The 60,947-nt window shown below is 51.4% G+C and overlaps 1 protein-coding gene across 1 annotated transcript; it reads left to right on the top strand.

The window, feature by feature from the left end:
- Positions 1-8,647: 8,647 nt before the first annotated feature.
- On the top strand, positions 8,648-44,706 carry LOC128795319 (gamma-aminobutyric acid receptor subunit gamma-4). Its single transcript, XM_053955997.1, has 9 exons — positions 8,648-8,751; positions 14,037-14,185; positions 14,392-14,459; positions 32,099-32,319; positions 32,728-32,810; positions 34,375-34,512; positions 35,978-36,130; positions 38,816-39,018; positions 40,107-44,706. The coding sequence occupies exons 1-9, from the start codon at positions 8,696-8,698 to the stop codon at positions 40,398-40,400; spliced, it is 1,365 nt and encodes a 454-aa protein (XP_053811972.1). The 5' UTR covers positions 8,648-8,695; the 3' UTR covers positions 40,401-44,706.
- The last annotated feature ends 16,241 nt before the right edge of the window (positions 44,707-60,947 follow it).

Below are 60,947 nucleotides of genomic sequence, written 5' to 3'. Positions count from 1 at the left end.
GACAGCCCTGGGGACAGCGGTGGCCTCAGCTGTGTCACCGAGCCAAGGGGCGCCCAAGGCCACTGCTCTGGGGTGCAGCGGAGCAGCTGGAGGCCAGAGGGGAGGCTGCTGCTCTGGGCTGCTCCTCACAGCACCACGTCCTCCCCCAGCTGGGTTTTTAACCTGGGCACTCGTGGGGTTAGGTAAAAGCCAGCAATGATAGCAATAAAACCACCCAAAACGCCAAAGAATTCCTCGAACCTCCCTGTTCAGCCCTATTCTGGGAAAACAATTGCCTGCCCTATCAGCCTGAGAGCACCTGCCTGCTCTGCCCAGCAGCCCTGGCACTCAGGCCAGTTTGCCCTGTAATCAATCCTAATAATAAAGATTCCGAGCACACCCAGGGCTCTTCCCGCACGCTCCTGGGCTGCCACACAAACAAATGCACACGAGGAGAGCGCGGGGTGCTGTCACAGGGCTCTGGGATGCTCAGGGCCTGTCACCTCCATTAGCCACAGAGGCTGAAATCCCCTCCTTCAGCACGGGCAGGTCTGACAGGGGCGAGGGGATGGCAGAGGAGCAGACCCTGAGGCTGCTCCTCCAGCAAACCCTTCAGAATGCATTACGTTGTGCTTGCCCAGCTGACTGGGGTTATTTGAGTGCTCATAATTACAGATTTTGCTGGGTAGTGGCAAGGACTTGGCACCTGAGAGAAGAGGGGCTTGGCTGGTGATGGGCAGGTCAGCAGTGCCCTGTGTCACCCATCCCAGCCTCCCTGGGGCTAGGGATGGAGCAGACCCTCCTGTTGGTCACCCTAACACATTCTCCAGCCCAAACCACCACCAAGTCATCCCCCACTTGGATTTTTTTGAGCCATATTCTTTGCTCATTCCCAGTCTATTACGTTGTTCAACTCTCAGTGGAATTTTTTTTTTTTTTTTTTAAACTCAAGGCCTCCTTCAAGCTGATCACAAGGGAATGCTGAGTGCTTGTTTTTTAATATTCTGACAGGTGCTATTTTGCTATTTGCTTGTGATGATTCAGGACATTTGCATGTCTTTGTCCTTAATTAAAAAGCACTTCACCCTTGCTGCAGGGGCATGGAAGATTTTTCTTGATCTATTCGTTTTGGGGGACTTTTAATCAACATATCCACTCTGTAGATGCCTCTCTGAGAGGGGGGTGAAGCAGTGTGGAGAGCTGCATGGGTGTAATTATGGCTTACGCTTTTTTTTTTTTTTTTTTTTTTTTTTTTTTTGTGGGGCGAGAGAGAAGGGTGAATTTTACTGCAGTTGAAAGGCATTTTCTGACATCCTCCTGGAAGACAGGAGTCCCCTGTCCACCAAGCACATGGGCAATGACAAAGGCAAAATTTGCTGCAAAGGCTGGAGCTGGCAGAGCTGCCTGGGGAGTCAGCGCTCTGCCTCCCTGACACAGGCTCTGGCCAGGAGCCTGCAGACAGACTGTCCCCCAGCCTGCAGCACCTTCTTTAGACCCCACCCTGCTTGCACAGCCCCTGCTTGCTCAGCTCATCTCCATCCCTGCAGTGCAAAGCCCCGGGGCTGGGCATGTCCCTCTGCAGTGGGTGGGACAGAGTGTGTGCCCCGTTTTCTGCCCGGGGGTGCACTTGGAGCGTGCCATGGATGATCCTCGCTCTCCTCCAAACACAAGCATTTTTTTTGCAAGGTGAAAAGGCAGCACCTTTCACAGCAAGGCCTTTTTAAATGGCAGCACGTGTTGCCTTGGGCTGTCAGGGAGGCTAAAAGTGAGTTTGGAGGAGGGGATTCAGCAGCAGCAGCTCAGCCCGCGGTGACAAGTGCAGAGTCTGAAAGCAGCTCCCACTGTAGGAACCTCCCAGGCCTTAGGGGAGGATATGAGGGGAGGGGAGACCCTTCCATGGATGTCCCTTGTTTGGGGATGAGAGGGTGCTGGCATGGGGCTTCAGGGATGCTGCAAGGCAGCGGGATGCAGAGGGGTGAGGCAGCAGGAACAAGGGGCTGCTCTGCCCTGGCTCCTTGCCCTGATGATGGCACCTAGGCAGAGGCCATCAGCCCGAGGTAACCCCTTTCATCCCCCCAGGACAGGTAGTTTCTCTGCAGGTGTTCCCACTTGACTGGATCACTCTTGCAGGTGGGGCAGTGGAAAGGGGCTGCAGACCCACCTGGAGCCCCTCCTGTGCTCTGTCTGACCCTCACCCCCATGGGGAAATGGGAACCAGGCTCAGCCTTGGGGACCTGAGCCTGCCAGACCAAAGAGACCCCAGGGAAGGAGTCAAACCCTGTGTGCTGAGATATTCCTTAACATTCTTAACACTTCTTAACACTTCTGTCTCCTCCTAGAAAATACCAGACTGAAAAACAGCTCCAGCAAGGCTCAGTGTTTATCTGTTCTGCTTTTCCAGGCTGGGGAGCACAGGCTCGTGGGAACCTTTGAAGATTATTTCTCTTCAGTTTTCTGAAGAGCCTTCAGCCTCCTCTTGAATCTTTTCATTTTGCCTCTTTTCAACGCATCGGCCCGATTTCTCTGAGACTTAACAGCAATGAACAAGATTAAGATTGGAGCTTAGAGAGTATTAGGAGACGATCTCTCCTTCCCTGACGTGCTGGCAATTGCCAGATCCTGGTGCCAGCATCCCTGTCCTGGAGAGGCTCCGCGTGCAGGCGTTTCTGCTCCGGCGGCTCCGGCAGCGCAGGAGCTGCAGGGCAGCGCCCGGTGTCGGCTTCTCTGCACTTCAGCTGCCGCTGATTGCTGCCGGCAGAGGGGCTGGGATGGAGCTGGGAGCCAGAGGGGAGAGGGACGGTGGGTGCTGGACACAGCAGCACTGGCTGTTGGTGGATGGGGTCTGGGTTTGCACATTTTGGAAAGGAAAATCCTGGAGCAGGTACCTGCGTGAGGCTGCCATGCAGCGCAGCCCCGTGCAGCACAGGGTTGATCTGGGTCAGTGTTTCACGGGGGATCCTAGAGCTGAGGAACAGAGCAGTGCTGGCATTTCCCCATGAACTCCTGTGAGCATGGGCTGAGGAGCACCAGGGATGCAGTGTCGGGGGAAAGGGTGCAGATGGCAGTGCCAGCAATGGGCAGAGAGCTCTGCTCTGCCAGGCACACAGGGTGGGACCACACCCTGATGGCAGGACCATGGGGGGCTCTCAGGGCTGCTGTGGGTTCAGCTGTGCTGCTGTGTCCCACCGGGGCCAAGAGGGCACGGAAGGAGAGGCAGTCCCGTTGATTCCCCCGTCTGGGAGCGGATAACAGCAGCGCAGCACGTGCTCCCTTCTCCCTGCACGAATGATGCTTTGGGGCAGGGCTGCAAGAGGATCTGCCAGGCTGCTCCAGGGAAGGAGCAGCCGCTGCCCCTGCCCTGGGCCAGGTGTGCTGCGAGGCCACACGCTGGATGGGCAAAGTGCCTCTGGTCTGCCAAGCCTGTCCTCAGCTGGTCGCCGCCCTGCTGAGCTCTTGCTCATGAAGCCCTGTTGGGGTGGCACTCAGGGCCACAGTGCCATGCTCCCAAGCACTGCCTCCCTAAAAACAACAAAAAACAGCCACTCCAAAATGTGTCCCTCGAGTTCTGGCATTTGAGAGAGAAGGGCATCTCCCTCTCTTGCACAGGAGACACTGGAGCTTCATGCAGGAGAAATTAAAGAGGCCTAGAAAATGCCTACGAACTCCCAAGAAGGAAAGAGGCGTGAAAAAATGGGCTTACTGCAGGCAACCATCACAGAGCTTCAGAGTCAGTCCCGTCACAGACAGCTCAGAACAGCTCCTGGGACCCCAGATCAGGCAGCACCTGCCACAGGAGGGACTGTGCTCTGCCTCAGCTCGGGGAGGAAAGCTGCTTTCCCTGGTTTCTCCGCTTGTCAACAGTCCTGCATTATCCTCGGGCTGACAAAATGTCAAACTGCCAGCAAACCACAGAGCCGGGCGAGAGGAGAGCGCAGCGCCGGGCTCGGATCAGCTGCGGGAGAGGGCTGTAATTGAACATCCACACTCGGACACAGATGAGCAGTTCCCATTATTTACTGGTGTATAAACATTCCTGAGCCACTGGAGAGAGAAGGCATTGAAATCCCCGTGCCCCTGGGCAGAAATGCCTACAGGTATTAACAGCAAAAGGCAACTGTGCCTCCCTCTCTCCTTTTCTTAAATCCTTTGGGTCAGCAGGTGCTGCTGTGGCCTCAGCTGTGCCCTCAGGGCTGCAGCAGGGGAAGGGCTGGGCAGTCATTGCTGGCCACGGGGTTTTGATGGTGGTCAGCACCACCTTCCACGTGTTGGCTCTGTTCTGAATCCCAGCCTGTCCTCGAGAGAGCCCCAAGTTTTTCCCAGCTGTTGAGCAACCCTGGAATCACTGTGCCAAGAAGAGTTTGCATCCCAACGACGGATTTTGTTGGATCCGTGACCTTCCTGGCTGCTTTCCCCCTTCCCTGAACCGTTGTGGCATGGGGTCACAAGGAGTAGTGGATCTCCATCCAGAAGCAGCCACGTTTCTGCAGAGAAGAGAAGCAGCTGTTCCTGCTCCTGCAGCTGCGTGGCCCCAAAGTTTGTGTCAGCAGTTGCACGGTGTTTAAAATAAGGATGGGAGTTATTCTGGGGTCTAAACTACCAGCTCATGGTCCTGTGCTGGACGTATCACATCAGATGTACACGTGCAAATTCCACTTGAAAAAAGTATTGAAATACCTGGTGCTCAGGTTTGCTGAGGTTTTTCCCTTTTTTCTGTCAAATGCTGCCAGTTCTCTTCCCCTTCCCAACCTTTCCCACGTACATTTTCTCTTTTTGCATTTCCATCCCTAGGAGAACTGTAACATGCTAAGCCCTGGGCTGGGGAGAGTTTCAGAAAAGCAGATCCATAAAAGCACAGGAAATGGCACCTTTCCCATCCCCAAGGTGACAGCAAGAGCTCTTCTGACACACAGGATCAGATCACCTAGCATTTGGTGATCTCTTTCCACTAAGAAACTAATTTTGAAGAGGGACTGCCTGAAATGGAAGGAAAGTAGAGACTCCTTTGGGCCTGGCACGGTAGCAGAGGATGAAGGTAAAGTTCTCGCTCCCGTCAACGCTCTCATCACCCCCGGGACAGCTTGCACCAGCTCCTGCTACGGCCTGGGCTGTCCTCCCACACCCTTCACTCTCCTTGGAAAATATTCACGTCACATTTGTTCAGGCTCCAAAAACATTTTTTTAATCTGTCAGCACTGCAAGTTCACTCCAGCACCTAAAAACCGAACTGTGCCCTGTCTGCTTCATCTATCATTGCTGTCCGTAAAGGTGGGGAGGCAGAGCCCAACTGAAGCTGTTATTGATGTCATGTGAGCCCAGATACAGCATCTGCTGCTGTGCCTGGCGAGCCTGAAAAAGACAAAACCAGGGTTATGTTGAACAAATGCCCTGGAAGAGTAAACAAATGTTTCTCCTGTGCAGGACATGCCCCAAGTCAGAGAGCAGGGTCGAGCCTTATGCAGGGTTTTCATCCTCCAAGTTTTGCAGAGGGATCCTCAGCTGTCCTTCCCCACCTCATGCAGGTCTGTCAGCGTGCTCATCCTCACGGGTGCTGCTGCAGGAGCGTGACCAGCCCTGCCCTGCCCCGGAGCACACGGGGAGAGGGCTTGGCCTGACCCTGCGCTGCCCCCGGGGGATGCTCTGGCTCCGTGACAGCTCAAGGACCAGTTCACTGCCAGGAGGACAGAGGACATCGAGGACAGTGGCTCTAGCTGTGCTCTGTCCTCAGCCAGATGACGTAGAGAGTGAGGGAGGAGGGGAAGGCGAGCTCACCTCCATGCAGCCCTCCAGAGCAGTCTGCTGCATGGCCCTGGCACTGCTGCCTGCCAGCGCCCTGGCAGCTCCTTGTCCCGGAGTGCCCAGCTCTGCCAGCAGTGCTCTCAGACCTGACCTGTTCCTGCAGAGCCCCGTGGGACCTGTCCCTGCCTGGGGTCCTCCAGTCCTGCTGCAGGTGCTTCTGCACCCTTGAGAGAGACAGAGCTGTCCGAGGGAGATCGTGCAAGTGCCAAGAGCCTGAGCTTTCTCAGAAACGAGCTCCTGAGCACCTTGGGATAATAATTTTCCCCACTTGTATCAGTTTTCCCTCTGATGCAGCCCGGAAGAAGAGCAGTCTCCTCAGGCAAGCTGTGACCAGCACTCTGCAGGGGCAAGAGGTGGCAGAGCTTTGCCTCCTGCCTTCCCCTGCTGCTCCAGCCTGAGCCCCAAACACACCCCCAGTGCAGGAGCAGGCAGCACACACCCCAGAAAGGGGCTCTGAGAGAGCACCGAGGGGTTGGGAAAGGGCTGCAGATGTGCCCAGGCTCATCCCTCCGAGAGCACTGCCATCCTTGCAAGGTTTGGGATCCTTGGGCCAGGGCTGGAATGGTCTCCTTGTCTCCCAGAGCTAAATCCTGCAGTGAGGGCTGCACAACCAAACCCTCATTTGCTGTGGCAGCTTGGATCCCCAGGCTCTGGGCTCATGAGGACTCTGTAAATAATAGGTTTTATTAGTTTGCCAGTTAAACTGAAATACCAGAAGGGATAAAAAACATCTTGAATAAAACATGGCATCTCCTGTTTAAGTTTTGAATCCCCTGACAGTAGACCTCAAAACAAATGTCTCTTCAAAGTGGAAAATAGGGCCCGCTCCCTCCCAAAACATAAGAGCAGGACATTTTGTCCTTCTCAGCATCTGGACTGAGGGTGGTTGTCCTGGTCAGAACCAATCATGGTGAATTTGAAATGGATTTCTCCCCAGCTGAGCCTGTGCTGCTGATAAATAAGGTGTTTGCTTGAAAAGCAGTGCCCTTGCTCTCCAACACCATCAACAGGCTTCACTCTTGTCCTTGGTTCCAGGGAAAGACTCAGCACCAGTTACAAAATGAAACCCCTGGAAATGAAGAAGACCAGAGAGGAGAATTGCTTGGCAGCTCCTGGTGCACAAAATCTGCCTGGAAGAACAGCACCATGAGGGGATGCTGTGATTGCCTAACATTTCCCAGCCCATCTCCACTGCTCCGAGCACAGCCCTCGCCAGATCTCTCAGTCCCCAAGCAGCAGAATGGGGTAGCCAAAAGAAATCAGTCCTGTGAATTTCCCCACATACCACTTCACATCCTGCGTCTTGAGGGGGAGCTGAGAGCACATATATGAACCCCTGGATTTTCTGTGGTCTGCTCATGACCAGAATCCTTGACAGCTACATCTTCCCTGCACCTATTCTTGCACCTTTCCCAACTTCAGCTTCATCTGCATCCCTGAAGAACTTCTGGAACAATCCATGGCTTTGAAGCTTAAAGAGCTCTTTCCACCTTCACTACTGCTTTGATATTCGCTATTTACTCTCTTGACGTGTTTCCTCTAAACTCTGCCATCCAGAGCTGGCTTCTTTGCATGAAGTAAAGGCAACATCATCTGTAGCTGCTTCATTCCAGGGAAATGCCATCTCAGGGCCCTGATGGCTGCAGCTGCCTCTGGTGGCTTTGGGGCCGCTCAGATCTCACGCTCGAGGGCTTAAGGTGATCATTGCAGCAATCAGCAAGGGAGAGAGCCTCGGAAAACCACCCAGGTGTGCTCCTGGTACTGCTGCTTGTGCTCCTGTGGCATCCCCATGGCCACCCAGACTGGTCCTGGCTGCGAGCACTGGGTGTGCCTGGGCAACGGGAATCTCCCACCCTGAGCAAACGGGGCAGCAGCACCAGAACGCTGCAGATGGGGAGCAGAGGAGTGATTTTCCCCCTGCTCGGGTGACAGGCCCAGGAGTGAGAGCAGAGAGTCAGCTCTCAGTAAAAGGGATGGTCCCGCTCTGGCCCAGAGGAGCTGGATTTGCCATCAGAATTACCAGAGCGCCGGGAGATGCAGGGCCAGGCCTCTCTGGGGACCTGCTCCTGCGCCTCTGCCTGTAACTAAATAAACAACAAGGCACAATTCTTGGTACCTCGTGTAGGTCTGACAAACTTTGTTCTGAGCGGCCCTCACCCAAAGCTGCCCAGGAAGGAATCTGCTACTCCCGTTTGCCACTCGGATGTCAGTAAATAAATGCCCGAGTGCAGCTTGGCAAAGCCTGAAGGCAAAGAGCGACAGGCTGGGAACCCACGGCCCACCCGCTGTCCCACGGCCCCTTCCCACACACCCTCCTGGCTGGTTTTGTGGGCAGCAGCCCCAACAGGTGGGAAAAGACCCTCTCCGGGCTGCATCTCGCTGGCAGCTCAGCCCAGCGGGGCCTGACGCCTTGCGTAATTTAGCAATAATTACCCACTCTTTCTTTTTTTAGACGAACACCCCAACTGTTGTGCATGGGAAGGGAAGGAAAGAAGAAAAAAAAAAAAAAAAAAAGGCGAGTATTAAGAGAAATCAAACGCCTTGTTACGCAGAGGGGGAGCGAGAGCTCCTCGCACCAGCTGACGATGCTCGCTCCCCGGCAGCGCGGCTCCGGCAGATGCGCGGGTGCCTCTCGGCGCGCCCCCCCGCCGGCGCTCAGCCCGGGGCTGCGGGGGAGGCCGGCCCCTGCGCGGGGCGGTAGGAGCCGCTGCCAGCCCCTCCCCGCCGCGGCCCGGAGAAGAGATGCCCAACTTTGCGGTGCGCGGAGCGCGGGGCCGTGCGGGCGGCGGCGGGGCCGGAGCGCGGCGCAGCGGGCAGCGGGGGGGCCCCGTCGCCGCCCCCGGCCCGGCCCCGCGCTGAGCCCCGCCGGGCGGGCGCACGGCCGCCGCCGCCCCCCGGGGCCGCTGCTCGCCTCGCAGAGATGCCCGGGACGGTGCTGCTGCTCTGCCTGGCCCTCGGGCCGGTCCTGCGCGCCAGGTGAGTCCCCCCCTCCACCCCCCACCCCCGCCGACCGGGACGCCCCCTCCCCGCCTCAGTTTACCCGTCGGGGCAATGGAATGGGAGGGGAGGGGGTTGGAGTCGCAGCGCCTCTCCCCCCCGCTCGCCAGCCCGGCTCCAGCGGGGATTTGGCACCTCCGTGCCCCCAGCTGCTCCTTCCAGCGGGTCCCGTCGCGGCAGCACCGAGTGCCTGCGCGTCCTCTGCACCCCGGGCTCCCTCTCCGCCAGCCGGAATGGAGAGGACATCCCGTTTTCCACCCTGCCGTCACCCCGCTGGCTAATCCTGCCCGGGACCGAGCCCCTTCCGGGGGTGCCCGGAGCAGGACCAGAGGGAGCTCGGCACCTCCGGGGAGCTCCATCCATCACCGGGGCATGTCCACGTGGAGTCGGGCTGGGTGGGAAGGAGCTTGCGTCCCCTTCCTTGCACTCCATGCCGGGGCCCCCGAAGCCCCCGCAGGGTGTGCAGCCTGGCGGCGGGAGGGCAAAGCGGGCTCCTGCCTTGCCCTGCTCTACAGGTTGGCCGCAGGTCGCGGCTCTGGGTGCCGGTGCCAGCCCGGTGCCAGCCCGGTGCCAGCCCGGTGCCCCCAGCGCGCTGGGCGAGGAGGCGAGCGGAGGCAGGGGCGGGCAGGTGGCGGTGCTCTCCCAGGGACAGCCGTTCGTAGCGCTTTTCTGTAAACAGCGTTGAAAGAGCCCACGCACAAGGGGGTTTCAAGTTTCTTTTTCCTTTTTTTCTTTTTTTCCTTATTTTCTTTTTTTCTTTTTTTTTTTTTTTTTTTTTTTTTTTTTTTTTTTACAATTCCTAGCCCTGCTGATGAGTTTAATGGCTAGATGGGGAAAGAACATGTTGTCAGCAGATTGTTACCCCCAGGGCTTGGGGGAAGAGGGATTTTACTGGCTGAAGCTAATTGGCAGAATAAGCCGCCTTAAAGCCGATCAAATCCCATTACAGATGCAGTCAGGGACAGGGAGCATGAATCCTGCTACTAATGGTCTGCCCTGCCAGTGCTTCCCGACCCCGGGGGTGGGCACAAAGTCCATCCCTGCCATGGTCCTGCGTGGCTTGGCCTTCCCAGGGTCGAGGAGCAAGAGCTGCCCCACTGCTCGTGCCCTGACACCATCCTCTGCCGTGCCCTGACACAAAACCTCCCGGGGGGAGATCCGTGCAGGTGCCAGGGGGCACTGGAGGGCTGAGAGGGGGATGGATCCGTGGTGGTCCCGGTTCCTGTGCCCCACTGTCCCTGCAGTGCATTGCCACGAGCCTTGCATTTCGAGAGGGTGACTTGTAAGCTGCAAGATCACATGGAGGAGTAATTAAATCATGCATTCACATACCCTTGAGCAGGAATGTTCACCCCATAGCTGGCCCGGCCTCTCTTCTGCCCAGTGCCTCAAGTCTGCCTCTACCCTGAGCCCTGCTTTGCCAGGAGCAGTGGTTGGGGGGTGGGCATGATGGAGTGGGAGAGGAATCCTGTGAGAGGAGAAAAAAGAGCAAGTTATATCAGGGTCTTGCTCTGCATTTGCTGCATTCTTCCTGGATGCAGTTGTGGAGGGTGAATCTGCTCTTCCCTATTCCTCACGGTGGGTGCTGGGGTGAGGAGCTCTGTGAACAGAGCTCTGTGTGTGAGCTCTTCTCCCGGTGCAAGCAGCAAGACCCTTCCCCTGGCACTGGAGCGGGCTGGATGCTTGTTGCCAGGTGATTCAGCACTCCCCATAGGGTCCCCCCCAGCACAGAGACTCATTCAGCAGCCTTTCGCAGGGCACTGCCTCGGCTGGGACCAGGGCAGCCAACTCTGAGCCCTGCAGGCAGGATCCCTGCACAGCATCACACCAGATGCTGGGCTTGGCGGGTGATTGAAACTGGACCACTGGGGCTACACGGAGTGTGTTGTCAGAGGTAGGAAGACATGTGGAATGGGTAGGGGGCAGTTAGAGCCCCCCATCCTTAAATCCTCTGCCTACATGTAATTCAGAGTCGTCTGCCTCGACGCCCCAGTGCCTACAACCCAGGAGGCACTGGATGGGTGACTAGAAGGACACATTAGCATGTGGTGATCAGGGCTGACCACAGTGCTTTTCAACCAAGGGAAATGTTATTCCTGCAGTTTGCTGCTCTCTTTTCCTTGGGACCAGGGAAGGCTTTCAGCTGTGTTTGCAGCAGGGCTGGATACAGCCCGGGGATCTGCATCTGCGCTGGGAGGGTCCTGCCTCGGGGCCACCACCAGCAGTGAGTAACAGGGTGTGCATCCCAGCCAAGCGCCGCCAGCTGCCCCAGCAGGCAAGGAGCAGGAGCGTCTTCAAGGGTTTGTGGCTCTTGTTGCTCTTCTCCTCCTCCTGCCAAGGGAACACCTTGGCAGACAGCTTGGCCACTGGGGGAGGGAGCCGGGCACCAGCTCTTCAGGTGACTTTCCCCAGCAGCGTGTGTTTGGTGCCTCAGCCAAAGAAGGAATTAGGGAGCCGAGGCACGGCTCTGTCCTGCTGTAATGCCACGGGCTGCCCAGGGAGAATTGTCCAACCTCATCCATACATGTGAGCACATCCGAAAGGACACCTCCCTGCCGTGCCAGCCTCCTGCTCGGGGCACCAGCAGGAGCTGCCATGGCCCTGTCAAGACCAGGGATTTCCTTGCAACGCCCCCAGTTCTGCCCTGCTGTCACTCCCCTGCCCACCTCCTGCCCACACGGTGGCCCAGCCCCATGGCCCTGCTCTGAGGAGGGTGTTCTGGCATCTCAACATGCAGAGGTGAGGAAACACGGCTCTGCCTTTCCCCCTGGCTGCACAGAGACATATGAGAACTGGCTGTTCCCTGTCACCAAGCCAGCTGCCCTGTGCCTGGAGACGGAGCTGCCAGGCCAGCAAGTGTTCACAGCACGTTGGGGATCTCTGCAGGTCTGCAGTGTGACATTTCCATTAGCAGCTGGAGGGGGCATGCACATGTCACCTTAACACCTCTTCTCTGCAATGGATCTTGGGCTCTTCCCTTCTCAGTTTAAAGTGGGGCCACCAAGAAGACAGACCAGGGAGGAGGTACTGGCTTGCATGGGGTGGCATGAGAGTTACACTCTTGACCAGCAAGGGCTGATGTGTGTCTGTGTGTGCACAGGCACTCAGAAAAAGCATATTTTCTCCAGCAAAAGCTGACTTGCTTATGCTAAGATGGCTTAGTATGGTTTAGTCGACTGGGATTAGCTGCATTAGCAAAAAGCATATTTTTGGTGGTGTCCCCGCATCTGTAACAGGGATGTGACTCCAGGGAAATGCTATCCCAAGCCTTGGTGTGTTAATCAGTGACGCTAAATGGGGGGAAACCAGAAGTCTGAGCAGGGTTAGCTCAGACTGGGTTTGCTCAGCCCCCAAAGGGATGTTTCGGCTTCTGCCGTAGCCTTACAGTTTCTCAGAGGACCGGGATTTTTGGCAGGGCAGGGGGATGTGCAGGGTTCAGTGCTGGCAGGTGACTTCAAGTAAGCTCAGGGGAACACGGAGAAAACGTTTCAGTGTAGCTGCTCCCACTTTGCCAGAGGCAGCCTCCATCACCCCAAGCTCCGGCAGCAAGGGAAAGCAGTTGGGATTGCGTGTCGGATTGCTTTCCCTCGCCCTGAGCCGCGCTGTGGGCACGCGTCCCTCTCTGTTCCTGGCAGGAGCGGGGCCAGCCCCCGATTTGAGCCCTGTGCCACCCTGGGGTGTGCTCCCGGCGGTGCCCTGCGCCTCCTGCAGCTGCCGGGTGCTGCAGAGCTCCCTGCTCGGAGGCAGCGCCGCAGCCGGAGCCTGGCGAGAGCGCTGCCTGGCGCTGCTCGGGTGGGGAAGCGCATCCTGACAGCGCTGCTCAGCGCTCCCCGAGCACACTTAGAAAGTGCAGCGCAATCAGACGGGCAGCCGTGAGCTGATGTACCAACACCTAATGCGCGGCGGCAGGCAGCCCCCGGCCCTTGGCGGGGGACACGTCCCGGCCCGGGGAGCTGCGGAGATGCAGAGAGTTTTAAAGCGATTGTGAGAGCGAGTTTTTGTCTGGGGCTTTGGAAGAGGAGCGTCTGACAAATGGGCCGCAACGTGTCACTTGAATGCTTTTTCGCCCCCTCCGAGTGCCTCGGCCGGGCTGTGCCTCCCCAGGCGCTGGAGGGAGATGGGGATCCGCGGTGCCTGATTGCACCTGGGAGCTGCGAGGCTCCAGCTGGGAAGTGTCAACACGGTGACAGCTCCCGCTGAGAGACCCTCCCTGTCGCTGGAGCAGGTGACACGCTGGCATGGCAGACGTCGAGGGGGCTGTGCCGGCAGTGGGAGCATCTCTCCCACATATGGCCGTGGCATTCCGGGGACAGCCTTGTGAATGAGCTGCCCAGAGCGGCAGCAGGTGGTTAGAGTTTCCCGGGTGACCGTGTGGACCTAATCTAATTAGACAGTTTAGGAAAACTCCCCTAGGAAAAGGGAGGAGTGCGAAAGGTTTAGAGAGGGCAGGTTTGAAAGGCAGCGAGAGAAGCTGTTGCTAAGTGGGTCGTGTCCAAAAGAGGATGGATACGAGCTTCCCTTGCCTGGCTTGGAACTGGGAGATTGGGAAGATGGGACATCCTTAAATGGGAGCTCACGGCACAGGCTGGGGAGGAAGGGTTGGTGAGTGTAGGGAATGGGTTCTGGCAGGTCTTGGCCTGGAGGCAGAGGAGTTTGCATAAGGCTTTAATTTCCAGGGATCTGTGCAGGGCAGATGGCTGGCTTCCTGGCATGCCAGACGTGCAGGATGCCTGCATGGTAGATTAGGACCTCTTTTCTCTGAAATGCATTTATTGCAAATGTGTTGCTCCCCAAAACCACTGTTTTGTCACTGTCTCTTTCCTCAGAGGAAGCCTGCTTCAGGTGTCAGCAGCAGGCAGAGCAGTGGAGGTATTTGAGGTTAACAGGCAGCTCTGGCAGCAGGAGCTGCTGGGTGGGATGAGCAGGGAGGCAGGGAAAGCAGGGACTGCCTCCCACACCTCGGGGATGAGCAGTGTGCCTCCAAAGGGAGCTAAGGAGGAGGTGAAGCACTCCATGCTAGTCTTTCCCACTGGTGGCAAGGCCCCTGCATGTCTGGTGACCCTGAAGTGAGCAAAGGTGCCAGGTGAGTTGTGTCTTCTTAGCAGTGTGGCTGAGAGGAGACCCCTGAGCTGCTCATGCTCTGCCTTTTAGCTGCACTGCATCCTCCTCCTTTGGTATCTCTGAAACACAGCTGCACCCCCGCTCCCAGGGAGTGCCAGAGAGCTGCCACAGCCACGTCCCTGCCCTTTGTCTCTCCTCTCCAGGTGTGAGAGCACAGAGGAATATGATTACGATTACCTCAGCATCAATAAAACCTGGGTCCTCACACCCAAGGCACAGGAGACCGATGCCACGCAGATCCTCAACTCGCTGCTCAAGAACTATGACAACAAGCTGAGGCCTGACATTGGCAGTAAGTGTCCCCTGAAGCTCCCTGTGGTCACAGGTGGTGACCTGACCTGGCCTGGCCGTGTCTTGTGTTTTGCATGCTTTGGTGCCTGCCGGAGGTGGGATTTTTGTTGCGGTAGAGCCACGCTCATCCCAGACGTTCCCCTTGTCCTCATCCCTCTGCCAGTGCCCTGGCCCCAGCTGATGGCGCCTGTTTTCTTGTCTTTCCAGTCAAGCCCACATTCATCGATGTGGATATCTACGTGAACAGCATCGGGCCGGTGTCTGTCATCCAGATGGTGAGTGCTCGCGCGGCCGCAGGGCGCGGTGTCCCCTCCCCTGGCCCAGCGCTGTGGCACGCTGTGTCACGCTGTGAGGGTGCTGTTGGCATGACTGGAGGTTTCCTCTCCCTTGGTGAGAGGTGCTCCGGCCTGCTGGGAGCTGGAAAGACCTGAGCACCATCCCTGGTGAGGAGCAGGGTTCTCGAGGGCCCTCGGTGAGCTCACAGCCCTTCCGCTGTGGGACGATGCTGCTCTTCGGTCTCTGCTGCCAAGAGGTGCAGACGCTTCTGCCTGGTGGCTTTGCCCTCTCCTCCCTGGCAAGTGTGGGGGGCACCAGGATACTTAGGGCAAGGTGGAACCAGGGCAGCGTGTTCCAGGAGGACTGAGAGAGGTACCTGGAGGTGGTTTCCATGGCAGTGTGAAACTTGGGTGCCCAGGCCTGGACTGTAGTGCTGAGCAAGGGGAAAGCAGGGGGGCTTCAGCTCCAACGTTTCTTCTTCATAGTGTAGCACCTTAGAGAGATGCCTCCAGGACTGTGACAATTTCTTCTCATGGCTCAGGACCCATCTGTAGCAAGAGCTGTGAAAACACTTAACAGAGACACTCTTGGATCAGGGGAGCAACTGTTGACTATTTAATTTTCACAGGAAACTTCCTTTATTATTATTATTTCCCCTGCAAAGTCATCTTTTTTTTCCCTTTTATGGCAAGGAACTGCTGCCAGGTTTTGAAAGACTTCTCCAGTCCACTGGGCAGTGAGATCGAGGGGACAAAAGCAAGATACAGCCAGGACAATTTGGCTTTTTTATTTCTCCCAATGCAAAACAGAGCAGGAACAAAACCAGCCCCCTTAAACTGGGAAAAAAAAAAAAACAAAAAAAAAAAAAACCAACCAACAAAACCCAAGTTCCCAGGATGGGCAAGTTATTGTTACTTTCCCAAGTACAAAATTTCCAAGGAACAAACCCCTCTGGGGATGGAGGGATGGTACAGTAGCTGAGGTACCAGTTCCACTCCAAGGAGCATTTTGAAGCAGCCCTTCTGGCCGGCCAGCACCGAGGGAGGATGTGCCCCCTCACGAGCCACCAGATGGGCACCGGCCACGCGCTCGCTCCACGGTGAGGGCACCATCAGGAGGCCCAGCAGGAACGGCCTCGAGCCTCAAAATTTCCTTGCATTGCTCCAGCATGCCTGGTCTCGAGGAGAAGAGCCACAGCCCGAGCTGTGTGGATGTCACCCCCTGCCACACGCGCCTGCAGCCCGTGGGGTGTGAGGCCAAAGTGACACAAGAGCAGCAGTGCAGGGGCTGGGTGTGCTCACCCTCCAGGTGAGCCTGCAGGTAGAGCACAAGGGTCATGGTACAGCTGGCTGCTCTACCTGCTTTGCGCTGCCCAAGGATGTGCCAAGAAACCCACACAAAACCCAGAGCGCGTCCTCATCCTTCTCTTTCCCTCTCATCCGTTCCCACCACCCTTTTCCAGCCCTGCTGGAAGCTCTGCTCCCCTCGCTGTCACGGGAGCACTGCAGAGCTGTGCAGCAGAGAGTGGTTTCTAAAATCCAGTCTACATCCAGAGTTCATCTTTCCTCCTAAGCAGGGATACTGCTGCTAGGCTGGTTTCCTAAGAAACACAGCTTATGCCATGGTGATGGGGATGTGGGAACGTACGCGCGTCCATCCCAGGCTTTCAGGATTTTGGATCTGCTGGGCTAGCACCAGCCATAAATGGCTGCAGGTACAGGAGCTTCAAGCACATTCAGTATCTCTGGTATTTTGGGGAAAACAAGATTCCAGGCAGTGACAACAGCCACCCCCACCAAGGGGAAAAGCTGTTGTGTGAACTCAGCCCTTACTAGAGCCCAGGAAATCATGTAGGAGAGCTCAAGCCATGTGTTCAGCTCTTTCTAAGAGTCAGCAGAAGCTTTTTCTCTTTGTGAAATGGGGCCCCACAAGTGCACAGGACCCCTGGGGCTGCTGGCACTTGGAACTGCCAGCACCTGCAGAGCTGTGCTGGGGAAGCTGCTGCCATGGGGCTGATCCACCCCTCTGCAGCCTTCCCACCTGAGGAAGGGATTGCTGTTTGTGGGAACAGCCAGGAGCTGCTCGGGCAGGGAGGAAACTGCTCAGTGTGGATAATTTTGAGAGGTTTTGTTGCATCAGTCACAACTGGCTGTGCTGGCCCTTTGAAGTGCCTTGGTGCTGCCAGTCCAGGGGTTCCTGCGGGGTCCCAGCAGTCACCTGTGATCTTGAGACACCTCCATATGACACCCAGGCAGACTCTCCAGGGATATCTCTCCTTCCTTGTTCCCTTAGGTAACTTCTTAATCTTGAACCTGTGATGCCCTTAAACTTTGAAACCTTTTCCCATGAGGTTGAGGTGATATTAAAGGTACTGAGGGCAGCTAGACCCAGGTCTCAAAGCCTCAGATTTCTGCTATCTGTACCCTGTATACTTCCCCCTGCTCATGGGAGAGGCTGCATCCTGCTCCGTGGTCTCCTGAAGCAAGAGGAAAGGGCAGTGACAAAGCTGCCACAGTGTCACCTCCAGACTTGGCTGCTTCACCCAGTTGTTTGGTGTTTGCTTGCTTTTCCATGCTGATGAAGTGAATTAAGGCATTCTGTGGGTCGTGCCAGCCCCTGGCAGGCTGGCATCAAACACATGATAGATGGTCTGTGCTGGGGACATGTCATTCCCACTCTGTCCCTGTTGATACAGCTTCTCCTAACCTGAGAACCTCTGCCCTCTGCCAGCTGCCAGGCCCATCCCACGTGCCTCATCTTGCCTTTTTCCCGTGCACAACCTGAGGAAATGCACATTTCCAAGGCAAGGGAGCTAGAATTTGTCTCAGAGCTAGATCTCTCTTGAGCCCGTGGTGACATTTCACTCTGCCACAGACAGAGAGGCTTGTGCAGGCTGGAAGGTCCACTGGAGGGGAAATGTCCCATTGATCTCTTTTAGGTGCATTGCCATGACAGTGCCTTACGTAAATATTTCTCTCATAGGCTGTGTAGAAGACAAAAAACCAAGTTCTGCTTTTAAGAGACACAGCAGAATCGCTATGGCTTTTAGCTTAGACCACTGTGGCCTATAAATCTGCAGCTGAAGGCTACAGCATGGCCTGACATGCTGCTGGAGTAGAAGGCTCCATCTTCAGCAGTCTGCTTTGAATCCTGGTCTCCTGTGATCCCCTGCTCGCCCTCAAAGGGTTAATGTCTCACTGCTGTCTTCATCCTGCTGGTGCTCTGTCAGGGATTGGAAGCTGGTCCTGCGTAGCCACTGCCCAGCCTCCAAATGATAAATCACGTCAGGATACAAAACTGATTCCGGTCCTTAAAAATGAATAGGTGATTTGAAAATGCCCTGTGCTGGGTGTGAATTCTGCGTCTCCCTCATCAATCACTTGTCACAAATAACATTAACATTCAGGAGTCAGCAGAAGGTGGGCAGCTTTGGAGCGGGAAGAAATGTAAAGTGGTTTCCTGATATCTTTTGTACACCAGAATGGCAGTCTTGTCTCCAGTTTAGGTGGCTGAGCAGATTTTATTCTGAAAAATATTCAGAATACTCTATTCAGATTTTATTCTCTCTTCCCTGGGGAAAGGACGCTCTGTGCTCTCCAAGGAAAATGTGGCAGTGACCAGAAGCAGAGCTAGAAGATGGTTCAAGGATAGGACGTGGGACAGGGGGAAAAGTGGCACAATCAGGTCCCACAGCTCTTTACTCCAATCACTGCGTGGACTGGGATTTCCTCCCCAACCCCTTGAATCTTTGGGTGGGATTGGGGCACTTGGCACTTCTCAGGGTGGTGGAAACCTGTGTTTACACCGTCAGGGGAAGGATGCACTGGACATGAGGCCCTCCAGAGCTCTGGCTGCCGCTGAGCACTGGCCAGCAGCCCCTGGCACCAAATGAGTTATCAGCCACGGGGCTGCAGCTTCCCAAGCTGTGTCCGGAGCTGGATGCCCAATTGGATTCCCATGAACACAGTGTTGAGGTGTCCCTGGCTTATCAGAAGCTCAGCCTGATGCAAGGAGCCACCTTCCTTCTCCAAGCATGTTTGTGGGAAGAGGTGCCAGGGAGGAGACTTTGGGTTCAAATTTTTCGCTGACTGGTTGTTTGCTGGAGGGATTTGCTCCTGGTTTTGTTTTGTAATGGCTTTATTGCTATAGATTACAGCTTTAACTGGTGTCAAGGGCACCTAGAGCTCTGGATCACCTTCCTTTAGGGATGCTTAACTCTCAGGAAATGATGCTGTAGAAGTAAAGCGGGTGCCAGCTATTGGGGCTGAGTGTCTTTCAGTCCTGAGGATGTCCCTGAAGTGTCCATGAGGGACAGCATGAGTGAGAGGGGGACAAGTGCTTCTGTTCTGAGCCTAGGGATGGAGCAAGTCTTGCCCAGAGCTTCTCAGATTCCTCCCAGAGGCCAGAGCTGAATGTCCTTTTCTTCCTTTCTTACACAAAACCAGGCGTGAGGCTCGAGGGGCCAAAGACTGAGAGCATGGTCCAGACACTGTGGTAGCCTCCTGGCAAAGGTGAATGGAGACATTTCAGCCACCCAGGAACCTGCCTTGGTTACCTGCTTCAGGTGTCTGGGATCAGAGGCACTGCACTAAGGGCTGGTTTGGGGGCTCAGGACTCCCCTGTTTGCTGTGTGTGAGGAGATGCCCTTGTGTGCCAAATTTTGTAGCAAAACAGAACGACAGCTCTTCTGCTGGTGTTGTACACACCACCTCAATCTCATTACTTAATGATAATAAAGATGGAAAGAGCAAAATTGGCCTCCGTCATTCACCAGGGGCCGGATTCTGCTGCCTCAGAAGTGCCTGTGATTTCCAGTGGGGTTTCTGAGCTCCTATCTCAATTGTTACAGCAAATTGTTTTCTTATCTCTGCCTGTGAGTGGGGGGTTGGAACCTGAAGAAGGTGATATGTCCAAATACAAGTGCTGGCTTTTCCCCCCTTGCCTCTCTAGGAAGGAGAAGCTGCACGCTCTGAAATTCATAATGCTCTGCTTGGCTACATTAGTAACCTGCATTAGCTACACTCACAAAACTGAGGTTGAAGCATGTATTTTCCCACATCTGGAGTACTGCAGAAAGCATTTAATAGATTTGCACGTAGGGTGCATTTGTGGAAATACTGTGAAAAAGGGGGAGGGAGGGAAGAGGGAAATGTTTATTCGTTATCAGCTGATGAATAATTAATTTACAAACATTGTCTTGTTAAATATAAATTAAATCCTCATTTGACACACTTTATAATTTAGACGTATAAGCCCAGCATGAATGAAGAGAACCCCCCACGGACTCCTTTCATGTAAATCCCGAGGAGGCAGGGAGGGAGGCTCGGCTTTCAAAGTTAAAACTGACAAGGGGTAGTGCTTAGGAAGGGGGCTGATGCGACAGAGAAGAGCCTGGGGACCTCGGGCACTTCATCTCGGCTCGTGGGGAGATGGCTGAGCGGGCCAGGGAGGCAGTGGGTGTGTGCAGAGCCCTTCTCCAAGCATTGCTGCTCCGCACTCGGAGCTCTGGATCGCGGCTCCCGGAGCGCAATCCCCGCCTTATCGGAGAGTGCAGCGAGGCAGCAGCTGCTTGAGAACGGCTGAGCTCCCCCAGCAGCAGGAGCAGAGACCCCCGAGAGGGGAGCAGGGCTCTGCAGGAGCTAAGCCACCCTTGCGGAGAGCCCTGGGGCAGCTGGAGGCTGGGGAAGCTCAGCCACATCCCAAAAAGTGCTCTGCTGGGAGGCAGCTCGTGCGACAGCCCTGGGTGACAGCCCCGCTGTCCCGCTGCAAGGCTTGGGTTAATTCCTTCCTTCCTTCCTTCCTTCCTCCCTAAAAGACGGTGAAACCAAGACCAGTAATAATTGTCTGGCTCTGAGGAACACTTAAGTCTTGATTATACTTAGCTTTGGCTGCTTTGGAATAAGTAGGAAGGAAATGAATTGAAAATGGCACGCTGTTTAAAATGCTCGGCTGTGTTCCTCTGGAGCACAAGATAAGCCTATAGGTAAAGGAAATTTGCTACCTCCCCCCTCCTTTCCTGATAATAATAGGTTCCAGCAGTTGCACAGCACTTCTCAACTGAAAGGACTTCAAAATCCTTCACAAATCATCTGTCTGGGAGGCAGTAGCCCAGATGCACCCACTTTAGGGTGGATTGCAATGCCTAAAGCACGCTGCAGTGCTCTGCCAAGGATTGCACGCTCTCCTTGGCCTGCCCGGCGTGCAGCGAGAGCTGGCCATCAGCACAACCCTGCTGAGGTTCTGCAGGACACACTCATGGGCTAGGCTGGCTTTTGGTCCCCAAAAACCATGTGTAGCACAGAAATTTCAAGTGTTGGGAAATGGGTGTTGTTCACTAACAGCCCCAGCGCTTTTTCTGGCTGTTGTTTTCCATGGCCGAGTGCCGGCTCGGAGCTGCCGGAGCCGGTGCTGCATTTATTGTGTCTTCACAAATCCTCGTGTGCCTGGAGAGTGCTCACATCTCCTGACTCCCCGATGTTCAGGAGCAGTCACTGTCCCTCATGCTGGTGCTCACACAGCAGTGAGGCCAGGTACAGGAAGGGCAGAGCTCTCCTCAGGAAAAGTTTGTCTTTCCCTATGAAACCCCCCCCCCCAGGGCACTGAGAAATGACACCAACCACCTGTGACTTGTGGGACAAACCATGGGCTGCAACAAAAGGTCTAATGAAATAAATAAGTTGCTCCCATCCTAAACATAACCCAAGAGCTTCCAGAATTGTCAAAGTTTGCTTCCAAAATGGAAAAGAGCTGACTTATTCACGATGAATAATTCAGCCAGCTCCTTTTATTATCCAGAACATACACGAATCCCCTCCAGATATTTTCTGTGTGACATCCATGTTGGTATTTTATTTACAGGCTGTGCAGAAAACTCAAGGAGTCTGTTATCAGGGGAAGACGAGTGAAAAGCTGGAGGTTTGCATGTGATATTTGGAGGTAAATAAAACCTGAAATCTGGACAGTGGCCTCCTGGGGGCAGGGAAAGTGCTTTTCCTCGGAGACATTTCTGGAGAGCAAAGCCCTAAAGTTAATTAACATCTGTGCTCGCAGCCTGGTGCTAAATGGGGAATGTGGCTGTACTTAAAGGTTTCTTAAACTGCAGCATCAGTCCTGGCACACCGGTGCCTCCCGCAGCCCGCAGTTGGGGCAGCCTCTGGCCTCGGGCAACACGGGATAAATCAACATCCATAATGAAGTAATCGGCTCTTGCAAATTCCTTCACGGATCCCATTTCCGCCCTTCTGCTGGCAGGAATGACTCAATCCCTCATTCATTTCGTGCCAGCCTTTGGAGAAAACTCGCATTTCTTCAGCTGGGCTGAATGCAGAAGGGATTTGTTGGCCCTGAACCTTTGCAGGCAGCTTGGGAAGGATGCTTCCAGTGGGTGCTTCCCAAGGAGCCACTGTGCTCGCTGTACCTGACCTGAGAGCATTAATTCCTCACCCTTACCCACAGAAAACCTTCCCTACACTCTGGGGTCACAGCAGCTGCACCCGGTCCCCCTTTCCAGAGCTTTCTGCCAGCAGCGGGGCTTCCTGCTTGTTGAAGGGCCACAGTGACACCTTTCCAGTGACCAGGGGTGTCCTTACTGGGCTCTGGCCCAGGCTGGAGGGGTGTCCCTGCCCTGGCCACCCTAGCTGCTGGCTCTCAGCTTGGCAGGGCATTAAAAGAGGCTCTGCTGTGATCCAGAGGCTGCACTGCTGCAGGGTGGGCACGCAGCCTTGCCCGCTGCACTGGAGGGGATGCGAAGCACGGCTGGTTAGAGCCCAGCCAGCCCTGCACATCCCCAGGCTGTGCTCATGGACAGGGCAGGAGGCCTGTGTGTGATCCAGCTACTGATCCGTGCTCTGACCCTCATTAAATTGATTCTTCCAAGTCAAAGGGAGAGTGCTGCTGTGTCAAATTTGAAAGATATATAGACTCTGAGCTGTACCAATAGTTGTCACTAGGTGGGCTGAATGATTTTTAAGGCAGAGTTGATTTATCTGAACTGAAGGCCATAGACGTCTCTGCAGGAGAGGATGGGATATTTCAGGTGTGTGAGAATCAAGTCCAAGAGCTGGGCAGAGGCCAGGGTTTGAGACCAAGGCTTCTGGTCTAGGGCAAACAGCAGCATCATAGGAGAGATAGGCTCATTCTCCCCTCCCACGTGGGACAAATAGCCAGAATTCTTCAGCATTTCCAAGGAGAAATGGGTTCAGGGACAATCAAAACATTTACATTTAGTTTCATCAGATTGTTTTGATTTGCTCTTCATATGGTGATAAATTCTGTCCTGCATAAGTAAAGCAAGAAAATGAGTATTTGGAAATAAACGTCAAAGTGAAGTGCATCAACTAGATAAGGGTAAAACGAAATATTGTGTTAGCTTACTGAAGAAAAAGAAGTTTTTGAATGAAACTATAAGGTTGAGATAATTCATTTTAGGATTTGACAATTTTAATTTATTTTGAGCAAAACACCTTTTTTTTTTTTTTTCCAGTAGAAATCAGTTCTATTTATTTCCTGCATTCCCAGATGAAGCCATCCTACCATTTCCCTTAAAAGGCTGCTGTGAAATCTGCCTGCTATAAATGTGTCACAAAATGGAGACCATTTCTGAGAATTCAGTGGTTGTGGGTGACCACAATCAATATGTTTCAAGGACCTCTTCATGCCTCGGTGCCGAAAGCAGAATATTCGATTATTGCATGCCATCTCCACGCACAGGAAGGGTTTAATTGCCCGTGGTACAAATTGAAAGCGAGAAGCCACAATGAGCCTTCCCGGGGCTTTGCTTCTCCTCACATCTTTTCAAATTGCCTCGGTGTCCCTGTGGCTCCAGCTTGGTGAGATGTGGTCAGTGAGTGGGCAGGTGGACACTGCAGCCCCTTCACAGCAGCGCTGCTGACTGCCCCACCAGCTCCCAGTCCCCAGCTTGCCAAAGCCCCAGAGGGATCCTGCTGCCTGCTTGGGGCACTGTGGGTGGGGGAATAAAGGGGCACGGTGGCTGGAGACCCTGGCATAAGCCTTGTGTGTCCATCCCCATGTCCAGAGAGCTTCATGGTGAGGATTTGTGTGTTTGTTCCCTGACCTGCAGTTGGCCAGGAATGGCTCCAACCATCTGATCAGCTTTGTTCAACAGGGGAATTGCAGGTGGTGGTAAAGGCTCCCCCCAGGCAGATGCCCGTGGGAGGTGTGAACCAAAACACTTGGGAGTGTGGGCGGGGGAACACCTTGTCTCCATGTGGCTGGGGAGCAGGGGAGGTCAGAGTGGGGATTCTCCAAATGTTGGAAGCTTTGTTTCTGACAGTTCCCCTCAATCAGCTTCTCTCTCCCTCCACATTTGCCACCTGTGATGCCTCCCACACCAGACTGTGGCCTTTAGTCTGTCATTCTCCTCCACAGTCACCCAAAGCCACCTTAGTAGTGTTGTAAAGGCAAGGAGAGGAAGCAGAGCAGCAGGGCAGAGGAGTGGGAAAAGCTTCAGGGAGTTAGGCTGGTTGTTGCTACGGCCATAGGAGTGAAGTTAAGATGCTAACTGGGTGATCTTCATTTGGTTCTTGGAAAGAAAAGCTGAAGGCAGAGAGACCTGTAACAGTCAAGATAAATAATTTCCTTCCATGACCTGGCATGTCCAGGGACTGCAGCCTTAGTCTCTCACGTGACTCTGTACCTCGTGAGAAGGCACAATGGACCTGGTTCCTCTCTCTGCACCAGCAAGAGGAGGGATGAAAATACCTTGGTATTGCTGCTCTCACAAAAAGCCAAGGCCAAGTCCGGGTGCTGGAATTTGGTAAGGAGCAGTTAAAGATGTGCTGTGCAGCTCCAGGGACCTTTGGACTAAGCCAAAGATCCCAAATTGTTTGGTTTCTTTCTCTGTATGACTCTGGGATATACAAGATCTGCCAGAGTATTTCTTACACCGCTGTGTAGAAAACTGAACCTTGACCTTTTCCACCACTTCCCAAAGATGTTCTAAAGTCACTGAGGGGAGCTGGGGAGGGTCAAGTGGGGGTTGAGTCTCAAAGGAGGCATCTACAGCAGGCAGAGACTGTACAAAATAGTTGGGAGCTGGAAAAAAAAAGGCTGGGAGTATTGATCCCTCGTTTCTGAGGAGAGTGGTTTGCACCCACCAGGTGCCATGGGAAGTGAGCAGCCCTCAGGAGCAGAGCTCAGCAGCCAGGGGTGGTGACCTGACTGCCAAATGTCCTCCTCGCTTGGCCTGAAGTGTGGATGTCTGCCAGGAGAGGGGAATCAGCTGGCCTGGTAACCCTGCTGCAACTGCATCCCGCTGCTTTGCCCTCCCAGTGCCCAACAGGGGAGGCAGAGAGAAATTGTTCTTTTTTGGACCTGATTCGTTTCTCCCAACTGCTTTCCACAGCCTGGTGCTCCCTTGAAGTCTCATTAGGGCTGGGCTGTGATTGTGTGGAGGCTTGAAAAGAAGAGCTGCAAAAGGAAAAACAAAATGAGGCAGAGAGAAGGACTATCAAGGAACTGGCAGGGCAGGAAGAGAGAGGTGGTAAGCACAGCGAGGGGGCATGAGAGACAACATGAAACAGATTTCCTTGAAAGAGTTGGTGAAGCAGAGTACACTGTTCCCATCTCCTTCTTCACCTGGGGCCGGGAGAGAACAGGGTCAGGAGTGAGGATCTCTGCAGAGGGAACAAACTGCTCCCCTTTTGTGAAACTTTCTCAGATGTTTTGAATGTCTTTTTTCACCTTGAGGGTGAGAATTAGACAGGGATTTATACAGGTGGTTTTTCTCCTGGCCAGTGCAGGCATTTCCATAGCACGGGTGGCATCCCAGGGACTTGGGTGCACTGTGCTTTCTCAGACCCAGTTCTGGGCTCTGCTGGATCCTCCACCCTCTCAAGTGCTGCCAACAGAGGTGGCTTGTCAGAGCTCAGTGCTTGTTGGTAGTGAGTGCTTCTCCTGGAGCAGGGCTGCAGCAGCTGCTCCCCCAGTCCTGGGCAGAGCTGGACTGCCCATCCCAGTGTTTCATTTTAGTCACAGTGGGTGGCACGGGAATGGGAAATGCAATTAAAGAAACTCCAGCTTCTCATCTGAATCTTGTCAAGCTGTCCTGGGGGAGCGATCCCGGGGAGTTAATCGTATGCAGTCAGAAGGTTTGTCTTCCAGCCCTTCCCAAGGAAATTTCCTTTTGTCTCCTCAAACACCCCATGAGCCAGAAGGACAGATGGACAAGAGCACCTGCCCAAAGTGCAAAATATCCTTCTCCAGTTATCCTATGTGCTTCCATCCTCACCTCTTTCCCCACCTGATTTCTTCATCTGCACAAAGTTCCTTTAACATTGGAGGGAGCAGTTAAGCATTTAGCAGTGAGGTGTGACATGAAGACAAGACTTTGGACAAACCTGGCTTTGCTCTGCCCAGGTATTTTCCAGAGATTGTGGAAACTGGGCTGCATCTTTATTTGCATCAGAAGGTGCTTCCAAGTGACTTTCCACCCAGGGCAGGTCCTCTCCTGAGAGCGGAGGAAAAAAAATCAAGCTAAAAGGAGGTGGTTCCTTCCTTGAGGTGCTTTGCATAATATTTCAGTGAATTGTTCAGTACCTTCCCCATTAATCAGTTCTGCCCCATCTGCATAGAGATGTCCACATCTCTGCCTTTTCAGTAATAACCTCATCAGGGACAGTGCAGACAGACTTGTGCTTCTGCAAAGCAGAGTCTGGCTGATGTCATGTCTCGCCTCAAGGACTTTCCTCAGTCCTCTGGGTAATGGCTTTTAACAGATGCTAAAACACACACGTGTAGGTCTTGTGCCCTGTGCCAGCCCGTGTCCCCATGGAAAGAGGAATGGGCACCCTGGGGCTGCCTGGGAGGAGATAACATCACTGCAGGGCGGGAAGGATGGCACAAGGGAACATCTCTGAAGAAAGATTTTGGGGTGGTTGGCTGTCAGGAGTGTAAAACCTGCCTTTTAGATGTCCCCACCTGCACATCCATGGCAGCAGGAAGGAGCAGAGGTGTGGGGGAACAGGCAGATGGGGCTCTCAGAAGGCAGCACAGTTTTGAAAGCCCTGTCCAGTTCCCATCTGCCAGCTCCAGGGGTGAGCAAGCCATGGCTGGGGGAGTTTGCAATCGACAGAGCAGCATTTCTAGCATGACTTGTTTGACAGCTCCTGGCACGAGCACAGGACATGGAGATGGTTTTTAATAGCACGTTTGTATTATAAAAAGAACTCTGTTTCAACTGAGATTCCCTGGACAGAGGCGAAAGACATTCAGGCAAGGACAGCACTGTCGGTGTTGCTGCAGAAGTGAAACAGATGGGAAGTTCAGTGTGTCACCTTGAAAACACAGATCATCACAGCTCTGCTCCTGCTGTCCTTGAGAGCTCCCCCAGTCACTCCAGCACCATCTCCAGAAATCTCTCTGGGGTCTGATTTCGAGGGAAGAGGACCTTGGAAGTGGAATTAAACTTATATTTGCATTCTTTTCATCTTCGTGTTGGAGAGACAGACCTTGCCCAGAGCAGGGCCATGGAGGTGGCCACAAGTGAGGTGTCCCACTCTAGTAATGGCAGAACTGGGAGAAGCCTGGCCTGCCCAGCCAGTCCCTGGAGTGGTGGGTGTCAGGCACAGCACGTGCTGTTGGTATCTGTCCCCTCTGCTGGCTGCCCTCTGAGGGCTTGCACATGTCATGCCCAGCAGCACCTCCCTGCCCACCAGCTGTGGGGACAAGAAGTGGTGCATTCAGATGTCAAGATAATTCTAAAATACAGTTACCTTACTTAGGTTATTTATTTAATCCTGAAGGCATCTCCAGACTTTTTACTATTGTTGAATGTGTTCCCTGGGATGTGGAGACACATGTGTGGTGCAACCCAGGATTTGTCTGAGATGTTTGCAGGCTGGGAGGGTGTGTGGGGTGTCCTGGAGAGGAAAATTCTCATCTGGGCAGAGCTGTGGGGGTGTGGACATGGTGAACACACAGCCTTTGAAAAAAAAACCACCCCATTTCTGGGTCTCCTCCAGGAAAGAACCGAGAATTTCCTGAATTGCAGCATCCCTAAGAGTTTGCCTGTGACAAACTTTGCTTTGCTTGGCTGCGTGATTGACAGCAGGGACACATCACATTCACGTCAGAGCACCTGAAATGCTGTCCCTGCTTCCCAGGAAAGCAGCCTGCTTTATTGGCCTGCAGCGAGGGATTTGCTTGGAGGTGAAGAGGGAGGGGAGCTCTATGAGTAAAAATGAATATCAGAACAACGAAAGCTAGAAAGTGACTGTCTAGGATATTAATCTCTCAGCCCCACTGTTATTTAGGATTTTTCACTGAGTATTCTGAGTTGGAAAAGACTAAACGATCTCTGCAGCAGAGGAAAACTGAGGAAGGTGTTTCCAGGTCTCTGAGCCCTTTGTTCAGAGGTTTTCTTGTTGCTGTTGAATACAAGTGAAGTTGCAAAAACCACATTTAAATACTTCATTTTATCCTCATTTAGGAGGCCATCTACGACATGTTCATCTCATGGCTTTGCTCCTCTCTTTGGCATTTGGCAGAAGGCTGAGCTCTTAACACAGAAAAAGAAGCTCATAAATGGAACAGAGGAACCACAGGGTCTTAGCCCCTCTGAATCCCACTAATTGCACTCTTGAGAGGGGTCAGCTGAACTGAACACACAAACTTGATAAAAGCCATTTGAAAAGGATGCTTTGGCAGAGCCCAGCTGTGCTTATTTGGTGTGGAAGGTAACCTGAAAGCACACACTGTTCACTTCAAGTCTTGTCATGCAAACCCCGTGAGTTTAAGCTGTTGTTCTGAAACTCAGTAGCACTAAATTACATTTTCTCTGAACCCAGGGTGGAACTTGGTCCAGAGCAGAGTTCCTAAAGCCAAATCTGACTGGAAATATGGGCTGATTCCCCATGTGTGAGGGCAGAGCAGCAGAGATAACCCAAGGAGCAGGCCTCAGGGTAGCACACGAGGCCAGCTCCCAGCTCTCCCGTGCCGGGGACAGGCTGATTTCTGAACAAATCACTTTTCTTTTGGATTGAAAATGTTTGGGGTTTTCTTAGAAATGACTTTTCACACAGCAAGGTCATAGCTTTTGAAAACTGAAAGGGTTTGAGAGCGCAATAAAATCTTTTTGTTGTTACTTTTTTTCCTCCCAATATGAAATACCCCTATCAGCTCCCCATCCTTTTATTTCCTTTCATTCAAATGCTCTTTCACCGAACACCATTCTTGCCATTAAATGTTTTCAGGTTATGCCATTCTCTGGAACTGTGTTTCCACCAGCGTCTGTGCTGCCCACATGAGGAAAGCCAGGGCTGCTCAGGGATGTGCTGCAGTGCCAGGTGGTGACAGTGCCCCAGGGCCAGCAGGGACTTGCTGAAGGGCTGGGCTGGAGCACACTCAGCAGCAGAGGCAGCCCTGCAGGGCATCCCTTAGCACGGGACAGACTCACACGACAGTATTTAGGGTAGGCAGCCCTCTGGGTTTGCCTCGTGGGGAGCTTGATTTATTATTTCATGACTGAAAGTTGACGTAATATTGCATGTGTGCCAACATGTGTGTGCTACCCCACGTGTGATCCAAATGGTGTGGCCAAACTGTTAAAGCAATTCCTCCTTCCTTCGTTAGCTCCTTCTGTTAAAAACACTAAAAATGCCTGTGCCTTCACAGAGACGCTAACAACCTCCATGTGCTGCACAGCAGATGGTACAGTAATGGTGGGGGCGTATTTTACAATAACCCTTTTCCACATGGGGAAATCGAGGCATTGAGAAGCCTCTTTCTAATGGCTGAGTGTCAGGGGCAGGGAAAAGCTACAGGGGAGCAGGAGATCGAGAAACAGTGCCCTGAGTTCTAGGGGCTGAGCTCATCCTGCCCAACTCCAGCTACTCAGCTTTGATCAGTGGACTCTCCCAAGGTCAGGAAGAGTAAGAGGTATTTCCAGAACACAACTTGGACTGCTTCATATTGAGATCCCCCTCCAGAAGTCCCTACCCACCCCCCCCACAAAGGCTGTAGGAAACTCATGGTCAAACACCTCCTGTTTTAACCACCTTGGCAGATGCCTACAGCTAAGTGGGATCTCGGTAACGCCCAGAGAGGGCTCTGAGCACCATCCCAGAGCTGATCAGTGCAGAAGCCCAGCCACGCAAGGTTCCTCAGCATCACTGGGGATTCCTGATGGGAATGGGCGCTGAATTCTTCAGGAGCTGTTGTGGTTTAACCCCAGTGGGCAGCTCAGCCACACAGCTGCTCACTCACTTGGAGGAGGAAGTTGGAAGGGTGAAAGTCCTCCCAAAGGCCAGAGCACTTTTGTGTAAATCTTGCCTCAGATAATTCTGAAAGAAAATATATTTGTAAATGCCAGAATTTCCCAATGGGCTCCCTACAGAGAGGCAAGGGAGCCAGCTCAGCTCCCAAGTTCTGCCTTGTGAGTAGCTGTGCTAATAATAGCCACTGAAATGAGATCAAACCACAGGACAGTGACAATAACAGCTCCGATTTTTCAGAAGATCTGAATGACTTGTGCACCAACCTTTTGCAAAGGCTGGCTATGAATGGCTCAAGAGGAGCTCTTTAATGCTGATCCCTCCTGAAAATCTGGGCTTGACAACAAATGCTGAGCCCCTGGGATAGCTGACCCTCCACTCTTCCAGGGTGTTAGCATTGATTATCCCAGACTTGAGTGCTGAACTTTAAGGCAGGACACAACTGAGCAACCACCCAGAAGTGAGATGTCACCAGCAACTCCAGCTGGGAGTTAAACACGGATAGTGACATCAAACATGAATTTATCACTGCAGTTTTTGTTGCTTTCTCCTACACCAGAGATATAACTTAGGAGGAGCTATGTAAACTCACATGAACTCAAACGGGGTGTGCAGTGATGGGGGAGAATATGTCAAATATTGTGCTATTTTGGCCCCAACACTGCGCCAGTGCTACCTTTATTTCACATTTTTACATGTCTCCATCACCACATACCCTATGTCCAAGCAGTGCCTGGTGTGATCCAGCACATTCAGGTGCTGGGATGGGCTCTCCCAACCCCCTGGGTCTGGGCAGTGGCCATGCCTGTGCACTTGGCCTGAGGGCTGCTGCTGTCCTTACCTCTGTGTCTGCTCGTGTCTGCTTTGAATGAACTGTGGAGGCAAAGCCACCCCTCTGACCGTGCTGCACCTGTCCCCATTCTCCTCAGACATCCATTAGGACCCTGTCCCTGTCACCTTTGCTCATCCCCGTGTCCAACCCGGCTGGAGCATCAGCCCAGAGAGTGACTCGGCTGTCTGATGGCAAAAGCTCTTCCCTCACCACCTCATTCCTATGCAAGGGACATGCTGGGGACCCATCGCTCCTCTCTGCTGGCCGCCAGGGGAGCGAGGGCGAGGAGGATGAAGTGGGGCCCGTGCTGTGCCCTGCCCTGCCCGCCCCCCGCAGGACACGCTGTCCGAGGGAGTGCTGCGGCTATTTTAGCAGCACGGCTGGAGGAGCCGGCTCTGAACCAGCAGCGAGGGCAGCGCGGGGAGGATGTGCTGCAGTCATAAAAATTCCACCGAGATAAATCAATAGAGGGAGGAGGAGAGTGAGAGGGAGGGATGGCAAAGTCAGACTTTCTTCATCTCTGCACACAAAAGAGAGGGAGGCAGTGGGGGTCATGCAGGTTCAACAGGAGTGAAAGGGACCAACAGTTTCATCAGGAGCTACCAGGAGCAGGTGACTAACTGGTGGAACTGGATCTGGGGTCTGGTTCAGACAGCTGCTGAGTGCCAGACTTGTTCCTGCATGGCATTAATTAGCACCTTCTCAAGCAGGCTGAAAGAGAGTTTAAGGAGCAAACGGAGTTGAAGCAGTGAGCAGCAGAGTGGTGGGCTAATAGTGTGGGCTACTGCCAGTCCAATCCAGGCAGGAGCTGCCTCTCAGAACTGCCAGTTATCCATGAGCTAGGACACACTCTCTTACCAAAACTGGAGGTCCTTGTTACAGTGGAAAATCTCTCTTCTGTCAGTGAAAAAAGACTCAGGATGTTTAACTGGTTGCACCCAGAGCTGGGACCATGCAGCCCCAGCTTTCTTTTCTGATCTCCAGCAAGGAGTATCCACCCAAGGACCCAGAGTGCTCTGAGTTTTCATATGAACCCTTTGCAGTGTAAGTCCTGTAGCAAGGGATTTATGCACAGCGCTACTATTGCTCTCTGTACAAATCAGGTGTGTGGAACAGGACTGGGCTGTACCCCAATAAATAACAGAAAGAGCTGTCTGCTTGCCTTCTCTGCTAAGCTGGTGAGCAGCTTTCCCTGCCTGTGATTGAAAGGTGGAGCTGAACTTGAGGCTGGATTCAGCCAACGTCCACACTGCCCCTCCACGCCTGTGCTTAAAAGGAGTATTGAGTTGTCTGCCAAGAGGAAGCCCAAGGTCTTGTTTGTATGGTCCTGGTTTTCCAGGCAAGGGCCAGGCTCAGCCCAGCAGCAAACACAGAGTCTTTGGCTCTTCCTAAGTGTGCCATGGATGTCCTGGCTGTGAGCTAATGGTGAGCCTGGAGAGGTGTCAGAGGCCACCAACACCGTCTCCCAGACCGAGAAAATAAACGTTCTGGCTGTGCCTTCCTGCAGACCAGAGCAGCAGGCTCTGCTTGGCCTGAATCCCTCTCAGAACATCCCATTCTTCCTCATCCTTCCCAGGAATACACCATTGACATCTTCTTTGCTCAGACGTGGTACGACCGGCGCCTGCGGTTCAACAGCACCCTGAAGGCGCTGACGCTGAACACCAACATGGTGAGCCGCATCTGGATCCCCGACACCTTCTTCAGGAACTCCAAACGGGCTGATTCCCACTGGATAACCACTCCTAATCAGCTCCTCCGCATCTGGAACGATGGAAAAGTGCTCTACACTCTCAGGTACGTCCAGGAGGCTCTGCTGAGGGGAGGGAACAGAGAGATGCTCAAGTGGTTCCCTGAACTAAAATCCTTTCAAGTGTTGTCTTGGTCAGTCCAGCTGTTTTATTCTGTTAATAAACATTTGTTTATTTATTTTATGGGCTCTTTGTTCCTATAACTTCTCACTTTCATAAACAGATCTGAAAAGTTGACTTAACAGAAGGGCTTTTTGAAGGTGAAGCTTACATGGTTTTCCTCACCTTGAAAATATCCAAACATATATTTTTGGTTTGGAATGTTCCTGAAAACAGACTGATCTTCAGCAAATTAGTTCTCAAGGAAGTGAGAATGCCTCTGTCACATTTAGGTGTTGGAATCAAACCATCTTCACCAGCTCAAAATCTCTTTCTCTTTCTCCCCCTGTCTCAGGCTGACAATCGAGGCTGAATGTCTGCTCCAGCTGCAGAATTTCCCAATGGACACTCACTCCTGCCCTTTGGTTTTTTCCAGTTGTGAGTATACATATTTCAAAGATAGCTTTAGAAGGTGAGCAGAGAAACCTCAGTGCAGTGATACTTTTCTGGGGAAACCACCCTCCCTTTTAGCTACATTTTTTCACTTAATTTCTATGGCACCCTTCCTGACGTGAAGAATCTCCCACTCCTGGGCTAGCAGAGGTCGTCAGAGACAGATTCACAACATCTCTGAGTTTCTCCTTAATTTGGGTGGATGTTGGAGGAGATTATTTCACTGACCTTCTGGTCACTCCAGACAGAACATGGATAAATTCCGGTGGACAAATGGCACCCGTCCTGCCTTGCATCTTCCCCCTTCTCCCACTCTCTGAGTGAGGTCTGGAAACGTTCTGCTCCAAAGGAGGGTTACTCAGACCTCCCCTCTCAGTCACTACTCATGCAGACTCTTCAGCAGAGAGGGTTCTGATGTTATCACATCTCTGGTAATTTTGCAGGCAGCCTTTCTGCACCAAGAGATCCCTGTCCTCGTGCGTGGGTGGGAAATCTGATTTAATCATCTGAGCTCGGGTTCTCCTGCTTCCCCTGCCACTGAAGAGATGCAGCTCAGAGCTCTGAGGTGCTTCAGAAGGAGGCAGCATGCTGGGGAGATCTCATCCCTTCATCTCCCACCACCCCTCATCTTTGCTAATTAGCGGTGCATGCCGTACATGCTTGATAATTAGAAACACACTGTTAGTTAGCTGCCAAGCTCTTACTCCATCCTCCTCCAAGGGACTTTCTCCTAGGTCCCTGCTTCACAGCAGGCTTGTTTCTTTATCAAGAAAGCCAGAGGCAGGAGAAGCTGTGCTGCAGCCTGCAGGGCCAGGTTTTCTTCTCCATGGAAAGTGCACCCCTTCTTCTCCAAGATCAGCTCCCAGGGCAAGAGGTACAGGGAGCACACAGAGCAGCCAGAGCCATGCTGGCAGCTTTGGATTCCCAGTGTACTCATGGCTGGGATGGCACTCATGAGGTGCTGGCTGCCCCAGAGAGCTAAAACCCTTAAAGCTTTCAGGCTGGTGGAATCCCAGAATCAAAGAAGAGTCGGGGCTGGAAGGGGCCTTTGGAGATCTTCTAGAACAGTCCCACTAGCAGGCAGCATCACCTAGAGCAGGTTACACAGGAATGCAGCCAGGTGGGGTTTTGAATCCAGAGTTTTGACTCCAGAATCAGGGGAGGGAGACTCCACAACCTCCCTGGACACACTGTTCCATTGCCCTGCCACCGTCAAACCAGCAGATTCCTCTTGGACCGACCCACATCTCATTCCCAGCAGTGCAGTCCTTAGAAAGGCTCTGTTCCTGGCAGTGCTTTCTTTCTGGCAGTGCCTTCCCCATCCCCAGGATCTGAAGCAGCCCATGAGGGGAGATGCAGTCCCTACTCCCATTCCACGTGGGAATGCCACAGGGAATCTAAACAAAAGGCACCAGAAACACCTGCCTGAAGGGTTGGTGTTTGCAGCACAGCTCTGCTGAGGTGCCCCTGCTTTTGCAGCCGGGGTGGTGCCCGAGGTGGGGGTGCATGGCATACTGTTCCACTGATGTCCGTGGATGGATTTTCCCAGATGGATACCCTCGGGAGGAGATTGTCTATCGCTGGAGACGCTACTCCATCGAGGTCTCTGACCAGCGCACCTGGAGGCTCTACCAGTTCGACTTCACGGGGCTGAGGAACACCTCGGAAGTCCTCAGGACCGGGGCAGGTGAGGCAAGGGGAGGCAGCCCACAGGAGCACCACTGTGCTGGAGACCTGGTGGGAGGCCGAGCAGTGGGGAAGGGAAGTTACAACAGCACGGTCAGAGAAAAAAGTCAAAAATGAAGGGATGGAGCTTGGCTAGAGGCTGCAGAAGTGACAGGGATGAAGGGTGTGAGAGGAAGATGGAGCAAGGAGAGACCAGAACCACTGACATCTGTGAACTTCGGGGTGACAGTGCTGATGTGAATGAAGCTATCCCTAATCAAAGGGTCAGAAGGGAGAGGAGAGGGAACTTAAATCCCCTCTTGTTGCAATGTGTGCATGCTGTGTAATCTCTGGGTGATGCTTATGATTGGAACGGGAGCTGGAGAAATCAGAACTTGCAGGTCTCGATCTTTCCTTCTGTAAACTCATGTCAGGCTGATGAACACCTGAACTGTGCTGTAAGAGACAGGGACAAGGCTGCATGTGTGAAGAAACTAAATAATGGAAGCCCTTCAGCTCCTCCTCCTCCTCCTCCTCATAATAGCTCACATCCCCTTTCCTTCCCACAGACAACTGAGGAAAGCCTCTGGATTCCTGAAGGTGGGGTGAGCTCATACTTTTAAGCCCTCTGAAACAGCAAGGAGCAGTGCTTCTCCTACTCTGCAGGAAGCTGCTGCTCTCAACAGTGGCAGCCAGGGTAGAAAGGCAGCACAAACTGGGACAAGAAGTGAAAGTGTCTTGAATGCACCAGTGGCCCTCTGATGTTTGTAATTCTCTTTTTTTTGGTAATTGCTTGCAAGCCTCATCTTAACCCCAGAGCTGTCAGGTGGCTTTCTTCCAATACTCACTGTGAGCCTCTGAAAAAAGAAAGAGCCACCACTGTAAGTTGCCAAATGAGCAATTAGGATGTACAGCACCACATGTCTTTTCCAGAGGCAGAACCAGACTCTCAGTGGAAGTGATTGAAGGTCACCTCCTTTGTCACAGCTCAGGTAGTTCGTTAGCAAGCCAGGCCATGCAGCCTGTTACAGCCAAAGAGCTTCTATAGAAAAGAAACCCTTGCAGCAGTCAGCTGAAGATAAATGCTCTCTGTAGTTCCTCCCCTGAAAATTGTCCAAACTGTGTGCTTTTCAGTGTCCTTAGCCAGGCCAGTACGAATGCAGCCTGGTAGCCATATGGACAGCCAGGCAAACAGCCAGTGGGCAACCACAAAGTCAGCCCTTAAATTAGTCACAAAGACATCAAGCAGGACAGCTACAGAGCCAGCCATGTAGCCACAGAATCCACTAGTAAGAAAACCAGTGAGTCACCAAACCTACTCTGCCAGCTATGTGAAGTTAACAATCTGGGCAGCTACCAAACCAGATGGACAGGCACTTAAAGCAATGAAAAAGCCTCACCAGAAACTCCAGATTCTGAAATTTTGCTGATTTTTCTGCTTTAGGAAGCCTCAGGTTGTGATGCCAATGTCTGTTGCTGTTTCCTAGGGGAGTACATGGTGATGACAGTTTCTTTTGACCTAAGCAGACGTATGGGTTACTTTGCCATTCAGACCTACATTCCCTGCATCCTCACTGTTGTTCTTTCCTGGGTTTCCTTCTGGATCAAGAGAGACTCTACGCCAGCCAGGACATCTCTGGGTAAGAGACAGGATGATGCATGTCTGATGCTTGTCAAACTCTGCCAGGCAAGCAGACTGGCAGTGTTGGACTACAAAATCTCCTGAAGCACTTTGCCATTTTTCGGCATTTTTGAGCTTACCAGAGAGCATTCCACTCCTTCAGCTTCCTGTGTGTGTAACACTCCACAGCTCAACCAAATCTCCAGCTGTGCTGGCTTGGGCTGCTGGATTACCTCAGGAGAGCACCTCACTCTCATGGCTCCATCTGAAACCCAAGCATGGCCTTTTCCAAGCTGACACTGGGATGTTCTCATGCACCAAAAGGGAGAGAGAAGGGCGGAGCTGTGGCATTGCAGTGCTGCCCACCGGGCTCCTGTCACATGCACATTTTCCACGTTTCCTCACAACTTTTCAAGGCTTCTGGCTAGGGCTGCTGACAGGAAGGTTGTAGGGTTAATGGGCAAAGTTGCTTGGCTGCATCCACAGAGCCCCAGGCTCTGGCAGAAGCTGGAAGTTCTGTAGGTACAACCTTTTTCTGTCAGTCACCCCAGAGGACCCAGAGAGTGACAACAGCTCTGCCTGTTGTTTAGATTTTCTCAGCAAACTGCAGTGGCTCCTTGAGGCAGGAGAAACGCTTCTGTTGATTGAATGCTGCTCTGATGGGTGCTGGGGACATCTTTGCAGTCTTTAGTACTTTTTGGCTATATCTGAATTTTGCAGCAAGCTGTGATTCCCGGTGCTGTCCTTCCTATCAGCCCCGCTGACTTTGCCTTTAATTGGAGGTAGCATTCCCAGCCGTGCCTGCAGGTCTCTGTGGGGATGGAGAGGAGAGGACGGGCCATCAGCTATTCAGAGCCCATCCATGATGACCCATCCCTCTCAAAATTAATTAGTTTGGTGCTCATGGAGGGAGGAGGAAGAGGAAGGTGTCATTTCCAATGAAGGTGAGGGTGTGCCACAGTCTGCAGCTGGTAAAGGAATAAACAGCAAGAGGAAAATGTGCAGGGCTCCAGTGACTGTCTCAAAAATCAAAGGCAAGTTTCCCCAGGAGAGGGGCCCCTCTCTATGGGAAGGGACTACAGCCCATGAAGAATAATGTATTCTTTCCACAGCCCCTGTTGTACTTAATACAAATGAGCCCCAGCACATTTCGAGCCTGCCAGCCTACATTAGGGAGATATAAACTGGACCGGTTCCACTGGCACTTCAAAAACATGGGAAGTCACATCACATCTGCTAATGAAAGTACGGTGGGAAAACACGAAAATCTTTTGCCATGCTCACCCCCAGAGCCACTGAGGTGACCTCAGGAAACGGTGGCAGGTGGATGTAGGTGGATGCTAGAGAAGGAGAAACAGGTGGACTTCTGTTCCTTCCCCACATCCTGAAAATCAGTGGATGAGATCACAGTACCAAGTCCTGTAGCTGATCCTTTGTTGGCTCCTGACACTTCATCTCTGGAAGCAGAAACATGGCCATTGCTGCTCCTGCAAAAACAATTCCAAGCCCCACTCATGTCAAAAGAAATTCCTTATCACCTCCTACGCACTTGCCCGCTGCATCAAGGAATGCATAGATTGTGAACAGTTGTCTCTGAAGAATAGCCAGGAGCAGATTGAAAATTTATGGAATAGGACCAAGGAAATAAAGGGAACCTTGGGATTGGTATCTGCTACAGGACAGCCTGATGACCAGGGAGCAGAACAGCACTGGCAGATTTTTCAGGACATTTGCCAAAGAGCACAAGGGCTCTCAATACCCAGGTGTAAGAAATCAGGAAAGGAAGAGACCAGCATGGATGTCTCTAGAGCTTCTGGTCAGACTAAAGGGCGAAAAGGACATACACAGGCAGTGGAAGCAGGGCCAGATATCCTGGAAGGAGTACAGGGACACTGCCCAGTTGTGTAGGGATGGGGTTAGGGATGCAGAGGATACTAACATGGGCTTCTCCAGGTTTGTCAGCCAGAAAAGGAAGGTCAAAGCAAGTTGAATACAACTGGCAAACTGGTAAAAAATGGATGAGAAGGAGTCTGAGGTACTTTTTTGCCTCAGTCTTCACTGGCAGCCTCTCTCCCCACATTCCACAGTGGGTGGACTGCAAGACAGGGACTGGAGCAGCAAAGTCCCTCTCACTGCAAGAGAAGATCAGCTTTGAGACCACCTGAAGAACCTGAATAAGTCTATGGGACCTGACAAGATACATCCCAGTGCACGGCTGATGTGGTTTCCAAGCCACTCTCCATGATACTTGAAAAGTCATGGCAGTAACCAGAAAAGGGGAAACACTGCACCCGTTTTTTCAAAGGGTAGAAAGGAGGACCCCAGGAACTACAGACCTGTCAGCCTCCCCTCTGTGCCTGGGAAGATTGTGGAACAGATCCTTCTAGAAGCTGTGGTGAGGCACAGGGAGGACAGGAGGTGAGGGCAAGCCCTGCCTGACCAACCCAGCCTCACATAGAGTCTGGATTTCCCACTCCTTTACCAGTCCACATTGATGATCAGTGTGATAACACACTTTTGAACATCATTCCTTTTCACAGAGCATTGTCAAAGGGTTCCTCGAGACCAGAGTCTGGCTGAGCAGAGCCAAAATGGGACCAGACAATCAGAGCAGAGGGGAAAGGGGGGTGTTCTGAGGCGTGGATGCGTGTAGAAGACAGATGCACTCCTTGTCGGTACTTAAGCCAGCTGTGTTCTCTCTTAGGTATCACGACTGTGCTCACCATGACCACCCTGAGCACCATCTCCCGCAAGCACCTCCCCCGTGTTTCCTACATCACAGCCATGGACCTCTTTGTCTCTGTGTGCTTCATCTTCGTCTTCGCCGCTCTCATGGAGTACGCCACGCTCAACTACCTGGTGGGAAACAAGAAACCACTGGAGCACAGCCACAGGAAAGCCAGGCTGGTGGGTCAGAGGGGCCAGCAGAGGTGGATGCTGTTACAACCCCAAGCTATTTAAAAATATCCTTCCTGAGCCTGCATTGGAAACTACTGATGTGGCTTTAGGGCCTGACCCATACTGAGTTCACCCAGTCTTCAGACCACTCTGTGTGCTGGGTCTGAGAGGTGAGACACAACCAGAAAAAGCAGCTGAGGCTCCCTTAAAACAAGGAAGCCCCTGTCAGAGCCAGGTACCCTGTGCTCCCTTCAGAATTGCTGGAGAGCTTATCAGAACAGTTTAGAATGACTCACATGACTGAATGTAAATGCCGCTTTAAGACACCTGTGTCAGTTTGATCTCTGGATTACAGAGGTATCTTAGGTCACAGAGATGCAGAAACCGACTTTCCTTTGTGGTCGTCCATCAGGAGACCTCCTGAGTGTGAGGATAGTGAGCCCATGGCAGTCTTCATTCTCTTCATCCTCATCCTCTACCATGAGATCTGCCCTAGCTCATGGCAGATACTTCTGACACATGAACTGAAAGAGGCCTCTGACCTGGGGCAGAACTGAAACAGAAAAAGACATATCTCTTCTGGGCCAGGCTCATTTCCCAGCACATCCCCCCCACCCTCATATCCCAGGGTGGACAGAGCTCTTCCATGAGGCTCATGACGAGCCACACACAGCCTTTCCCCAGCTTTTCTCCAGTAACAGGCAGCAACCAGCAGACACATCTGGGCTGTGTGCTGTGTCTTCAGAGGCAGCTGAGCTCAGGGGAATGAGGGAAGAGGCCAGAACAGATCGAACAGGTCGTGTTTCTGCACTGACTGTTATTGGCACAGATGGGCAATCAGTGCAATCAGACTTTGCTGAGTAGGGCTGTGCCCTGAGGTGCCAGGGACAACACTCACAGTCATGCAGGGAGCTGCCAGTTCCCCAAAAGTGGTGATTCACAACCAGGTGCAGAGACTGGGGATGATCAGTCATCCCCCTCCACTGAACTGCACCCATGATGATCTGATCTCTTGCCAGCTGGGTGGGGGATGATGTCCAGAACATGTTTTGTTGCCTTTTCCTCCCCTTTAACCTGCCTGCCTCTCCCCCTCACAGCCACCTGCTGGTGCACAGGTGATGCCAACCTTCACCACCATCAACATCAACCACATCATGCACTGGCCCCCGGAGATAGAGGAGGATGAGGATGACGAGCCCGGCTCGCCGTGCCTGGAGGGAAAGGAGTGTGAGAGGTTCTTCTGCTGCATCGAGGACTGTCAGACGGGAATGTGGCGGGAGGGGAGGATCCGCATCCACATATCCCGCCTGGACTCCTACTCCCGCGTCTTCTTCCCCACCGCCTTCCTGCTCTTCAACATCGTCTACTGGATTGCCTATCTCTATCTCTAGCCCCCCGTCGTCCTCAGCTGGAATGGACAGGGCACCAGCAAGAGGGGCTTCTTGAGGAGCATAGAGAACAGCGTCTCTCCTGTTGTAGTCAGCTGTCAGTCTGAACAACCCGACCTGGTGATTCCCTCTTCCTGCTCTCTCATCTCTTCTGAGAAGACCAAACAGCTTTTTTTTTTAGCCTTCTAACATAATCTTTTTAGAGAATCTACCCTTCCCCAGACACCCCTCTCTCCAACACCACCAGCATTGTACTCCTTGTAAGATTACCCAAAAACATCCCATCTCAAGCATTAGGGATTTTGTCAAAAAAGACCCTTAATGCATTTCATTTTTCCATCCAATCCTACTCCGAAATTTCAAGGGAAGTGATGGCAAATGGAGTTTTCTGCACAGTTAACAAGACTGCAAAGGAAATAAAATACATCTTGCGACTTCTGCACCACTTCCACCAGAACAGACTTTGTGGGCTGCTAGAAGCTCGGAAAGGTCAGAAGGAAATAGTGTGGAAAAGGACAGCAGTGCAGCTTTCCCACAGTAGCTGGGCTTGGCTGAAACGTTTTGGGCCTGCCCAGACATCTGATGGTGGCACTGACGAGGATGGAGTTGCTGCAAGCCTCCCCCAGCTCCCCGCAGAGTATCTATGAAGCATTTCTCACGGATCACTCCAGGACACCCACCCACTGAGGCACTGCTGATTCCCATCCGACAGTGATGAAAAGCACTTCACGAGCTGGAAGGGCCCACCTGCCTTACTGGAGCAGGCTCTTCAGGGCCCACGGCGACATTTCTGCTGTGAGACCAGGACTCGGAGCAGGCTTTGCAGTTGGGCATAGCCAAAAGAGGGGGGAAGACCTTGTGAGAAGGGCCAGAAGAAGCCTCCTGAGCCTGTTGTGAGGTAGTTCTCTTTGGCCTGTCCACATGGGCTGCGAATCACAGAGGGACAGCGCTGTCCCACGCAGTGACACTCGTTGATGCCATCAGATCTGTGTTGGGTGGTCGGTGCCAACCTGAGGAAGGGGTACAGGAAAGGGAGCACACAGCTTCCAGTGCATTCCTGCAGCTCAGATGTGTTCCCTTCTTTATTTTTCTCATAACTGCACAAAACAAGAGTTTTCACTCTAACTGATGACCCCTCCCGGTTGCCATCATCACTTGGCCTGTTTCCTCATAAAATCAGGACATGGAGTGAGTTGTCCTTGATGGATTTTAAGAAGGACAAATGTAGTGAGGTGATCCCATCTTAAAGAGATGGAGAAGTGCATAACGCAGTTTCAGCTGGGGAGAAACTGCATAATAAAGAAGAGGAAACTCAGGCCCAAGGTCCATGATGTGTCAACTGGCTGCCTCCCCATTTACACCAGCTGCTGATGTGGCCCACAGCATGATTGTGAAAAGCAGTGGGCCGTTAATAGTTACTTACTGTGTAAATTAGAAACAAAAAAGATCTTTTTTTAAAAACAGCATGTTTTAGGAAAAAAAAATAGGACTTAAAAGGCTTGTCAGGAGAAGAAAGCTGGCATGGCTGCAGAGGAAAAGTTAGGAAAGGCTGGCTCACAGGACAGCTAACAGAGGCAGGAGGTTTCACATATTCTTGGAGAGCAATTTGGTCTGGTTTAAAGAGGGATTTTGACACTGTTAAATCTGATCGGAATAATGAAGTGTCATGTTTAATTCATTCACAAATGCAGCCTTACCTGGGTTCCAGATGAACAGCTAGAGCATCTTATTAAGTATACAATAGTACAACACTCAGCTAAGTATAACCTAATGGGGTCAGACCAGCAGAGCTCTGAAAGGGGAAATTGTGCCTGTCTAACCTGTTACAGTTCTTTTAAAATACCAAGGAAGAGATAAAGGTTACTCAGAAGCATAATTTGCTTAGCTACTCCGACAGCTTTTGAAAGGGAGGAAAGAAATTGTGGCGGGCGGTTCTAACTGAGGAAATTGATTTAGCAAAAGAATTATTAAGGAGGTTCTAATTAGAGGAAATTAACTGAGGAGAGGGGGGAAAAAAGAATTGTTAAGGAGGCTCTAATTAGAGGAAATTAATGTTTTAGAGAGAAAGACACAGAGAGGGAGAAGTCTAAGAAAAGAATCAAAACAACTTGCAGACAAGGGAAGCTGCTGGGTGACAGTGCCGACTCCCAGCCAAGCTGGCTGATGTTCTGCTCCCAGTAGCAAAGCGTTATTAGATGTAGCAACAGAAAAAAACCTCCTATGACTCAGCCCTACCCCAACAGGGAGCTGGATTAAACAGGGTCCTGTGATCTCTTCGGGGAGCCAAAAGGAAAGAGCATCCTAGATTAAAGCTGGCTCACACGACAGACTCTGAGTGAAGCACGGCCTCACATTTGGGAAGGCAGCTGTCGGGGCTGTGTGGGAGGGGACGCCCCGGTGGCAAACCAGGCTCTGTGCCAGATACCTCCTCAACAGGATGGTGGCTTGAAAGGTGTGCAGGCAGTGGAGGCTGCACTGAGCACAGGGAGCAAAATGTGGAAGGGCAGCAGCTGAGAAAGGGAGGGTGGAAGGGAAAAATTAACAGCCCTGTGCAATGGAGCCCGAACTGCTGCGATTTGCTGTAGCTTCAAAGCTCTTGGTGAACACATATGATTATCATGGGCACTGGAGAACAGACTTCAGCCCCGAGAGCAGCAGCTTGTTGAAATTAGACCTTTTACAAAATCAGCCAGGAGAGAAACAGGATGTACAAAAACCTAAGAGGACAAAGTAGACTTGAAAGATTGTAAGATTTTGCCAAAAAAAAAAGATAAAGCCAACACACACCTAGGTAATTTAACCAATGATGGAGGATTTGACAGAGGAAAATAGTCTAGCGTAGGCTGGAGCACAAGGAAGCTGATTACTAAGGCTGGGAAGGAGGAGGGAGGGGGCTTTTTGGCTTAGGGAAGTCTGTGCCCATCATCCATAGCACAATAAATAAAGGCATGCACATATTCAGTCATGTTTTTAATTTTCTATAGTATCCAAAAAAAAAAAAAAAAAGAAAAAAAAAAGGGAAAGCTAAGAAAAGCCAAAAAGAAAAATCTGCCATTCTTGTGGAATTACTTTGCAAGGCTCCAGATTACTTGTAAAATGGTTTTCCAGCTATCAGGAGGGAGCTCAGAGCACAGAGACATGCAGCAGTCAGGAGCTGCCCTGCTCAGCACGGCCCTGGGAGTCGAGCCCCTCTGTGCCCTCCTAGGCTGGCATTAGATACAGACCAAACCCATGGGGCTGAGCTGTGCTGCTCTGGGCAGGGAGGACAGAGGCACCGGGGCTGCTGCAAAGCACTCAGTGGCTGTGCTGCCTCCTCCTCCTCCTCCTCCTCCTCTCGTGGAGGTTTCAACATTCTCCCCTTCCCAGGAATTTGATGGAAGAGCTTTATGCTGGCAGCCTCACCAGCCAAGTGGGCACTGGGCTTCCCTCACCTCCTGCCTCCCCTTCCCAGGCAGCAGCAAGTCCCGTTCCCAGCCCTGCACATCCCCCTGCCGTGGTGAAGACAAACACACCCCAGGGGCAGTGACCTGTCCCTCTGTGCTGGGCACTGTGAGGCCACTCCTCAGCTCCTGGGGTCAGGTTTGCAAGGGTCTGGAGCACAAGCCCGATGAGGGGAGCCTGAGGGAGCTGGGAAAGGGGCTCAGCCTGGAGACAGGGAGGCTCAGGGGAGACCTTACTGCTCTCTACAACTCCCTGACAGGGCGGTGTGGTGAGGGGTGGCTCGGTCTCTTCTCCCAGATAACAAGAAACAGGAAAAGAGAAAACGTACTCTAGTTGTGCCAGGGCAGGTTTCGGTTGGATATTGGGGAAAAATTCATAATTGGAAGGGTGGTCAGGCTGTGGAACAGGCTGCCCAGGTGGAGTCACCATCCCTGGGGGTGTTTAAAATATGTAGCACCTGGGGAGATGGTTTAATGGAGCTCTTGGCAGTGTTAGATTTACATCTGGACACAATGATCATAAAAGGTCTTTTCCAACCTAAATGATTCTGTGATTCTATCACTCCACTAGCCTCGTATCTAATGATGGGGACTGGAAATTATGATCTCAGCATTCATGTCTTGTGGCCTTTGTTTGGAATATAAAAGGAAATCAGGAAAAAGGTTGATTTTTCATTTCTCTGCCTCCAATTCCTATTCTTCCCCTCCAAATTATGCCGCATAAGGAACCATTTTTAGCCTGTATGCTCTTCAGGACAGGGATTTTGTTACTGTGTGTTTGTACAGGGGCTGGCACTCTGGGGCTTGGTCCTTAACTGAGATTTCTGGATGCTTCTTATTATACATAATAAACAACATTATACACTGCCCATCCTTACCACTGTCTGTCTGCACCTTGTAAGAAGGGTAAAAGTTGTCCCCTGCCCCTCTCCTGATGGGGTTACTGGAGCTAGTGAATTTATTTATTTCCAGAGAAAACTATCTTGTTGGAAAGTAGGGGAAAATGTCACTGATGTTTTTGATGGGTGGTGGGTATTTTTGGGTTTGTTGTTTTTCTTTAAGAAAGGCAGGAGTTGCTTCAAGTCAGCGCTGCTCAGGAGCAGTCTCAGCCATTTCAAGTCATTATTGCTAAAGCAGAAGGCCTTGCTTGTTCCCCTCAGCCTGCTGCCACTGTAAATAAAATAACTGATGTTTTCCCCCAGTGTCTTGGGGTGGAGAGGGTTTGGCAGTAATATTTGGTGGAGTTTCTCTCAGCCTTTCTGTATTTCCATTCACGCTGGTGACTTTTGGAGCTATCATAACCCAAAGGACAGCCCCAGCTCTGGAGAAGGCCTCGCTCAAGCGCCACCCTCTTGCCCCTGGGCCCACGCAGCCACATCTGTGGCACTTGAACCTTTTAATCATTTTATCCCCCTTTCTTCCCCACTTTTGAGTGCCCGTGGTGTTATTTACCACTGAGGCACAGGGAGGGAAGGTGCTGCTTTCTGAGCGCCCTGGGGCAGAGGCCCCTGGCTTGGCACCAGCCCACAAATGGAGCACCTCCACCTCTCCCTGGCACACCGTGTATCCCTCCAAGATTTAGCAGCTCCCGAAATGTTAAAAACACGAGGTCATGAAGGGGGAGGGAAGGGGAGAAGAGAAAGTTATATTAAGTCGTTACTTTTTATATTCCTAATATACATTCATTATAATTTGTCTTCCTCTTAATGCCTCAGATTCGTAGGCCTTGGGAAGATTGAATTTAAGGAGAAGGAGAGTGGCCAAAAACGTTCCAAGCTGTGTGCCTCAGGGTAAGGGGGAGCTACAAGCGCTCCTGCCTGCACGGGATGGGAGAGGAGCTGCCTCCCCTCGTGGAGAAATGGCCCCATCACCCAGCAGCACCACGCAGCCTCTGGCAGCCCATGAAGGGCTGGGGTGGAACACGCCTTGTTCCCAGCGTTGCCACCAGAGTGGGTGAGGAAACCCAGGCACCCCGGGGAAATGCACGATTGCCCGCAGACCTCCAATAAAAAAAACAGATTTTTTGTTTTGTTTTTAAGGATTGTGCATGAGAAAATTCACTCAATTTTCTGTCAGGACTCTCAGGTCTTTCAAGTTGGTTTTCTGTTGTTGTTGATGCTTGACACGATTTTACCCCTCTCTACTTGTTTTTTCCCCTTCTACCCACGTCGTCAGAAAAAGTAAATAATGGAGTCTGGGCCCTCTCTGTCCCAGCCACACTTCTGGCACCATCTGAGCCTCTATGACAGTAAGAACAATGCAGGATGGAGGAGAGCTAGGAAGCCTCAATAGTTGCTCTGAGCAGGTCGGCATAGCAACATTTCCAGGGAGAGCGCTCCATGGGGTAATTTCCATTCACTTTAAAGCCCACTTGGGCTGCTGGAGTGGTATGAAAGGATTCAGAAAAAGCCTGTTAATTAGGATTAGCAGCTTCAGGAACATCAAGCTACAGTGAGCTGAGCCATTTATCTAAGAGAACTCAGGGCTCTTGACTACCTCCTTCACAAGGCACAGCATACCACGTGTCAAGGCAGACAACTTTGAAATCAGATGGCAGAGCCATCTTTGAGGGAAGGGCCCTTCCCTGGCTGCTGAATGGCTCTGCAGCCCCTCTCCTGTGTTCACACCACCCTTTGCTGGGCTCAAGAGGCACAGACCCATCTTATCAGCACAAGCTGAATGTGATGTGAAACCCACAGGGCGTGTGCTGGGTGCCCCTGGGTGAGGTTTTGGGATGATGCCATGGACGTCTGAAGAGCCCCAGGAGAAGGTGGACAGGAGGTGGCAGCCATGGGTGTCACCATGCTCTTCCATGGACTCCTCAGAAAAACAAGGCAGGGACATTTTCACAGCTCCTGGGATATGACTTTTATTCAGCTGCCATAAGGTTCCTGCCTTTCATCATTCTGCTGCATGAAAGGCCCAAGGAAGGTGATAAGTCTGTAAAAATGAAACCCATCTTTGCAGCAGCCTGTATCACACACATAGGCAAAAACAGGCTGTAGGGGAAGGTTGAGTCATTGCCAGGCTGCCATTGGGCTGATTTGCATCTCTGGAGTGTTACTGACCTTGACAAACCTCCTCGGGAACTTTCGCTGCCACCTCCCCTTGCCAAATGTGTGGTGAAACACAGATGTCTCCCTCACATTATTCTGCTTCTCTGGGTGTTTTCATCTCCCCAGGGTAAAACACTACCTGAATCAGAGATGAGCTGAAGGCAGAGCTGCCCATCTGGGACTGGAGTACCAGTTTCCTGCTGCACATCGCTCTTCCTGAAGAAATAACTTTAGGTCTGGTCAAAAAAATACCCGTGGCAGCAATTCAGTCCTTCACATTGCAGTCTGGTTTTCAAGATCATGCAGTCCAGGCCTGCTGGCAGCCATGCTCTCAGCTGTGCCCATCGCAAAGGAAAAAGTGCTTTGCCATGCTGACTGCTGGACCAGGTTCAGGCAGCTCTGAAACACATTTTAAGGCAGAAAGGGGCCTCTAGTCTCCTCCCATTCTAGCCACAGAAAATCCCAGTAACTTCTAAGAATACATAAATATAGCAGCAGAACCGCACCAGGCCAGGAAGACAGGGAATCTCTGCCCAAGAGTTTACAGTCAGCATCTTGGAAATGCTCCGTATCTGCTGTGGTCTTTGCCATGAAGACATTCCATGAGGAACATCCTTCACCAACCATTCCCTCTGTCACAGCCAGGCCCCCCCAGCATCCAGCAGAGGTCAGGAGCTCAGGGAAGGAAGTCAAGACAATCTGTGAGAAGGAAAAGCTGTACTAAGGATTTTTAGTCAGCCAGAGCTGTCACACCTCAAAATAACAGGTACAATAACAATTCTAGGTGACTGAATTTCTGACTAAGATCACACATTGGCCAAACAGGTAGGAAGACAGAACTGAAGAATAATTTGGGTTAGGAGGAATCTTTCAATTCAATCTAATCCAACCTCCCTGCAATGAGCAGGGAAATGTTCATCTAGATCAGATTGCTCAGAGCCTCAGAACCTGATCTTGGATGTTCTCAGAGATGGGGCTTCTACCTGAGCAGCCTATGCCAGGTTTTCACCACTCTCATTATATACTAAAAAAAAAATTGTCCTTGTGTCTAGGCTGAGCTTTACATCTTTTAATTTAAAACCATTACTCCTTGTCCCATTCTGGCACTAAACAAAGAGCAAAAGGAACTGCACAGCCCCTGCACCCCCTCTGCCCAGCACCACTGGGATATTAAAGCCTAACAGCCGAGTGGAGGAACATGCTGAGTTCATTCAGGCATTTCTCATTAGTTTCCCGTGACTTCTCAATATCCTGCTACTCAATATATTCATGTGGCAGCAAATTGGAGATGAGGGAAAAGCGCCTCTCCCTAAGTCATCCAGAGAACACAAAACGACGAAGCAAAAACATAACAGACAGGCAAACTTCTTGTGAGTCATCACCTTCCCTCCTTCCCCTCTCCCTTTGCAGCACTGCTGATAGCCCCAGCATTGCTCCACGAAGCCTGGAACCAGAAGGTACCAATCCTGCCTTTTTTGCTTTCATTTCACATAAGAGAAGGAAGAAAGCAGCAATTGGATCTTTGTTTCAGACACCTTGTAGATGCTCTGCTGAGATTGATGGCCCAGTTATGCCAAACCCATGACAAAAATTAACTGTCCCTTTCCCATCATGCCCAGTAAGATCTTACCCACCCACTATCCCCAAAAAAGGAACACCAAACCAACAAAAGAAACAAACCCAAACAAATGGATTCATCAAAGAGAACACCAGAGCAGTTGTGATCAGTGCAGAGCAATCCAGGGGTGCTACACATAAAAGGAAGGAAAATGGTCTCATGTCTGTAGAACAAAGAAAATGTTTTTGTCAAATCTTCAGCTCTGTGTGTTCAAACTGCAAGGCGATTTCAGTGGCATTGGTTTTGCTGTATCCTACCATATATTTCAAATTATAGCTTGATCATCAACTTTCACTGCTCAGAAAGAAAGATAAAAACTTGCTCTAGGCTGCTGTATTTTAAAGAACCATTTCTGATTTCTTTGGCCAAATTTTCAGAACAAATACATTTGTCCTTGAGATACTTTTTATTTGATCTGCATTGATATTCACAAAGTAACCCACTTCTCCCTGGCTGAAGGGACTGAAATGTTTGCTACAGAGACTTCAGATAAGCCATTAATAAATGTTGCTGGGTTTAGGGGTTATAGGGTCACCATTCCTTGTGGACCTATAGGTGGCCAACATTCCTACAGTGTTTAGGGCCTGAATTCAAATTCACTGCCAGTGTATATGTAAAGATTAAGGGAAAACTTGGCAGGCTGAAACCATCCCTACCTTTCATTAGTTAAAGCAATAGAAATATCTAGCTTGGAACTCTTGCAATCCAAAAGTGAAGAAAGCTGAGTCCACAGACAGCATCTCACCTGTGAAAAGAGGGATGAAGAGAAGTGAGGTCTTGGCATGGCACTCTAGGAAGGGATGAACTCAGCTCAGCCCTGGCATCTGCCACCTCCTTTCTGCTCTGTGACTCCCTACACTGAGGCTGCTGCCCTTGCAAACTGCAAAATCTGTATTAAGTGATGTGCAAAAACCATCCAAAGATGCAGGAGGTTGCTTGCCCTGTTCCCTAAGCCACATCCACACACAAAACCACTTTTAGACACCAAGTACCTCTTGCAGTGACAGCTTTCACCTGCTGATTGTCCCAGCTCTCTCCAGAGGGGTTGGTTTTTCTGCTGACTCTTGAAAGTACCAAGGCAGGAGGAGAGACCTGGAGTGCTGGAGCTCTGGAGTATATGGACCATGCTGGCTTTTACCATCTTGGGCCAGCCAGAGGTCCAGGCTCTCCAGGAGCAGTGTCCCAAGGGAGCAGAAATTCATTTGGCTGACACACGAGTTTGCAGGAAGAAGGAAGAAAAGCAGGATGTGACTTCAGAAGAGGTTTCACTCCAAAAGGCAGCTGATGAATGCAGGTAAGTCACCTGACCTCACATGTAGTTCACGACTTTGGATGGAACAAGCACAGAGGGGGGAAAAAATATCCAAAAATAACATAGATTTTCGGCCACCTAAAAATGTATCGGAACAGAAACAATTTCTCACTGTGATCAGATTCTAGAGCAAAGCCAGAGCTCTCCTCAGAAGATCAGATTCTTTGTTGGTGGCCTAAAAGAGCCTCTGTGAGGATAAAGCACAAGCACCTCCCTTTCAAGCAATTAAAAAGCCTCCTGACCCCAAGCCATCCATAGCAGCTTGCTGTAACATTTCCCAGACCCAGGCCTGGCCCTACACAGTCCCACTGCATAGAGACAGGTGAAAACTGGGGTCTCCTTCCCCAGCAGTCCTACTGCTCTCCCTCACCGACCCCAGAAAATGACATTATACCCATGCTGCACTCAGACATCCTGCTACAGATGACCCCTAAGGGGTCTCACGTGAAGAGGAAATAACTAGACTGAGGCACTTTGCTTTTCCTCCATTCAATCCAGGGCAGCCAGGACACAGCCAAGCTTTTTCTGCACCCTGAAATGGGAGAGGGTCCCTGGCAGAACCCTCATCTCCTCATCTCAGGGGTTGCTTATTGTATGGGCAGATAATTATACTGCAAATTTTATCTTAGCTATAACTGGAAAAAGTAATCATGGCAAATGCAACAGCTCAGAAGGAATCAGAGTAGGATTAGACATTCATATGAATAAGAATAGCTTCTGCACTTTGACTTGCTGTGATAAAAATAATAAGAACCTCAGTTTTCACGCTCCAGGGCAGAAAAATGATCTCTGAACAAGGTGTTAGAAATAAATTTCCTCTCACAACAGTGGTCCTCAAGTGCCCAGGCCATAGACAGCATCTAGGGATGTGTGGTAGCCACTGCTAGAGACACAGCTGGCTGGAAGCCCCTGGGCTTGTTCAGGAGCTGCTGCAGCTACAAGAGCATGAGGTTGGTTGCAGTTACCAGAAGTAAATGAAGCAAGGCCATCACTCCCTTCACTCTTTGCATTTCCTTGCTAAATCCCAGTCCGCACCAAATGAAGCCCAGTGAGTTTGTGCACTGGATTCCAGGGATCTCCTCACTTTCTCTGGCATGTTTCTCTGCAGAGATGGATCACTGCCACCCCTCGCCTCCTCCTCCCCCCCAGGCTGAGCCTTTAAGTGGTAATGGCCTTAGCTGATTAATAAACTGGCTTGAGACTGCTGATCTCTTTGGACCATTAAACCTTTCCCCAGCGGCTCGTCATTAATCCCTTCAAAAATCCTCCTAGATGAGGTTGTTGTTAGCACCATCAATCCTTTTTAAGGCGTCCATTTGCAGCGGAAAGGAGCAGGGCAGTGCGGGAAGGGGTGCATTTGTCAGGGGAGCCATCTGTTCCCGGGCTGCAGCCAGCCTTTAAGGCAGAGCTCCGTGCCTGCACAGGTGAGGGCTGTCCCTGTGCAGCACCCACCACCCACACGGGCACGACAGCGCGGCACCAGGCATCGGGGCCATTAAGGAACTCCAGGAGCAAAAGCTGCCTTTTTTTTTTTTTTCCTTAATTGCAGTGCCTTTGGCTGGGGAAGGCTCCAGTGCACGTGGTTACCGCTGAGTTCCTGCTGGTACCTGCAGAGATGCTTTCAAATGAACAGGTCTGGGACAGCAACCACCCGCAGCACTGCTACCTATACACCTGAGCAAGCCCCCTTGTCTTAGCTCCCCTTTCTAATTATTAAAACAGCCACATCTTCAGCCAGAAGACTTGATTGGCCTTAATGTTGACTCTGGAAAGTGGAATTTCAACCACCCAGTCCACAGCCCCCTGCCACTTTCAGCCTCTCAGCACACTAACCCTGATTATCTTTCCTCAGCTCTGCCAGGACTTTTCCCCATCCTTAAATCTCATTACTTTGAGCCATGCTTAGGGGCTTGGAAGGAGGATGGTGGCAGTGCAGGTGCTGAACTGTCCCCACCACTGATGGTGGCACCATGGAAATCACATCTGCAAAGCCACAGCCCAATGTTTCTGCATTTTAACCTAAAACCTCACAGCTATTTTTTCCCTCCCCTGTGTCTGAAAAGTTGCAACTTTTGAACTCTGAGTTTTATGTCCATGTGAGCTTTTCAAATGACTGTTTTAAGATCAGGTTTTGCAGATATGAGTTCATATAGGTTTGTCAGCTGGAACCAAGCTACAAGTGTGGCTGCACACAGAGCAAGCTGTGCCCCAGTCTGGTCTGTGCTCCTGCATATTGCACTGCTGCTAAGGATCCACTGGAGTGGTCACAGAGGGAAAGGGAGGCAGGGAGGGATGATGCTGCTACAAAAAGTGGACAGCAGTTTCCTTCTGGAGCCAGCTGTGTGAGGGATGGCTGCCCAGTGTTCAGGCAACATCAGAGAAAAGAGCTGCAAAGCTGAAATTGGTGGCTTGATTTAGCCACAATGCCATTGCTCCCAAAGCGTGCCCAAGAGGGGCAGTGAGAGGGAAAACCCCTGGCACTGGCACAGCTTGGAAAAGGATTTCTCCATGCTTGGCCAAAGAGCTGAGCAGTGCTGTGCTCCTGATTAGGCTTCCCAGGCCTCCGTGCTTCATTTGCCAGCTGTAATTTGGAAATGACCGTGGCAGTTCTGTGATGTTGGAGTTCTGGATGTTGAGGATTTTGGACTTTCTATGCTAACAAACTCTGACTCCCAAGAAAACACTACATTTCACCTAAAACCATAGAGAAAACTTCCAAAAATAATTAATAACACTAAGATTACAAGTGTGTAGTTAATTAAAAGTGTGTAATATCACAAAATAGAAAACTTAAAGTTTTAGAATATAGTAATATATATATAACTAAAATAAAAGTTTTAAAGCAGTAACTAATTCGTCTTCTTCACCTTCTTCTTCATAATTTTAAGTAATATTTTGTAGCTAAACAAAAAAGTCCACATTACAAATGTTGAGTAATTAATTATTAAATTAAAAATAAAGATAATTTAAGTATAATTTTGAAAATAATTTAACCTTTAAAAACCTGATAAAAATTAGTAAAGCATTTTATAACTTATTAGTAAAATACTATAAAATTCACAACTTATAATATAAATAAAAAATACTAAGCACCTAAATCTAAACACAAACTGCCATCTCGAAGACCTTCAATCCCAATGTCAAAAAAAAAAAAAAAAAAAAAAAAAAACAAACCAAAAAAAACTAACCCTGTTCTTTCAGTGTGAGCCTTTTTCTACCACAGAACACCTCTTACCATTAAGCAAAACCTCTGCACATCCTCATCAGAGGCTGGATCTGTTTGTTCACTGCCAGCACAGCCCATGTCCTGCACGAACGAATCACCAGATGAACGTGAACAGGAGTTTTCAGAGCCCCCGGTGGCTTTGGCAGTGGTTTGGTTGGTGCTGAGCACACCACGTATAGCCAGCAGCAGCTGGACTCCACAGGGGGAAAAAGGAAACAACCACACACACATGCCAAAATCATCAGTCAGGCTCCTTTTAAATGATTAATGCAGTGCACAGAGAAAGGCTTTTCAGCTCGCAAATCTTCACATGATTATATAAACCTTAACTCCTTGCAGCTGCTGAGGACCCGTGTTTGTTTGTGGGCATTAACAGCTGCTGTGGTGTTATCATTAGAGCAGAGAGTGAGGAGCCCGTGGGGAACAGAGGAAACCCCAAATTGCTCAAGTCATTTAAACATTCAGGGAGATAAAACTACAGAGAGGTTCTGGAGTGAGCAGTGCTCGAGGGAGGGAGGGGTTACAGCCACCACAAAAGTTGTTTCTGCTCTCTTGGGTCCATACAATTAATTACGGTTATTAATTATTTATGATGTTACATAAATAAGTAATAATTAGGGCAATAATCACCTCAGCCACTGAAATCATAGAATCACAGAATTATTTGGGCTGGGAGGGACCTTAAAGATGATCTAGTCCAACCCCTCTGGCATGGACAGGGGCACTTTTCACCAGACCAGGTTGCTCCAAGCCCCATCCAACCTAGCCTTGAACATTTCCAGGGATGGGGCAGCCACAGCTTCTCTGGACACCCTCTGCCAGGGCCTGCCCACCCCCACAGGGAGCAATTTCTTCCTCAAATCTAATCTAAACCTACCCTACTTCAGTTTAAAGCCATTACCCCTTGTCCCATCACTAAAATCCTTGTCCAAATTCCCTCTCAAGCTCTTTTGGAGCCGCTTTAGTCTCCCTTCAGGCTTCCCTTCTCCAGGCTGACCAGCGTGGGCCTATTGCCCTGTTTCCTCTTGGTCATCTCTCCGGGGAGAACATCCATGTGACCCCAAATTCATCCCTAGAGGATGGCTTCCCCCAAATCCATTGCCCATTTCTGTGCTGGTGACTCCCACGGGCTGTCCCAGAGTGCTCACATTTGCAGCAGGATGCTGTGATTTGTCCCTCTCTTCTCCCTGGCTGTGGACATCATGGCCCAAGAGACGTCTGAGAACGGAGGACATTACACTGATCTGAGAGGTTTTGCTTTGTCTTAGGGCTTCACAAGCAATTACCTTCCTCAGTGAGGAGTGGCCACGCAGAGGTCACTTCCCATCCCACAGCCTCACACCTCCATCCACCCGTCAGGTAAAGCAGGAGGGCAGGAATGCCCCAACCCCCCTCCAGCCCCTCTCCTATCCTTCCCATCAACTGGCACCTCATGCACGAGGACTCAACTCCACCAAAAATTAACATATTTTGCAATGCCCACACTCTGAAGAAACACCAGCCAACTCACACCATCAAAGAATCAACACTGAAACCCAAGAGTCAGCTCTTCTTCTCCACATCCAGCCTCCCCCCGCACCGGGCAGACCCCAGCTGCTGCTCACAACCTCCAGGCCCTGGGGGTGACCCAGCAGGTGACACCGCCCGGCCTCCTGGGGACTTGCGTAATGGGGAGGTGTCAGAGATTAGAGACGAGAGAGCAGCGGCTGCAGTATAAAAGCAAACTGAATAATTAAAGAGAGGAGCTGTTCCTTGCAGAGAACAAAATGAAAGAGTTGTGCGATTTGAGCAGAAGTGACCTTTACACTTCATTACAAGGAGGTGGCTTCCTTATGGGGTTATTAATATTTCCAGCTGAATTAGCTTGGGTTAAAAATGGCTCGAAGGAATGAAGGAGGAGAGGGAGAGTGAACAAAAAGATATCATTCTGTCTTTTTTTCCTCCTCTTTGCTTCTTACTTTCCTTTTTTTTTTTTTTTTTTTTTTTTAATTTGTTGACTTGAAAGCAGAAGGGGCTGAGTGGTCATCAGGAACGAGGCTTCATTAGAAACAGGGAGAGCTGCAGAGTGAGCTGGCTGAGGGATCCTCTCTCCACCCTGGCTGTGCTTCAGAAGAAGCCTGTGGCGCCTCTGTGGCTGTTTCCACATTCACACCCAGGGCACAGAGGGGGTTGTCACTCACCGAGCTGCAGAGACTTCACAGAACTGACAGTCAGGTGGCTTTGAGCCAGCGGTGGAGCTCAGTCCACATGGAGCCAGCAGGATATTCTAGGGCAGACATGCTGCTGTGGTCACTGTTCACCACCCTGTGTGCCAGCTGATTCCCCCTGCCACAAAACATCAGTGTGGAAATGCACAACCCTGCTCAGCACATTTCAACCCACCCTGACACCAGGGACAGACAAACACCCTCCCTCCCAAACAGACACAGAGCCAAGGCCTCCAGTGAGGCTCTCTGGGCAGAGGGCAGACCACAGAATTCCTGCAGAAAACAGAATCCTGTCGTTTCATCCAGAAGTTCATATACACACAGGAAAGGACCTTCACCTCAGCATGTCCCAGGAGGTGCAGCCCCACACAGCCCCACACAACCATGACTGCCAATAAAGTCCCAAAGCACTGGGCAAATTAAATGAGTAAAGTTAAGCTCAGCAACCCGAACCTAAATCCAAGCTGCAATTTTGCTGCTCAGAGCCTCGAGGTGAACACAGTTGTGCTTTTTGCAATGATCACTCAGTCTCATTTTAGTCCCATCACTGAGATGCAAAAGTGTTGTTACCTTGATAACACAGCCAGACACCTGCTTGTTTCTCCACAAGCCTGGCCTGAGCAATCTCTTTTACTGCCTCTCTCTGCCCAGCAATAACAGGCATCAGGAAAACCCACCAGAGCAAACAGAAGGGGAGAGAAACATAAAAGCAGGTGCACATCTATAAGGAGGGAGGGTGCCGTGCTGGAGCCTGCAATCACTCCCAGGGGCTGCACTGTTACCACAGGGCTCCTTCCACACCATCCTGCCCACCCTCCCAGCAGGTCACCTTCCCCTGCTCCGCTTGTGGAGGGGGCTCTTGCAAATGTAATGCAAAAACACAAATCAAATAAAGACTCGAGGCTTTTGAAGTGATGGTGAAATGGACACGGTGGCAGCTGCTTCTCCTCCAGTGGCTGCTGAATCACAGCCCCTCACTTATCTATAGGCCTCCCCAGGGTGCTTGCAGGCAATTCCATGACAAATGCCAAAGAACATCCACCCTCACCCCCCACAAGGTGTTGTTATCCTGGCTGCAAAGGAGATGCAGAGCGTGGGAACAGCACCCTGCCAGCTGTGCCAGACGGGTGGAGGCAGGCAGGGCACCCAAGACACTTCACCCACCAGGCAGTGCCTCCAGCACCATCACCTGAGAGCTGCTCCCAGCAAAGGCTCTCACCCTCCCGGGTGTAGCTCATGTCCATTCTAATCCCCACAGCTTTTGGTGCCATCTTCACTTTGACAAAGGGCAATACTCCTGTGGCCACAGTAAAGAGGACAGTGGTGCACGGAGCAGATTTATCTGAGTTCTGAACTGATTCCAGGGACGGAGGCCAGGATGCTGATGCTCCAGAGGGAGAAGCAGAAGTAGATGCTGAGACCCCAAGTTTTCCCCTTATTGCTGGAGGCTATTGCACATGGGCCAGGCATTGAACAGTTCCAAGGGCAAGAGAGGGGAAAATTCAGACTTAATGTGGCCTTGGTGCTAGGAAAAGGCATGAATGTGAGGTGAGAGGAAGGAAGGCGCTGAATCTTCCCCAGGCTGGGTCAGGGAGGTAGGAATGCCTCTCAGGGAAAGCAAAAGTCAACAGTACCAGCTTGTTCTGTCCTTAAGAGCATCCCTCCCAGGTGATCTCCACCGGGGCTCTGCTCCAGAGGGAAAAAATCATTTCCTTTGCCATAGTGCCAGGGAGCTCTCTCTGGGTGCATCCACAAACTCTGTACAGCTGACAAAAGTAGGAGCCAGGCAGCAGGATCTCCATTATCAGAGATGATTCACAGGCCACAGAGATCACAGCTTGCCTTGTAGATGTCACTGGGACCTGGCAGTCCAGGAAAAGCATCTTATTTATAAACTGGGACAAATTATGACTGCTGAGGTATAGCCCACACGGGAGCTGCTGCCTGCTTTCTGGAATAGAATGACTCTTTAAATGATACATGAGGCTGCAGGACCCCTCCCTAGGCTCTCTGGCTGGGAAAGGGACCCCTGGCAGGTGTGCAGAGCCCAGTCTCTCGCAGCCAGACCAGGGCTTTCATAGCCTTCCTGGTGTTAGCTGCACTGCTGTAGCTGGTTTTTAATTCAAGTCATCATTCACAGATTAAATCTGAAGTGGCTCTTTGGACTAGACTTGTTTTCTGTGAAAACTGTCACATAGGCTGAAAAAGCAATGGGATTTACAGGGAACAGCCAGGGACTTGCTCTGGTGCAAATCCAGGTGGCCCCAGGAGAGCCAGTGAGCTGCTCTGCGAGGGAACCTGGGATTGCTGTGGAGTTTCTGGGATGAAAATCCCTGAGGTCTGATTTAGGGCTGAGCTCACAGTGAGGCCAACAGGACCACTGATAAAGTCTCTGCCTCAATTCCTCAGTTTAATGATGTTTCTAAATACACAGTTCCCGTCTGGGTGGAATTAGCTGATGGCATAAAATGTTTTTGAAGCGTGAGCTGGAGTCAGACAGACATAAAGGTCATTTAGGTTTTGTTTTCTTTGTTTCAACTTTCTTTAGCCAAACCCATGACTGATCTGAAAGGACTAGAGGCAGCAGCAGTCCCACACACCTGGCTGAGATCCACTGGGAAATGCAGCTGTGGAGCAGTGGGGAGAGAAAGAGCAAAGAGTTAGGAAGAGAAGAGGTGCAGAAGACTCCCTGCTAATCTCAACAAGCAAGTCCCACTTAACTCCACTAACACAGAAAGCAGTAACAGCAGTAGCTCATCCTCTGAATACTGTGACACGAAATGTATCTTTTTTCATTGCTTTCACAGCAATTTTGCACTGTGTTTGATAGCTGATGTGCATATCCAAATTCATGCAGCCCCACCACCCCTCTCCCTCTGCCTACTCACGCTCTCCCACGCTCTTCTGCGTGTGACTCAGGATGAAAAGGGATTTAGAAAGATGCAGGGAACGTTTACAAGCCACCCACCGTTTCACCCCCAGCCTGGATGGCCACATTAGCATGTCCAGGTTGCATTTGGAGGCAAATCCCTGGGACAGGCTTTTCTTCTGTCCCCTGCACAGTCAGGCACAGAGCAAAGCTGCAACAGCTCTGCCTCAGTGTTTCCTGCTGGCTGGGCATTGCAAGGCTGGGCTTGCTTTAAAACATGGCAAATTTCCCAACTTCTTGCACAATGCCTTGTCCATGTATGGGTCCAAGAGTGGTCACTGCAGCAGACCCCAGAGACCTCCCCTCACCATAAGGAGGTCACTCGGTCACCCTGGGCAGTGTAGGAGGGTGGGAGACTTTTGCAAAACAGCCACAGCCCGCCCCTGCCCAGGAGCACAGCAAAAACGGGATTGTGTGAAAGTCTGTGTGGCTTTTTCCGGGCTGGTTGGGCTCGGTGTGGAGGCTTGAGCCTGTGAAGTCTCCAGTAAAATCTCTGCAGCGTGGGGGCACTGGGGCAGGTCCCACCAGCAGCAAAAAAAATCCCCCAGCAGCAGCTGTCAGGGACTGACGGGGGCCAAACGAACCAGATCTGGGTGACAAACCAAAGGCAGTCTCCCCCTTAACACTGGTGCTGAGAAGCCATTTAGGGGAGTGTGCCACCACTAACATCATCCTGTTTCCATGGAGACCAGATTAACAGAACTGTCGTGAGAAACTGCACTCCTAATCTCTCCCGGAGAAAAGAGCTTGCTGATACAAGAGACTTTTAAACATCTTTAATCCAAATTCAGGGTTGTCCATGTTCCCTCTAATCCTTCTAGAGGTTGCCAGCCCCTTTCAGCCCCGAGCCCAGCACAATAACATCAAACAGTGCAGGCAGCCACAGCCTCTGCAGTCCCTTCCTAATGTAAAATTTGCTGTCTCTCTCTCCAAAATTTGGCTGTCTTAAAAATAGCAATTTTACCAGGCCATCACATGCAAGGGTCCTAAAAATGATGTTTTATTGGTGCACTCAGCCTATTTTCTGGAGATGGAATTAGACCCTGAGGACAGAGATGGAGGCACCTTCTTCCATCAATAAAAAGATGCAGGTCCTGCTCTCTGCATTGCTTGAGACACTTTCCATTGACTTTTTTCTCCTGAGCTTTTGTCTCTCCTGTGGAGCATCCCAGATAAGATCAGGTCCTACAAGAGCACTGGATAATGGTTCACTGCAATTGCACAGCCTAACCTAAGGATTTAGAGAATCACAGAATGGTTTGAGTTGGAAGGAACCTTAAAGACCATTTGGTCCAACTTCTCTGCCATGGGCAGGGACACTTCCCACTGTCCCAGGCTGCTCCAAGCCCCATCCAACCTGGCCTTGGACACTTCCAGGGATCCAGGGGCAGCTGCAGCTTCTCTGGGCACCCTGTGCCAGGGCCTCACCACTCACACAGGGAAGACTTCCTTCCCAATATCTGATCTAAATCTACCCTCCTTCAGCTTAAGGTTATTCCTTGTCAGAAATGCCTCGCCAGCTCTCTTTCTCTCTCCCTCCAGACCCCAAAATTACTTCTATTTTGGGAGGTAGGAGCACAGTTACCCTGTTCTCTACTTCTACCAGCCCAGCAGATTTAAGCACAGCAGAACAAGGATGGCTTCCTCTCCAGATCTTTTTTGGCTTGGACTGTCCTTTTCTTGGTGGACAATTCATATCTCCAAATGCTTCAGGAGTTCCCATGCCCTCCCTGCACATCCAAGGCAGGCATCCACATTTTCAAACCAACAGGCAGGGCCTTTGCCAAACAGCTTTTGTTGACTTTTTTCCCCCACAGTGGGATTCATGCTGATTAAGCCTCCTGTACCTCTCTAAGCCTCCAGGCAGGTGGGACACTGCCCACAGCCCTTTGTGCTGTCCATTGAGGGCACGCTGAGCACTCCACGTGTGGCTCATAAAGCTCTCCAGCTGTGCTGAGTCAGAGCCATTTGGAACATCTCTGCCTGCTAAGCTGAGCAAGGCATCAAAGGCTCTGCCACCTTCCTGTTGCTTCCAGAAGTTAAAAGAAATTTGACTCCTTGCTTTTCCTTGCCTTTACCCCAAAAGCTTGTCAGGAGGATCGTGACATGGTTTGACAGTGCCAGCATGATGGAGAAGGAGTCAGTGTGACTGGGAAAGTACAGTTCAATCTCAATTTCCTTCCTGCTCCCCTTGCCAGAGGGCTTGGTGATGTTCTGCACGTTTGGAGGCAGGGCCGTGGCTTTGCACAGCCCTGCCCCAGAGGCCTGGAGCTTGTAACTCAGCTGTACCACAACATGTCACCTACATCAGCCCTCTGGCCCTTCCCTGGCACCTGTGTGTGCTGCTGTCTTGGCACACAATACACATGCAAGCCTGCAGCTCCCCAGAAGCTCTGAAACAGGCACAACGTGGCTCTGGAAAAGGCCAGGCTGAGGCACATCTGTGTCCTACAGCTGTGGGCAACGAAGGGTTAGCTTCTCTCCAGGCTCTGAAGGCACATCTCTGAAGCATCAGGCTATTTCTGCTCAGCATGTCTGATTTCAGATGAGAGCTTGCTGTGGGATAGAGCTGGCATGTGGGATAAGAGGGAATAAAATTATACTCAGGGTATTTTGGTGCAGGGTTTCCTACACCTACTTCCATTGTCCTCCTCTGACTGAAGGCTCCATCTGGTTTGGGCACAGAGGCTGGAGGGCAGCAGAAGGGGAAGCAAGGGCTAAGTTAAAGCAGGGTGCTGCAAAGGCTGTGTTTGTAATACCTG

This window comes from Vidua chalybeata, chromosome 14 (genome assembly GCF_026979565.1).
Source record: "Vidua chalybeata isolate OUT-0048 chromosome 14, bVidCha1 merged haplotype, whole genome shotgun sequence".
Lineage (NCBI taxonomy): Eukaryota > Metazoa > Chordata > Aves > Passeriformes > Viduidae > Vidua > Vidua chalybeata.
The sequence above is the reverse complement of the archived record's forward strand: the minus strand, read 5'-3'. Positions and strand labels throughout refer to the sequence as shown.

Coding starts and splice junctions, on each gene's coding strand:
- LOC128795319 (XM_053955997.1), top strand. CDS start 8,696: ATGCCCGGGACGGTGCTGCTGCTCTGCCTGGCCCTCGGGCCGGTCCTG. Junction 34,513..35,977: donor AGTCCTCAGGACCGGGGCAG/GTGAGGCAAGGG, acceptor GCTGTTTCCTAG/GGGAGTACATGGTGATGACA. Junction 36,131..38,815: donor GCCAGCCAGGACATCTCTGG/GTAAGAGACAGG, acceptor GTTCTCTCTTAG/GTATCACGACTGTGCTCACC.